Raw genomic sequence first — 70,734 nt, forward strand, 5'->3', positions numbered from 1 at the left:
TTAATGTAACTCAGGGGACTGAATGTTGTCCCCCTTTTTCACTTGTTAAGTTAATGTAACTTAGAGCACTGAATGTTGTCCCCCTTTTTCACTTGTTAAGTTAATGTAACTTAGGGGACTGAATGTTGTACCCCTTTTTCACTTGTTAAGTTAATGTAACTTAGGGGACTGAATGTTGACCCCCCTTTTTCACTTGTTAAGTTAATGTAACTTAGGGGACTGAATGTTGTCCCCCTTTTTCACTTCTTAAGTTAATGTAACTTAGGGGACTGAATGTTGTCCCCCTTTTTCACTTGTTAAGTTAATGTAACTTAGAGCACTGAATGTTGTCACCCTTTTTCGCTTGTTAAGTAAATGTAACTTAGGGGACTGAATGTTGTCCCCCTTTTTCACTTGTTAAGTTAATGTAACTTAGGGGACTGAATGTTGTCCCCCTTTTTCGCTTGTTAAGTAAATGTAACTTAGGGGACTGAATGTTGTCCCCCTTTTTCACTTGTTAAGTTAATGTAACTTAGGGGACTGAATGTTGTCCCCCTTTTTCACTTGTTAAGTTAAGGTAACTTAGGGGGCTGAATGTTGTCCCCCTTTTTCATTTATTAAGTTAATGTAACTTAAGGGACTGAATGTTGTCCCCCTTTTTCACTTGTTAAGTAATTGTAACTTAGGGGACTGAATGTTGTCCCCCTTTTTCACTTGTTAAGTAATTGTAACTTAGGGGACGAGTATAGAACAGTTCTACCTATATTTTCCCCCTCACTTTCCTCTGTTCAAATCACGTCTAACCCCTAAAGGGAAAATTGACTTGAGATATTAAATATTGATGATGATGATGTATATTATGTGTGTATATTCAAATATCTTCATTGAGGTTTTATCATTTTTAAACATTTTATTAATATATGGTTTTTTTTTTTATAAAATTACTGACAATAGTAGATATATTATACAATTTCCTATCGTTTATTATGACTTAGGAAAAGTTATATCTTAGAACTGCTAATTTGGAGTTCAACTTGCATCATGAGAAATAATTGTTGAAATTCTACTCTTTTAAAAATCATAGATTTTTTGCTGTCATTGAAAAATCTTTACTTCTTTTTATACTAATATCCATCTACCCATTGAAATTACTTGGTAAAATATAGTCATTATTATATCTTCTTTATGATTTTATTTAATCCAAGAATTACCATTTTTTAAATTATATCTTTAAATGGAAGCTAAGTCAATTTCGCATCGATCCTAATATTTCGGTTTTCGCAGGAGCTCGAGTGCGCGACCAACCTCCAAAATCTGCTCTTCTGTATGCACGCCTTCCTGACGGCGAAAGTTGCCGCCGTAGACCCTTCCTTCCTAAGGGCGCCTCCCAAGACGCCTTCGTAGTTCCCTGCAGCACTGTCAGAAGACACACACACACTCTCGCGCCCTCAGACACCCAAGGTGAGGTTAGGGTCGCAGTATCTTCGATGCTCAGTTGTATTTTGGTTTCTGACTTCATTTCTTATCCTATCTTTCTTGGTCTATGAAAAGGGATTTTAACGTAAGAAAAATCCTGATGAAAGTTCCTTAAAGGCAGCTTTCTACTTGGGATATTTCTGCGAGTGATATACCAGAGAATTTTACCCGTAGAGGTATCACGGGGTTACGATCACCTGGAACGAATATCCCGAAAGATATCGTGTATGTAACAGGGACGTGTTTGAAACAAACATGAAATTATAAATTGATTTAACAACTGTGGATTTTAGCTGGGAATAATTGTAACTTAAATAAAGAAAAATCCTAAATAAAATATATATTTCTCAAAACTTTTGTTCAATTCATACATACTGCATCACCCCCTCTATTAAGTACATTTGTAAAATTTTGATGGAAACTTTTTAGAAATTTAAATTTTCATAAAAAGAATCAAATCTTGTAGAACTAACTAACATAAAAGCCTTTTTATTTACTCATAAATTTCTCTTCAAGAACCCTGGAAAGAGGATAGTTACCCTACTCATATGGGCATTTGGAAAAGAAACTTTATCTCAAGCCCCTAAGATTGGTTCGCTCAAACCGCGACATAATCAAGGGGACTCTTTTACACCTAGTTGTCCAATATTTTAAGGTCCCTTCTCTACCCCTGAGACCCCCTCCTCACCTTCATTTATGAAAAGAACCATTTTTGACGGATTGTATGAGGGTCTAGGAATGTAAAATAGTGAAAATCAAGAATTGGACCTCTGATGATGACTTAGTATAGTATAATAGTTTCACCATACAGCAGTATTTCCTTTTTTTGAGGAACCTACAACCAATTGCTATTTTCATGATAAAGCTTAAGTTTAAACTGCCACTTCTGGTGTGAATTTTGTTTTTCACGACAAAATTTAAGTAATAATTCAAATCTTTTTCACTTAAGTAAATAAATAAAACAGATGTCTCAAAACGAACAAACTTAACCTAACTTGCCGCTTGCCCTATTTGTATTAAGGCATTAGAAACTTAACCTAACTTGCCGCACGCCCTAATTGTATTACTGCATTAGAAACTTAACCTAATTTGGCACTGGTCTAATTTCTATCACTTCCTAATGCTATGACTCTAACATTCTTTCTTATCTTGCAGTTGAGAGGTGAGCCACATTAGAAGAAAGAAGCAAAGAGACCGTTGCACTCATAGCCTGCGGATTCCACCTTCTGGAATCTTAACAAAACCGCAATAGTCTCCTGCAGTCTCCATTCCGTAGTCTCCTCCCACTTCCAATTCAAATGAACCAATCGCCATCGACCTTCAGTGTTCCGCCAATCCCCCCGTCGCCTTTCCGTCACTCATCGACCAATGGCACTTTGTCATTCGCTTGGAACTGGATCCACCACTCGGCCAATAGGAGTTGGACTTCCAGAGTCTCTCATGCCCATAGTACTTTTGTCTGAGATAGCTGTAGTTGTCGATATAATGGAACTCTGTGGACCATAGTCCAGGCATTTGCGAGTTGTCGTAAAATGAACTGACGATATGGAGAGGGACTTTTAAGTCACAAGCCAAAAGTTCTCTTTTTCCCACCCTTCTTGCCAGTCAGAGTATATCTTGGATTAGTCATAATAAAGCCAGATTGGATACTCCCAAAATTATTTTATTGTATGTCAATGGGGTACTTGAAACTAATCTTACTTTCAAGTTCAGAAGAACTTTCACTTTTACACATCCAAGATACAGCCCTGCTATCAATGAAGGCTGGTTAAGGTGCAGTTCTAAACTCTTCTTATCATTTCTTTTTTCAACTTCTGTGTCTCCTGTAGTGTCAGGTGTAATTTCAACTGTTCTTCAACTGTTTTCTTTGGAATGAATCTGTAGCTGGTGTTGAAAGTGAGTGAAATATTTTTTTTCTAATCGCCCCTTAACAAAATTTTAGTTTCAAGAGCATGTAGCCATTTACCTATTATTAGTTAAATTGACCCGCATGGTCTAAACAGCTCATGATTTTTCTTTCTAACACACGCACAGATAAACATGACGCGATTACCCCTAAAACATGTATTTCTCTTGCAATCGACTACCTTAGATAAAAATCATTTCTCGCCCTGAACACCGTATATCAATACCGTTCTCTTCTCTAGTCTAATATTCTAGTCATAGCACATTAAATAGACATACACGCTGAAAATACGTTATACGCGCAGCAAATGTGAAATGAAAACAAGTAACGAAGTTTAAAATGATCCCAGCCTTTATCAATACACGGGATTTTCAAATTGCCAAAGACTCGCCTTAGAGAAAACTTAGAATTCCGATTAGTTAAATCTACTTCTAAAGCGATGGTGCTTTCTTTACAAGATTGTAAATACCTTCTTATATTTCCTTAACTGTTCCTTGATACTATTTGTTATTCTCTTTCTGTTTCTGTTTTTCCTGAAATAATATTTGGCTATCTATGCTGTTTCCTGAATACGCAAAAGCGTGGTTATCACTATGAGGGGAACTTAGTCAACATAAAACCCCCCATAGTTGAGTTACAGATTAAAGTACTGTATTCTCTTTCCTTTTTTTTCTAGACTGTGTTAATCACTAACTCAACCTTTGAGTCTTGTCACTTAAGATACACTCCTAAGGCCTGTTGCAAGTTTTACAAGAATATATTCTTTGGAGGACATTATGAACTCCATGCTAGAAGCAGAGAAACTTCAATTTTGTATTTATGAATACAATTTACAATATATAATATATACATATATATACTCTACACACAAATAGATTTCAGCATTAGATATTTTGCATTGAACCAGTTTTATATTTCTTAATGTATTTGATTGAGTTACACTAACCATAAGCAGTTTTATCACTTATTGAGAGTTGCATTTCTGCCAGGTTAAATGAGTAGACTGACTGGATATATATATATATATATATATATATATATATATATATATATATATATATATATATACATAGATATATATATATATATATATATATATATATATATATATATATATATATATATATATATATATATATATATATATATGTATATAATATATATATATATATATATATACATATATATACATATATATATATATATATATATATATATATATATATATACATACATATATATATGTATATATATATATATATATACATATATATATATATATATATATATATATATATATATATATATATATATATATATGTATATATATATATATATATATATATATATATATATATATATATATATATATATATATATATATATACAGTAAGACCCATCCTATCTGCCCCATAAACTGCTGAAAACCATCTGATAAATTTGGCAGCAATACCCGAATGCAAAGAGAAAGCAAATGCACACTGTAACTCAAAAGAAGCCATAGAAATGTAAGATTTAGTTCGCGACAAAACACTCGCTGCGTATCTTTTATTTCTCCTGTGTCACACATGTTACCACCTAGAAAGTGTTCGTTGACGCTCAAATTTCCCTTATTCTGTTATTTCCTGTTTCCGAAAGGTCGGAGGTCATTGTAGGGCAAATGCTGGACTGTGGTCGCTCACTAACTGAAAATGGTGATGTTCAAATTGTTAATAATAGCTTTAAAGACACTGTAAATAATTTTAAAGAGTATCAAGGAACCATGTTGCTACTGAATATATATATAAAGCACATATTCCTGTGTAATGCATGATCATGAACTAATTGTGAATGTCACTTAATTCATTCCGGGTGCGTTCGCCCTTCTTGTGAATTTAACATGAAAAGGTTATGTATGTAAATAGCAGACTGGTGTTAATAGATATCCTCAGCTATTCCCTGCTGGGAGAATGAAAGTGGAAGTTTACCTGTCAGGAAATGCTATTTCAGGTTGTGTGATGGTTGCTAGAGTTATAAGAGGCACTAGCAATAACGTAAATGGAGCAGTTCTGTGGTATTCTACAGGTAAAGGTTAACTTAGAGACTTCAGAGAAATCGGTTACTGGCATTTGTTCGGAAGTAGAGACACGGCAGCGTGTTCAAGTGCTACTTTTCCAAAACGAGGGGATTACTTCGTAGGGCTTCGTATATCCCATATTCATGTGTGTGAAAAAAAGAGGCGTCTCTTCTGAGATATCCGCTAATATTTGGAACCCCCCAACCCTGAGCTTCTCGTAAGATGAAACCTTATTGTTCTCTGGCTTTTCTTTTAAAAATAAAGCATTTAAACGTAAGGACACGCTGCTAATGATCAAACACCCGTAAAAAAATGTCTCGAGGTTGTCTTTTAACATAATAAATCAAATAGGTCTTTCAAAGATCTTCACTTACTCTTCCGTAGTAGATTAAATAACGAGTCGCGGTTGTCGGAGGTGAAAGAAAAATCAAGACTCGTTCTTCGAAGATCAAAGACGTTTGTGTGTCGGAAATTCTCATTTATCCTCCCGTACAGAATGGACAAACGCTGTTCCCATCTCACACAAAACAGCAAGAAGAGGAAATGCACTGTGTTGATTGTTTCTCCTAAGATAAAAACAGCTAAGAAACTGGCTGGACTGAATCATGAAACGAAGTGTTTTATCTTTTCAAAATAAAGACCATTCGTTTAAGTTTTGGATATATGTATAGGAATATCTGTTACCTTGCTTTTATTTGTATATAAAGATGTATAAACAATTTGTCAGTGCCCCCTTCATTCCTTCATCTAGATATGAATAAAAGAATAAACAAGTGTTCTTCAATATACAGTCATTGTTTCGAAGGCAGCTGTTACCGACTCACCGCTGGAGATGAGTGAATTTTCGTTGCATATTTGTTTTGCTGTTTTATGGATGACGTAGAATCTGTTGTAAAGGTAGCAGTGGATAGATAGTGTTTATTTTCACGAGGACTAGTTTTTGTGGATTTCTATGGAAAAAAAAAAAGTCTCTTGACGGATCGTCGACTACATTTTCCAAGTGGCTGGTTTTTCCTGCGATCAGCAACTGAACACGATTTAGATTTTCTGTCTTGCCTGTAAAAAGATATTATGAATTGTCACCCTTACTGTGAGGAAGCATCTTCATTTAGCAGGTAAATTATTCGTCAATATTATATCCTCAAGATGTTTTATATGTGGCAGGCCAGGTATAAAATACACTCTTGGGTTATAATGTTTACATCTGCAAAAACTCTTTTCCTTATTTAAATGTATCCTTGACAGAAACCTTGAGATATTCAATAACGCTTTGTTCCAATGTACCCTGCAGATGCAGGTATAGGTATGTTGACGATGTCACGCCGATATTTTTCTTTCTTTCTTTTGTGACCCGAGGCATCAGTAGCATTTCTACGTGACAATGTTATGAAAACTCTTTTCCTTATTTAAATGTATCCTTGACAGAAACCTTGAGATATTCAATAACGCTTTATTCCACTGTAGCCTGCAGATGCAGGTACAGGTATGTTGACGATGTCACGCCGATATTTTTCTTTTTTTCTTTTGTGACCTGAGGCATCAGTAGCATTTCTACGTGACAATGTTATGAAACTTCTGTAAATACAAAAACTGTGAGAGCCTATAGAAGGTGTGGGTTCCCTTCTAAATTGATGTGTGATTAGATATTTCAGGCCCTTAGGAAGGATGAGAGCTAATAAGACTAAAATTCTACCTGTGAAAGTGAACATTCAGTCTTGCTATTGGCAACGTGTCGTATGATTTGTACCTTACGCGTATAAGAGCGAATTATCGAGTTATTTGTTTTCGTAGACACTAATTGTAACAGATATAGTTTGGAGAGGTCTGAGAAGTGTATTTAGCAGGTGTAAGAGTGGAATGCAAAGAGGCAATATGTAGTTATATATTTTTTATCTAGATGAATAATTTCCAGTCACTATGAAATGGGATGGTAATGTTTATTTTGTAGTATCTGGCAATAATGGTGGCAGAGAGTTGCTATGTATGTAAATGCTATTGAGACAAAAATACGATAAAAATCTGAGGTATATTTAAGGTTGCTGTCAGTTGGTAGTTGAGTTGGTACTTTACTGCAATAATGTAAAATAGTTGACAGCTGAAAGTTGCAAACTCAATGTATTAACGGTGGAATGTCTGTGAACTTGGTAAAAATTGCTAAGAATCAGAGTTGTCGGATGTTACCTTTTAAGTATGTAATTCAAGTGTGTGGCAGCAACCGTTCTCGGAGAAGGGTTGCCATACACCTATTCCCTTGATATAAAGTTGCTATGCATATATTTCCTGAAATATTTGTCATTGTCGTGTATCTGCTGACATTGTTACCAAACATAACATTCTTCAGAGGGCTATAATGCATACTTTGTTGATAAGAGTTTTCATGCATCACTTTCTTGAGATAGGGTTGCCATGCATTTATTTCTTGAGATAATTGTTACTAGCATCTGCCTGGAGATAGTTACCATGCATCACTTTCTTGAGATAGGGTTGCCATGAATCTGTTTAATGAGGTAACGTTATCACGCATCTATTTCTTGAGCTAGAAGCCACTCATCCCATTCTTGAGATAGTATTTCCAAGCATTTATTTCTTGAGATATTTGTTACCCATCTATTTCTTGACATATGTGCTATATACTCATTTCTCCATATAGATGTCATGCATCACTTCCTTTATATAGCTGGCATTTATCACCTCATTTAGGTAGAGATGCCACACAGTACAGGAAGAGAAACAGGTTAGTGTGATAAGCGTGTATAGATATGTATAGATATACTGTATGCTATAGTCCATTTCTTTTAGCGAGGCAGATTTGCACCGACTCGCAGCGGTGCCCTTTTAGTTCGGAAAAGTTTCCTGATCGCTGATTGGTTGGACAAGATAATTCTAACCAATCAGCGATCAGGAAACTTTTCCGAGCTAAAAGGGCACCGCTGCGAGTCGGTGCAAATCTGCCTCGCTAAAAGAAATGGTCTATAGGTTGAAAGGCAAATCCATAATCTTATGAACTGTGAAAATTTCCACTCAATTCTACGATCGTTTTCATCTTTACGCTCAGCGTCATCCTCCGCGGATATTGTAGGATTCGTGTACATAGTTTGAAAAAGAGTATAAAGCCCACATATTCACTATAATCAGAATGTATATGTTAATTTCTTGTTATGTTGTTTTACTTTTTCGAAAGAAACACACTCATGTTATGTAATAATGTCATTTATGCCACAGTACATATATGTATATATGCATCGGAAAACTCTTACGAAAGTAATTGTTATAGCGGCGGTTGGGGCAGTTGTGTCTTGTGAAACATTTTTTATCATTGTTAATCTTGTTACAAAGTTTATTGGAATTATTTTTTATTTGGATTATAGATTTTAATAGAATCATCTTATACTCAAATGCAAACACTTAATTGACTGTCTTAAAGTGTACGTGCATAAGCTTTAGCTTTCTTGCCTCAAGATTTTGTGTTTGTAAGATGATTTCAATCAATGTAAAGTAACACGGGGCCCTTGTGCAGCCGAGGAGGTCCGTAGAAAGCAAGAACAATGGGGAAAGAAGAAAAAATAGAAGGTTATTATAAAAGGAATAGGCAGAGTCAGAAATAGCATTGTCATTACCTCTACGCTAGAGAATTTCCTTTCCCTTATTAGGTGCTAAAACTGAATTTATTGATTTGGGTACAAAACTGAACATAGTTTCCTGTTTTTGATTTGGTGCTAGACTGTACAACAGTGTGTGTGCATTATACAGTATATATTTCCTTCCAAGACATGTAATGTATTGTGGCATGATTTGACAAGTTGTGTAAAGTACTGTTTAATCGTAAAATACTCATATTCTTTAAAATCATGGCTAGAACAGAGGCCAGTTGCAGATAGGCTCTGAAATCTTTGTGTAGGTATTTCATTGTTGGAAATTCAAGAACTGAAATAGAGGTACGCTGTTTTCATCAAACTTCACCATAGTAGTTTATAGCAGAACTAAAAAAACAATATCAAATTTTGACTCCTCAAACTGTATCTTTTGATGCCTCTCTCCACCCCACCCCCCTCTCGCCTTCCATGCCCCCCTTCCGCGCACTCTACTCTTGTCGGTAAACTTGACCCAGAGAGTATCGGAGTAGCGGCAGCAGCTAGCTCTCTTGTTGTGAAAGTGGCTCGTCGTATATCCTGCATGCTGTCCTTAAACTTGGCCTGATCCAACGGGACCATTTATTCTCTGTCCCTGTACTGTACGGACAATTTCTTCTCTCTCCCTGTACTGTACGGGACCATATCTTCTCTGTCCCTGTATTGTACTAAGTGTAATGACTGATTCTATAGCCTTTAATCCAGTTACTAGATGTTTTTCCTTTTATTCCAGAAGTCAGAGTTGTCGGGCTTTACCATGTAATAAATGAAGAAGGCGTTTAACTCATTTTGCAGGGAACCAGACTTTGTCTCTACTCTGCAAATAGTGTTGATGCTATCTTTTTTTCTCTTCCAAAGGTCAGAGTTAGTGGTCTTTACCCTGTACAACCTGTAGATACTCTTTACTCCCTTTTCCAGGGACCAGAATTTGTGGTCTTTACACAGGAACATCTGCAGACGCTGTTTTAACTCTTCCCTAGAGGCTAGACTTGATGGGCTTTGTAAAAACCTTTAGATGGTGTTTATTTTTCCCCAAAGGTCCAGGAATCTGCAAGTCTTACCCCACCCCCCAAAACTCCTCTGCTGTAGATGCCGTTTTCTTCCCTTACCCTGGGACCAGACTTTGCGGTCTTCGCCCTGTGTAGGTGCCGTTCCCTTCTAACTCCGAGGGGCCAGAAAAGACGGGATGCAACAGACGTCGTGATTAGCCGGATCCGAGAATTGATGTTGGCTTGGTTTTAGAATGTTCGTTTCAAGTTTTTTTCGCGTAAGAATTTCTGTTCTGATATCGCTCCACATGGAATCTTCTGGGCTATGTAATCTTTCTATCATATTGCTCTAAATACATCATTTATATGGGATAATTTTTTGGTTGCTGTTTTCAACTTTTGAAATACCTTTGTTGCTGCTTTTTCAGTAAACATCTTTCCCCCTGCTTATACTGTGAACCTGCAAGTGTGAAGCCTTGTATTATGTACATAATGTATACATAAATCCTCATATAAAAACCTAAAACATTCATGTACATTATGGGCTACATGTGAGAAGTTCTGCAGTGATCAAAACATTCCTTTCCATTAAATCTCAAATTGTTTTCATGAAATCTAAGACAGTGTTTGTTCAATTGTCCAACTCGCTTAAAATACTCTTGTTTTCAGTGTTTTCTAGTCACGCCAGTTTTAATTTCACACCGGTTAAAATCGCAGACATTTTAACGACCGGTCCTCATCACAAGCTTCTGAATAATGGAACCAAATTTCATTTCAAATCGCTTGATTATTGAATCAATTCTCTTCATAGAACCAGGTTATATAAAACTGGAACCAATACTATGAGCTGCCAAAAGTTTGAACCAATTATCTTTTCAATCTGGCAAAAGTTTTGAACCAATTTTCTTTTTCAATCTACCAAGAGTTTGAGCCAATTTTCTTTTCAATCTGCTAAAATTTTGAACCAATTTTCTTTTTCAATCTGCCAAGAGTTCTGAACCAATTTTCTTTTCAATCTGGCAAAAGTTTTGACCCAATTTTCTTTCCAATCTGCCAAAAGTTTGACCCAATTTTCTTTCCAATCTGCCAAAAGTTTGACCCAATTTTCTTTTCAATCTTCCAAAAGTTTGACCCAATTTTATTTTCAATCTGCCAAAAGTTTGAACCAATTTTCTTTTCAATCTGCCAAAAGTAATATTTTCTTTTCAATCTGCCAAAAGTTTTGAACCAATTTTCACAATCTGCCAAAAGTTTGAACCAATTTTCTTTTTCAATCTGCCAAAATTTTTGAACCATTCTTAATATCAAGCCGTTTAATGTTAGAATCAAACACCAGTTCAAGTTCTGTAAAGTTAGAATGAATCACTTATTTCCAGATGTTAACAGACAGAACAAAACGTCTGAATCAACCACATCCCAGTCTGTGTCAATCTTATCAAGGTTCAACCTTTCTCATTTCAAGTTTTGTCAAGTTTAAACTATCCTCATTTCAAGTTTTGTCAAGTTTTAACCATTCTCATTTCAAGTTATCAAGGTTAAACCATTCTCATTTCATACTTTGTCAAGTTTCAACCATTCTCATTTCAAGTTATCAAGGTTAAACCATTCTCATTTCATACTTTGTCAAGTTTCAACCATTCTCATTTCAAGTTATCAAGGTTAAACCATTCTCATTTCATATTGTGTCAAGTTTTAACCATTCCCATTTCAAGTTATCAAGGTTAAACCTTTCTCATTTCATATTGTGTCAAGTTTTAACCATTCTCATTTCAAGTTATCAAGTTTCAACCTTTCTCATCTCATACTTTGTCAAGTTTCAACCTTTCTCATCTCATATTTTGTCATGTTTCAACCATTTTCATTTCAAGTTATCAAGGTTAAACCATTCTCATTTCATATTGTGTCAAGTTTTAACCATTCTCTTTTCAAGTTATCAAGTTTCAACCTTTCTCATCTCATACTTTGTCAAGTTTCAACCTTTCTCATCTCATATTTTGTCAAGTTTCAACCTTTCTCATCTCATATTTTGTCAAGTTTCAACCTTTCTCATCTCATATTTTGTCAAGTTTCAACCATTCTCATTTCAAGTTATCAAGTTTAAACCTTTCTCATTTCATATTTTGTCAAGTTTCAACCTTTCTCATCTCATATTTTGTCATGTTTCAACCATTCTCATCTCGTATTTTGTCAAGTTTCAACCATTCTCATTTCAAGTTATCAAGTTTAAACCTTTCACATTTATGTCAGGTTTTAACCATTCTCATTTCAAGTTATCAAGGTTAAACCATTCTCATCTCATATTTTGTCAAGTTTCAACCATTCTCATTTCAAGTTATCAAGTTTCAACCATTCTCATTTCAAGTTATCAAGGTTAAACCTTTCTCATTTCAAGTTATCAAGGTTAAACCTTTCTCATTTCAAGTTATCAAGGTTAAACCATTCTCATTTCAAGTTATCAAGGTTAAACCATTCTCATTTCATATTTTGTCAAGTTTTAACCATTCTCATTTCAAGTTATCAAGTTTCAACCTTTCTCATCTCATACTTTGTCAAGTTTCAACCTTTCTCATCTCATATTTTGTCAAGTTTCAACCATTCTCATTTCAAGTTATCAAGTTTAAACCTTTCTCATTTCATATTCTGTCAACTTTCAACCTTTCTCATATCATATTTTGTCAAGTTTCAACCATTCTCATTTCAAGTTATCAAATTTCAACTTTTCTCATCTCATATTTTGTCAAGTTTCAACCATTCTCATTTCAAGTTTTGTCAAGCTGGAACTAATCCTCCTTTTGAACTATTCCAAGGTAAAGCCCAAATATATTTGATTTATCTGTAAATTCAAGCTGAATAATTTAGTCATTTTATTTTCTTCGTATCTGGCAAGAGTAGGTGTTTGGTGTAGTTTTATATACATGTAAATATAATTTATATAAATGTCTGGGTATTATTGTTATATTATTTTCTTTTCTTCCAGAGAAATGGATAATACACCTATGATTTATGTGTATATATGTGCGTATGAACATGCTTTATATATAGCTGATATACACATATGAATATGTTCAATGTACATAAATATGTATAGTTATATTTCTCTTGTTACTTCGTTTATTTTCAATGGCGTCCCCCGAGTCCCGGATGTTTCTGTACGTAAAACGGACGGAGCTCCCGGACTTGACCCTCCGGTAACTCGCCCGAACTAGTTCGCCGTGAGATCGCTTCACCTAACTTTCCTCCATCTCTTCATCGGCGGTTCATAATCATTCCTTTGAGGCCAAAGAATACGTGCATTTAATCTCATTTCTCTCTATGTCTCCCTCGCTCTCTCTCTCTCTATCTCCCTCTCGCTCGCTCCCTCTCTCCTCCTAAGAGTGACTATATTAAGGAAACCATTTACGATTTCTCTCTTTGAAAGTGACCCCGAAGGTCAGAGAAGAGAGCTCAACGTAGGGGACCACTCGAGGTCATTCCGTTTAGATAAAAAAAGCATAAGAGAGGCAGTCGGTCGAGCGGTTAAAAAAAAGGTCGGAATGCAAAAGGATGGTGTTGTAGTTGACCTTTTTATTTCTTTTTGTTTTTTCAGTGATTATGGTGTAGTGTATGAACAAAAATACATAGTCATTTGTTTACATATATATATATACATATATAGAAATAGTAAGAAAGAAAACTCTTCAAAAAATAACCATATTAACCAAAGGATTGTGAATGAAGATACGTAAACACTCTCATCATCCCCAGAAAATGTTACTGTTGAAATTTGAATGAAATATTAGAATTGTTGACAAAAAAATCTTTGTTTTATTAAACCTTCATTTCAGATTCTTTGCTCTCTTAGCTTTTGTACATCTTTATGAATAGGTTGATGTAAGTAACTCTTTAAGTACATTTCTTACAGGGAATCAATGTTTTAAAGCAAGCGAGTTCGTAAACCCATTACGAATACGGGCAATCGATGTATGTTTTACGAGTGAATGAGTCCTAATCAATGTCTGTCTTACAAGCAAATGAGTCGTAATGTCTGTTTTACAAGCTAAAGAATCCTAACCAATGTCTGTTTTACGAGCGAATGAGTCGTAATCAATGTCTGTTTTACGAGCGAATGAGTCGTAATAAATGTCTGTTTTACGAGCGAATGAGTCGTAATCAATGTCTGTTTTACGAGCTAAAGAGTTCTAATCAACGTCTGTTTTACAAGTTATTAAGTCCGCACACCCATTATGAATAATCTATCTATCTACCAAGGTACTTCCACCGATTTTTGGGGTAGCTGACATAAAAAAAAAAGTGACAAAAGGAGACCTTTTACTCTACGCTCCTCCCAGCCTGACAAGGGGATTCAGCCGAGTTTGGTTTGTACTGGTAGGGTGTCACAGCCCACCCTCCCCCTATATCCATCACATATAAAGCTTCATATGCTAGGTCCCCTACTGCTGCTACCTCAGCGGTCACCAAGGAGCCCCGAGGAATAATGAATAAGATATTTTCAGGCATGAGATCTCTATATGAATAAAGAATATTGTATTCTTAAAACAGTTTCTATACTGAATGTACTCTAATGTGCATAGGAGACATCCATATTGGTAGATATTATTGTAAAATACATGTGGCGAGCTTAAAAAATGAAATAATACACTTTTGAGTGAGAAAAAACAGTTAATATCTATATCATTTTAAAAGGAATATTTTATTAAAATTTTTTTATGTTTTACAATGGATGTAATTGGATACTTTATAAGAACTTCTTAGTCTAACTTTTATTTTTTTCTTTAGTTTTGTCTTTCTGTAATTCCTTACTTCTTCAATTTTAATGTCTTAGTTTTTTGTATATTTTACTATTGCTTTTTCTCCAGCATTCCCCATTTAAAATATTTATTTTTTAATCTTCTACTGTATTATTATTATTATTATTATTATTATTATTATTATTATTATTATTATTATTATTATTATTATTATTATTATTATTACTTTCTAAGCTTCAACCATAGTTGGAAAAGCAGGATGCTATTAACTCCAATGGTTCCAACAGGGAAAAATAGCACTTTAGTAAATACTTTAAAAAGCAGTAGTTAAACCATGTGCTTAACATTAGTTGATATAGTATTTGGGTGCTATTATACTGATAAAATTTCAGAGGGAAAAGACGTTTAATTCATCACAACTCCAAAATTTGCTCAATATTTTAATAGAACGAAAGGGGCCATTTTATATTAGCAATTAAAGAACCTTCAATCTTGACAATCAGCTGATTACCAAAACAAATCCGAGCATAGGTGTATAAAAAGGAATATAATCAGGTAAATTTTTAGAGAAAAGTATCCTTTTTATGAAGGATTTTATAAAAATCAGAAATTAAATTAAAAAATGATAAATATAAAGAAGTTGAAATGAAATTACGTGACCAAAGAGAACTAGTTTTTCAAGCGGTTTTTTTAAGACCGAGCATAGATTTAAAAAAAAGGAATGCAATCAGGTAACTATTTCAAGAAAAGTATCTTCTTTTTTAATGATTTCATATCAGAAATTTAATTATTAAAACATGAAAAATATAAAGTTGAAATGAAATTACGTGACCAAAGAAACTAGTTTTTCAAGTGGTTTTCTTGAGTTAGACGGTTACACGGTCGGACACCGGTTCATTTTACTCCGCTCCTCATTTTCATTTGAGGTGTCATACAAGTAACAACAAATATGGCTGTCTCCCGTACATAGCTGATACACTTCTAATACGTTTATTCACGTAAGTATAAGTGTTAGTTACGTAAATTCAGTGAAATGTTGCAGTTTGCAACCTTCTATAGCTTATTTTGATCATTAGAAACCATAGGTAGCTTAGCAAATTTCATAATTGCTAATAACCACTTAAGGTGAGGGCAGTATGACAATGTCGTTCTGTGGTAGGGTAACTTTGAGTTATAAACCGTATTAGCTATTATCAATAAGTTTTTTACTCGATTACACGTAAATATCGATGTTATTAAGTATTTTAGGTACAATTAGTTATAATGATTGATTTATCACTGACGCAAGGTACTCACCCCAGAGTAACAATTATAAGGTATTCGTATAGTGTTGAATTATTTGGTATTTTAAGAATTTGTGGCTGTGATAATGGCAGAATTGAAAGTTGAGAATAAGACAGAACAATTATAACAGTGTATTAATAAAATATCTAAAGTAGGTATAATTTTACCGTCAAAGATGCTAGCCTAATGGTAAATATTTACTTATGCACAGTTCTGAATAACAGCTAACTAAAGGTTACTCATGAATGGCAGAGAGAAGGGAATGGACTATACCCTAGAGACTAACCATGTAGGCATGTTCAGCGGCCCATCCCCCCTCCACCCAAGCTAGGACCAGGGAAGGCCAGGCAATGGCTGCTGATGACTTAACATGTAGACCTGTAGGCTCCTCTAATCCTCCCATCCATACCTCACAAGTATGGTGAGGTTGCAGACTCTAAAGTGACTATAGAGTTTAATCGTGACTCGAACCCCAGTCCAGCCGATTGTCAGGCAGTGACACTTCCAATAGGCTACCACAAGCCTGAGGGCACTTGTAAACATGTTACCCTCTCATCCGAAGATTTAATCCAGCTTTTGGGGGAATTTGTGAAATATTAATTTTTCCCGTCGGAAAGAGGGTGTGTCCAGAACGGCTCATATGTAGGGGAAATAAAGGTCAAATTCCTTGAAAGCACATCATTTACTGTAGTGAAAGTATTTTTTCTCTTAGAAAAGTTATCCCGTGATTTTCTATAAATTTACCCCATAATTACCCATGATTTAATATTTCCCTCAAAATGGTCTTTGCCATGCTGTGGCTTGCTTCGCATGCCAATATTCTGGCAAACGGTACATGTATTTGCTGCACCTGATAACCAGTGCGTCATTATTTTGGTTATGTTTTTAACTTGAGGAAAAATCCTGAACACTGAGATGGATAGCGCTAATTGGCAGAGAAATAAGTCATTAAGCACCGAATGAAACAAATTACCGTCATTGGCCTATTTAGGAATACTTGCCAAAGAGATTCGTAAATGCCTCTCCTTAGGCTAGCAGCAAACCTGGGGCTTCGGTAACAAGAGTGTAGTGGAAGGTTAGATAATTCTTTTCTTACAAGAATACAAGCCTTCATCTTTTAACCCTTTTACCCCCAAAGGACGTACTGGTACGTTTCACAAAACTCATCCCTTTACCCCCATGGACGTACCGGTACGTCCTTGCAAAAAAATGCTATTTAAAATTTTTTTTTTTGCATATTTTTGATAATTTTTTTGAGAAACCAGGCATTTTCCAAGAGAATGAGACCAACTTGACCTCTCTATGACAAAAATTAAGGCTGTTAGAGCAATTTTGAAAATATATACAGCAAAATTTGATTGAAAAAAATAACCCTGGGGGTTAAGGGTTGGAAATTTCCAAATACCCGGGGGGTAAAAGGGTTAATTAGTAGGTTGATTCAGGCACATTTGGAACTCTGCATTTAAAACATATAAGGTGATGTCTGTAGCCAGTAATTATTGGCCAGTCGCGGCCTGTTCCTTTGCCGATAAACTGAACAGTCGCATGTTTCCAGCCGTCGAATATCCCAGATCTGATATTGACTTCTCTTCAAACTTGGCTTTTAAACTTTTTTTTAATTCTTGGACAAGTCTTGGTTTGTTCCAGGAGATTCACCCGTTTCCCTTAGTAAAACGGGTGAGCCCCTCCCCAGAGAGAAGTCTCTAAAGTTTTTGATCATGTTCTAGTTGACAACTCTTTGTTAAGCCTATGGAATTCCCTGGGGTTACAGGGTACTCCCTCCAGAGAAAGTCTTCGTCTTATGACGATGTCATTGGGCCTTAACTCGAGTGGCTGGCTAATATTCCACTCTCTTGTCAGACTTAATAGATCGCCCTACCCCCTATGATTTCCACAAAGAAGATGGTATCGGGAGGAACAAGTTTTCTTTTTCAAAAGAGAGAATATAGTCATTTATGTATGATGAGCGCACTTGCGAGCAAAATGTCTCCGAGCATGCATGAGGTTTGTACTCTGAATCATCGCTTACTGATGAAACCCTGCGACGTCTGCCCTTATTCAAGCGCAGCTCGCCTTCCACACAAGCACGCTTAGCATTAGTGAGCCTGTAGCGTGCACAACAGCAGCACCTTCCTACACTAGTGCACACAGTGACAGTCTTAAAATTCCCTGGATCCACATCCACATGCTCCTCCTTTAGTGCTTTTTCCCCAAGGAAAGATATCTCCTTATGGAATTAGGTGCACACAGTCAAGGATAGCAAAGCTAGTAGTGATACTGTAATATGCCTGCTTATTTGAAGCACCTCGATTATCTCAGAAATTAACCCTTTTACCCCCAGGCTCTTTGGAAATTTCCAACCCTTAACCCCCAGGGGGTTATTTTCTTCCCAGCACATTTTGCAGTATATTTTATTTAAATTGCTCTAACAGCCTTAATTTTTGTCATAGAGAGGTCAGGTTGGTCTCATTCTCTTGGAAAATGCCTGAATTTTTTCAAAAAATTATCAAAAATATGAAACAAAAATTTTTATAGCATTTTTTTTGCAAGGACGTACCGGTACGTCCATGGGGGTAAAGGGATGGGTTTTGTGATACGTACCAGTATGTCCTTTGGGGGTAAAAGGGTTAAGGCACTAGAAAAATATATTTTAATTTGTAAGGCTAATTATAATTCTAATTAGTCTTGCATGCTCTCCTTCCCAAAAAGAGACTGGATAGCCGATTCAGAAGGACGCCAGGGCACAACTAACACAATTATTTAGTCTGTAATTTTATAGCTTGGTAATTACATCTCGTTCATTTTCACTGCGTTTTAATTTCATCGCAATACCGTATATCAAATTATTAATTTCATCTCTTGATTTTTCATAGTTTAATTATATTTGCATAATTTTTATGATTTTGTGATTGTCTAAGCATGAAATTTTTTATTTTAAAAAGAAAAAAAGACAATTCGGTTAATTATTTTTTATATATCTACTAATACATAAAATACAAAACTTCATTTATTAATAGAATGATTCTAAAGCAAAATTATATGAAGTAACCAATAACCATATTTTTAAAAAAAAAGTCTTTATAATCAAAATATCAAGTTATGAGCAATTCCTCCAGTACTTTGCGGTAATGGTGTCCCTAAAGCTTTTAGTTGTGACGAAGGGTTATTGTATCTCGAGTTTTTGTCGTCCATTGAAACGTAAACAAGAGGTAAAACATCATTCGTGATGCCATGTATTGTGTATAGTTGATTAAATAAAGAACATACTGTTTTGGAAGTTACGTCTGCATACCAGTTGGCCGCACTGGACAATACGTAAAGATTTCTCCGAATCGAAATTAATATAATCCTGTCTGATCAGTCATCAGTGTCGAACAGGAAAAAATGGCTTATTTGAATGTGTTATCTTATATTGGAACTTTCCAACCCTTAACCCCCAGGGGTTATTTTTTATTCAATCACATTTTGCAGTATATATTTTTCAAATTGCTTTAACAGCCTAAATTTTCGTCATAGAGAAGTCAGGTTGGTCTCATTCTCTTGGAAAATGCCTGAAATTTCTCAAAAAATATAAGAAATATTAAAAAGAAAAATTGTAAATAGCAGTTTTTTGCAAGGACGTACAGGTACGTCCATGGGGGTAAAGGGATGTGTTTTGTGAAACGTACCAGTACGTCCGTGGGGGTAAAAGGGTTAAGAGGAATTCTTACTTGGAATGAACAGACTGGATTTGCAAGAACTTGTTCTGCTACATTTCAAGCATTTAATGTTTTTTTGTCAACTACCCGGGGCTGATGTGTTGATAGCTGACCCGCAACTGCTTCCGATGCTCCGTTTGCTTGGGTTGCGATGCAGTTATTTCTTGAATTTTGATTGCTTTTTTTTTAGTTAATCACATTAGCTGAACTCGAGAATTATTGCCTGCTTGATTATGTTCCTCCCAATCGTTTTGTGATGCAATCTTTGTATGGCACTTTTTGTAAAGTTTTTTGGGTTCTATAGTCCATTTCTTTTAGCGAGTCATATTTGCACCGACTCGCAACGGTGCCCTTTTAGCTCGGAAAAGTTTCCTGGTCGCTGATTGGTTAGAATTATCTTGTCCAAGCATTCAGCGATCAGGAAACTTTTCCGAGCTAAAATGGCACCGCTGCGAGTCGGTGCAAATATGACTCGCTAAAAGAAATGGACTATAGCTCACTTTTTCACAAAGAGATAATGACTATTGTCATTGCGCTTTTTCTTATTTCTTATGCTTACGACATACTGCAGAGTCATCTTGAAGGGTTCAGTTTGAGTTATTTTAAATTTGATACTACGAAAACAAGCCGCTAACGAAAAGCAAAAGATTCTATGAACAATTTCTAGTACAGTACTTGGATAACCAGATCCCCCTCAACAAACGTGATTTATATTTTATTCAATTATTTGTTGGCTTTGTGTGCTTTATTTAGCTTGCGGTGAAAGAAACTTAACGATACAGTAAATTGTTATGCCGTGAAAATGTATGAGATATAATTACCATTCGATATAGTTACCGCAAAATTACAGTGAATCATCATGACTTAGTGAATGGAGGGAAACTACTGTATGAGTGTCATATCCCCTTATAAGTTCGGCCGGTTTAGGCATTTAGTCGGCTGAATCGGTAAACACTGCCGGTCGAAAGAAAATGTGCTACTGCCCATCCGTTTCCCCCTATGGGACCATTAGATCTTTATGGCTAATCGATGGGAGTTACATACAGTGCAGTATAAGTCACTCCTACCGTTTCTCTCCCCTTGGGAGAGGAAGCGCTTGCTCAAGCCTTCAAGGATAAACAATGAGACAACAGGATTAAGTGCAGCTTTGCTTTCACCTTAGCTCTTCGCACACCCATAAGAGCACTACTAGGTGTTCACGATCATGATTGTGCGTTGCTGTGGGGCACTATCTCGCCTGCTCGCGATCCTGCACCACTTCGCCTGCTCGCAATCCTGCACCACTTCGCCTGCTCGCGATCCTGCACCACTTCGCCTGCTTGCTAGTGCGTACACCTATGAAAGCACCTCCTCTTGTGCTCTTTTATTATTCTGGTCGTATAGCATGGGGTGCTTCTTTTTATTTGCACTCATTCACCTGACTTGAAGCAGTCTCATGCTTGTGCGTTTCTGTATGTTTGCCTAGCACTATCTCAACCACCGGTGGACATGTGAGTTTTGATTGCAAGTGCTTGCCCAAGCAACACGCACTCATCAGATCTTTGTCACTCCTCTTCGCACTTGAGTGCGCCCTGCTGAAGCTCGCAATCTCTAGATCGGGAACCCTCTCCTGTTAGCATTCACCCTTTTGAAAGCTGCTCCCATCTGATAAGAGCTCACATTTGCCCTCTAGTAAAGCAAGAAACTAGATGATTTCTAGTTTGCCTTGGAATTTCACGAAGTCATTGAGTTCTTACCGAGAACATTCCTTCTCTGGCTACCTGTCCTCATCTCTCACAAAAATGAGCATGCACACTACCAGAAGACTAAGGCCCTCACACTTTTCTTTCTTTCATGCACAAGTACCCCATAGCTTTCAGGAGACGAAGGGAAAAGTTCCAAACCAAAAGTCCTTCCCTTGGGAACAGACATCGTTGCATGCTGTTTGTTAACCGTTGTTGGAGTGGCCATCAACAGAATGTTAATGCCACCAGCCTTTTTGAGCCAAAAATGTTATTGGTAATTCAGGACACTCATCCGTATCTCCTGCTTCTGGACTAAGCAGTCACCACGCTGACACCATCTATGCCGGCTGAAAGGCTTGTAGCCGTATTAAATTTAGTGCTTTGGAGGCAGCAGTAATGTTGACCCCTCAAGCTGCATCATTGTTAAACCAGTGGTCAGGGACAATGGGATATTTTAGCCACAAGTGAAGACTTCCCGGACACAAAAATATAGACAGTTCAAGGCCCTGGCTCTGTCAGGAGCAAAATAAGTGAAGTTTTTGCTCCACTATACAGCCAACTAGTGGGCTAACTGGATCCTGACGAATCATGATGTGGTGGCCTCCAAGTTTGCAAGGTAAATAGACCTAAAAGAGGTGCTGAACATATGTAATTCGTCGCTCACATGACCGTCCCTGTTTCCTTTCAAGCAGGTTTGACTTACGGCTGAGTATTGGAGGAAGTTGAACCGAGATTTGCTTCCCAAAGCGGTGTCGTTTAGGAATCCACAAACCTGCTCTTCGAACAACGATTACGTTTTAGGTTCAGCTTCTAGACCAGTTGAATAAGAGCAACTAAAGAGTTGCGCTGTCAACATAGCGGAACCCTACAGATTTAGGTCGGCCTTTTCATTAACGAAGGGCTCAGAATCACAATCATAGAAGCAGATGTAGGCAAGGCCCTTGCTCACGTTAGGGCTTGCAATTTCCCCCATTCAGTCACCACCAGTGAGGGGATGCCTGACTGAGAGATAAGGTGGCTGCTCACCAGATCTCCCCCTCCCCTCTCAATCCAGCTCCGAGGACGTGGTTCTTCCGTCACCAAGGAACGAAGAAAAACCTCCCTCTGCATTCAGAGGTGCTGACTTTGTCTAAGGAATGCAGGAAGTAGTACAAGCATAAGGGGAAAGACAACACTCCTGTTTGCAGCAGCTGATCTCTGTAAGGAGTGCAAGCCATCTGGTGACTGCAGTAGTGGACTGCAGGTTAAATTTATAGAGCACTGATATAGAAGAAAAATCCAGGTTGGCCTTGTGGACTTCAACTGTCTGTTTCTGGTTGAGAAAGCCTCAGGTTGGAGACCCTTAACCCTTTTACCCCCACCATAAAGTTAAATTTTGAGCACATTTTGCAATATATTTTTTTTAAATTGCTCTACCAGCCTTAGTTTTTGCCATAGAGAGGTCAGGTTGGTCTCATTCTTTTGGAAAATGCCTGAAGTTTCTCATAGAGTTATCAAATACATGCAAAAAAATGTAAACAGTGTTTTGCAAGAACGTACCGGTACGTCCTTTGGGGGCAAAAGGGTTAATAGACCTCAGCCCTGATCAAGTTCATCCACCAGACTCGACTCAGAGCGTAAATTCCCAGCATGTTAAGGAGAACAAATTTATTATGTCACTCATTCTCAGGGATGCATAAATACAAATTCCCATAAATCTTTCTTCAAGGAAGTATCTGCGTATTATCTGAGAGCGCAAGGTCTCAGTTCAAAGTTCTTTGCTTTGGCCTTTCCGTGGCCCCCAGGTATTCACACTAGTGTTTACGATGGTGTCAGCATGCGCGCATAACAGAGTTTGTCTTGATTTTTCCACTGTATTTAGAACACTGGTTGATACCGGCAGACTCGTGGAGTGCCAACATATCCTCATCGGGAAAGGCTTCTCTTGTTTTGTTGTGATCTGAAGATTGTGACAAAACTAGTAAAGTCCAAGCTGTCTCCAAAGTAAAGAATCGTATACCTGGGCATGGACATAAATACTGTAACAAGAATGGTTCATTCATCCACGAACAGGGTAACATGATCCAAGAAGGTAGCTCATCCTTTCCTTCATCAGTCAAAGTTACCAGTGCAACAATGGTAACAACTTCTTGGTCAGTTGACATCACCAGAGAAACTTATTCCTCAAGGTCTGCTCCGTCTACGATCGTTTCAATGGTCCGTAAAAGACACTGGTTGCAGACTCTCCCCAAACCCTGGTACCTATAGGACATTCCCTAGCAACAACAGTAGACTTATTTAAAGGTGTCTGGTTTCAGTTCCAGTTCCATCAGAATAGATGCTCACCTGAACGTCAGCCGGGCAAGCCCAACCCCCCACTGTGGTGCCCTACCACAGCAGTAGCCTCCCCAGTAAACAGCTTAAACTCACGGCCCTGGGCGGGGATCGATCTCTTGCCACGCGAATCCGAGGCAAACACTTTACCACTTTACTAGCCAGGAGGCTTCAGTAGAAACTGCCTAGTTACTGCTCATCATTGCCAGATCTACCAGCAGTACTCGTGAATGCGTTCCAACTTTCATGGGACAACCTCAACTCCCCTTCCGATAGAACGGCTTTATGTCCGAGACGAGACATGAGACATGTCGTGATGCCACTGAGAATCTTCCACTGATGTGTATCAAGCTAAGTCCCATGTGCTGTGGTTGATGGTTGAAGGAATACTCCTCTTGGGGCCTCTGTTCCACTAGTGGCAGATATTTTAGGTTGCCTACTAAAGAAGAGAGACTTCTAAGTCTCGCCTGTTAAAGGGAATCGTTTGACCTTGAGGCAGGAACTGTGGCAGAGAGGAGTGGATATTTCCCCCCGTTGTGGGAGTTATGTTTCTGCTTGTCCTGGCTTCAAAGCAACTAGGTAAATTACGTGAACTCTTGTATTCATTTCTTCATTCTTAACACTGTAAAAGTCTTTTTTTTATCTTTTGTTCCTGACCTTGTAGCAGAAACAAAATCTGTAGATCCTGGATTCCAATTTTCTTCTTTTACCGTATCTTAACCTGGCATACTCAGGTTACAGAACCAGTTCATAACCACTGGTTTATAGGTCAGTCATGAATGACAGAGGCAAGGGACAGTATCACAGCTCTCTTGGGGTTGTAGTTTTTAGAAGCCTGTGTGGGTTGATGATCATAGATATAGGTAAGCCTCATCTTTAGCTAGCAGCTTTTCTATTGATATTAACCCTGGATAGGTACGGTCCTCGGACACCCCTTTAAGGGTATACTCGGACGCGAACGACCCCGACGCCAAAAAAAATTCTTGAAAAATCAGTTTTTGCAGTAACCTCCTTTTTTCTTTTGCCAAAAAAAACTTCAATGAATGCTTAAAACAACTGTAAAGATAAATACTACTCATCTGCAGAAAAACTATTTATTATAAATATTTTAAAAAATTAAGTAGAAAAAAAAAAAGACCTGACATAAAAATTCATAAAAAAAAAGTTTATACATATATACACAAATCCTTTTAGGAATTGATTCTTGAATGTTTAGGACACATCTTGATGTATTTTGGATGAAGTCAGACCCATGGAGGTGGAGATCTGAAATGAGAAAAAAAGGGTAACTTTTTTTGGCCAAAAAAAATTGTCCAAATTTCATGAATTTTTTTGGGTACCCAAATGAAATAGGAAGTGGCTAATTTTTTTAGGGAATAAACATATGTTATCCTAAAATAGAAATATGTAAAAAAATCTTCATTATTTTGTAAATTACATTTATATCAGGGGCCATATCTAAAGGTAATTTTTTGAGTACTTGGAAATTTCGTAAAAAAATACATATATTTAATATATAATATGATATTTATGCAGGTAAAAATATACCAAAATATCACAAATTCTATAGGGAACAAGAATATATATAGATAGGGCAGCTTACGCTTCGGATATGTCCACAAAATGGCCGCCAACCACACTGACTCAGACTCCCTAATCTGCCACTTGAAATGTAGGAAGGGTATGTCAATTTCAAGGTGTTATTTACTAATCTAATTATTATTGGATATGCATAAAAACTGTATGGTGGGTTGCTGGATAATTGTCGATTATTTTACGACTATAAAATTAAAATTCTGACCCAAAAATTTTATTTTGAAGGGAAATAAAATCGAAAAAAAAAAATGTAAAACAATATTTTAGCTAAAAAAATTTGATGATATTCAATCAAAAAAAAAGTAAACAAAATTTTCCGACAAATAAACATCTAGAGGAATCATTACTCTGTGATAGTTCCTTAGTACGTAGTAATTTTGAAAGAATTGGGAAAAAACGAAAAAATGGCAATCACCGGAAAATCGAACACATACCTATATATACGCCATATCTGGCTAAAAAAAAGATAGGCATGGGTAGCCAGATCATCTAGAAACACTTTCCAACACTATAAAAATATAAGTTTTGCGACACTACTTGCCAATTCCTTACGGTAACATGACTAAGCAAAAAAATGCAAAACAAATAAAAAGGGGCACTCGTGGAAAAATGGCCATTCTAATATACGGCATTTCAGAAAAAAAAAATTTCAGCCACGTGCATATTTTCCGACAAATAAACATATAAATGAAATATTACTCTGTGATAGTTCCTTAGTACGTAGTAATTTTGAAAGAAATGGGAAAAAACGAAAAAATGGCAATCACAGGAAAATCGAACACATACTTATATATACGCCATATCTGGCTAAAAAAAAAATAGGCATGGGTAGCCAGATCATCTAGAAACACTTTCCAACACTATAAAAATATAAGTTTTGCGACACTACTTGCCAATTCCTTACGGTAACATGACTAAGCAAAAAAATGCAAAACAAATAAAAAGGGGCACTCGCGGAAAAATGCCCAACATTCTAATATACGGCATCTCAGATAAAAAAAAAAGACATGCACGTGTTAGCCCAACCATCAAGGCACACTTTCTAACACATAAACATGAAAAAAAAATCAATAATATACGGCAATTCCTTACTACGTAGTAAATTTTTACAAATATTGAAAAAAAAACAGAAATTGGCAACCGCAGTTAAATACCCAATATACCAATAACTACGTCGTATCTGACAAAAACAAAATCACGCATGGGTAGCCAGATCATCTAGACACACTTTCCAACATTAAAAAAGCAAAAGTTTTACGACACTATTTCGCAATATCTTACGGAAAAATGACTTGGCAAAAAAATTAAAAAAAATTAAAAAGGGACACTCGCGGTAAAATGCCCGACATTCTAATATACGACATCTCAGATAAAAAAAAAGACATGCACGTGTTAGCCCAACCATCAAGGCACACTTTCTAACACATAAACATGAAAAAAAAAATGAATAATATACGGCAATTCCTTACTACGTAGTAATTTTTACAAATATTGAAAAAAAAACAGAAATTGGTAACCGCAGTTAAATACCCAATATACCAATAACTACGTCGTATCTGACAAAAACAAAGTCATGCATGGGTAGCCAGATCATCTAGACACACTTTCCAACACTAAACAAGCAAAAGTTTTACGACACTATTTCGCAATATCTTACGGAAAAATGACTTGGCAAAAAAATGAAAAAAAATGAAAAAGGGGCACTCGCGGTAAAATGGTCCTCGTGGTGATGAACGACATTTTAACTAAAAAAAAAAACATGCACATGGTAGCCAAACAATCCACCAAGACTTTCCACAACTGATAACCTATACAAGTTGCACCATTCTACGACAATTTCATAATACGTAATAACTTTGATAATTATGCAAACTACCTCAGAAGGGTAAACTCGGACGCGAACGACCCCGACGCGTCTCAGAAATCGGGGAAGGAGTACAGCTACAGCAATGCACATCTGGACACTACTAGAGCGTGTAGGGGAGACACCTCCTGCAGGTCGATCACCCACAAATTCAGTCACAGGGGTGAGTCACGTGAGAAAAACCTGTTTTTTTTTGACGCTCGGGGTCGCAAACGACCCACCGTACCTATCCAGGGTTAAATACAGTAGTCTTAAGAAAAGGTTTTCTTCTGCAACAGCCTTGGTTGCCTGGGCCACAAACCTGACAGTACTTTCAACCCTGGTGTGCAAGGTGTTTAGGATGCTATTCTCTGCACCTTATCAGGTCTGAGATCAGCAATCCCAGGATTTTAGCCAGCCAGTTTGTAAAAAGCTTCCTTGTGCCTAAGGATAATTCTTCTAAATAAAGAATGAAGAAATGTAAGTACATTCCTGTAGGGACATATCACAAATCACTCATATTTTTCCTAATTATAGAAACCTGTCCTCTTAATTTCCTGCCATCACCTCCCCCGAAAGTCCCAGATGCAATCAAAGTGACTGTTTAGTGTACCACCATCGGCCGGTACTTGCTCGCTGACTTCAGTGAAAACCTGTCATCGAACGGCACTTTGGTACAGTACCTTCAGTGTACCGCCATCGGCCGGTAAGTGCTCGCTGGCTTCAGTGAAAACCTGTCATCGAACGGCACTTTGGCACAGTACCTTCAGTACATGAGGCCGTTCTTGGAGCTACCTTGGTCAGGTTTGGTTGATTTGGCTTTAGATCTAACTGGCAATTAGATCTGTGGATGTGAGAATTCTCCCAAGTCCAGCCTGTCAAATAGGATCTTGCCGCCTCTCTCTCTCGAGGCAGAAAAGTTCCTATTCACCAGAGCATGTTGCATCATCTCTGTAGGTTGATATGTTGGTGTTTGCACTAACACTCCTTAGAGAAACTCAAGGTGGAAAGTACGTCCTCAGCCTGCGAGTCTGCAGCCTTGGAATTGTCTGCAATGGCCACCTCCAAGCTGTTTCCTGGCTTGACCAGTGATCAATAACAGTGACGTAGTTCGTAAAGTTAACGGGGCTATCAACCCCGGGTTTCGAACTACAAGATTTGTGTTGTTGGTTGGAAATGCAGTGACCTTCCTTGCGCACCAGTCAACAAATCAGTGGGTCAACTGGGTTTTGAAGAGAATGGGTGCCTTGGTTTCCTTATTTCTCAAAACCAGTAGGTCCAGAGAAAGTTTTGTCACTTCAAAACTTCGGTGCAGGTGCAATGGCTCACCTTCCAAGGAGTCATGTTCAGGTATTGGTGTAGGAGTTGAGAATTGTGTCCAAGGGCCCTGGCCCTTCGAAGGGATCCGTGGTTAGCCTACAGGATCTGTGCTAGGAAAGGCCCCGTACATGTTCCTAGATCCAGGTTTGGACTGCCTGCAACTTTTTCACAAAGGGAGCCTGTGCAGTCTTAGCCTTTTCGAGCTCCCCATCCTGGTTCCTTCAAGAAGAGCAGTGGTGGGAAGAGGGAGATGCTGATGCCGGAGTTACCCTTCTCCTGTTGCTGAGAGTAGCGGGATGCCTGTCATGCCTTTTGGTCAACTTGGCAGAGACATTGTGCTGAACTAGGGGTAGCGAGTATCCTTCGAGACTGTTACATACTACCCTTTTAGGACCGTTGGGGGGGGGGGCACATACCTTAATGATGTGGTTGTCTCGCGTGTTTGGTTACAAGAAGAAATGCATCTACACATCATCGTCCTTGAAATGCAAGCAGCCCTCTAGCACTACAAGCATTCCAAGAACGTTTAAGGAGGAACTCTCTGTTGCTGATGAGCGACACCACCACCCTAGTGGCTCACGTCATCAAGCAATAGGTGCCCACTTGCTCAATGTTATAAGCCACTATGGGCTGCAAGCTGACAAATGCACATCTGGGTAAGAATCCATGCCACAGAGTTGTCTGCCAGGTAAATTCCTGACAGGAGGAATGTAGCAACACAAACACACTGTCACCAGGGCAGGTTGCAGGGTCAGAGTGGTCCCTACATCATTGCTTAGTGAAAAGGCTTCTTTCCCTGTGGAGTTGGCGTGGGATCGACCCGTTTGCCACTCGGCTACCAGACCCCTGAGCTCTGTTCGAAGATGCCTTCCAACACCCAACGGATCACTCGGACACGTACGCTTTTCCTCCTTTGAGCCTGATCTGCTTGTTAATCAACTAAGTGTTGAATACACCAGGACTCACGATAACCCTGGTGGTTCCAAGATGGCCCCATGCAAAGTGGTATCCTGATCTGTTAGTACTTCTAGTCAAGGTCCCGAGAGAACTATCCTAATGGTCTCACTAATATGTCAGCCACACCTTCAGAGGTACTTCACAGTTGGAGGCACTGCACTGGAGATATCTGGGTACCGGCAATGGTCCCTTGCAGCAGGGAAAGTGAGCCATCTTCTGCGATGGGTGTCATAGAAGCGATACTTCTCTGGTTGGAGCAGCTCCAGCGCAGATTGCGGAATTCCCCTTCTTCCTTTGCTGAGAGAAGCACCTATAAGTCGAGGCTGTCAAAGCCTACCTCTCAGCCTTGGGTATGATCTATCAACTGAAAGGTATAGGCCTCTCCTCCTCGTGGGAGCTGTCTATGCTCGTGAGGAGCTTCGAGGAGTCGTGCCCACTCTTAAACCTCAGGCCTGTGGAGGGGGTATGTAACCCTTGACCTCGAGGTTCTTATGTGTACTCCTTATGAGCCTTTGAGAAGGTCATCAGACAGAGATCTGACTTGCAAGCCTGTCTTTTTGTTAGCCTTAGTATCAGCAAAAAGAGTATTCGATTTGCACGGTGTCTCTTAGATTCAACACGAACTGGTGATATTTTTCTCCTTCGTAAAGCCCTTCCCTTTGATGAAGGAATTATCTAAATGGAAGACAGCCTGTGAATAGTGGTTTTCACACGCCCCTGCTGTATACACGACACCCATAAGGTGCTCGCGCGAGGGTAGTAACCTCTGCATTCCATGCTTTTATCTTTTCTGTGGTATATTTGGAAGATTTATATCAGAAAAGTGTAAAGAAGGACCCTTTTCACCGGGCGTCACAGGTCTCTTCCCAGAAATAGTTTTTTCCTTCGTCAAAATCCCTTTTTTTTCTCCTTCGTAAAGAACAAAGGTTTGTATCTTATGTTGAAACAAATGCGAATTGCTGTAAAAATCTGTGATGTTTCATTTATGCATTGGTTGTTACCAACCTGCAACCTAGACTGAGCAATCTGCTAATTTATCTGAGGTAGACAAACCTAATCACTTCAGGTACACTTCAGGTACTGATGCCGACATCTGAAGTGGAGACCTTACTACTTCAGGTATACCTGACAGCCTCATGAAATCATTGTTTGAATGTAATTTGGGAAAAAAAAGATACTTTGATAGTGGTGAATTTATAATACTTGTTCCATGTCCTTTCCCACTGATTGGGTACAGTGAAATTCGACTTCAAAAGCAATGCATAAATTGATAGGGGTACAGTACAGTATTCTGTTTGGGGTAGTAAAATCATACTGTACTCGGTACTACCTGATTTACATAGGTAAATGAAAGTTGTATACTGCCTAGATATATTATTACAATATCATCATCATCATTATTATTTCAGCCTTCAAAAGTCCTTTGTTGGATGTAGGCCTTCCCCAGGTTCCTCCACAGACTTCTATCCCAAGCTATTCTGTGCCACTGTTGCTTGTGTTGATTTAAGTCATCTCGCCAGCTGGTTTTTCGTCATCCTCGGTTTCTTGTGTATCCTCGGGGTGTCCAGAAGGTTGTTCGGGATGTCCATCGGTTGTCTGTCATCCTGGCAATGTGCCCTGCCCAGTTCCATTTGAGCTTGCTAATGGTTTCAAGGATATCCATTACTTTAGTTTTTTGACGTATCCATTTAGCTGGTTTTCTATCCTTCCATGTTAGATTTAGCATAATTCTCTCATGTGCCCTCTGCATTGTTCGTAATTTAAGGGAAAGCTTTTTTGTTAGATTCCAAGTTTCGGCCCCATAGGTGACAGTGGTGAGGATACACTGATCATAGACTTAACTTTTTAAGATGATAGGAATCTTCTTATTTCTTAACACTGTACTGGCTCTTCCAAACGCTTGCCAACTGAGGGTTGTTATTTTTATTTCGCTCTACAGGCGTCATGTAAAAAGATTTGTTGTCCTAGGTAGATGTAGTGGTCCACTTCCTCAATTTGTTGGTTTTCAGTTTCAAGTATGTCATCTGAATTTTCAGTATATTTATTGCTCATGACTTTGGTCTTTTGGAAGTTCATGTGGAGGCCAATTGATTTGCTTGCTTCATTTAGCTCGGTGAGCATATGTTGAAGCTCTTCTTTGGTGTGAGCAATGATAATGATGTCATCAGCAAATCTTAGGTGACTTGGATATTCTCCATCTATTTTTACTCCTTTTTCTTGCCAGTTGAGTTGTCGGAAAGCTCTCTCCAGGCAGGCAGTAAACAGTTCGGGTGAGCTAGTGTCACCTTGTCTGACTCCTCTCTTGAGTTGGAATGTTTCAGAGTCCTTGTGGAGGCGAATAAATGATGTTGCATGGTCATAGATGTGACAGAGTACATTAATGTAAACCGAGTCAACTCCCTGTTCTTCCAGCGCTGACATGACCACCTCAGTTTCAACCGAGTCAAATCCTTTGGTGTAATCTACAAGTGCTACTACTAGTGGTATTTTATATTCATTTGTTTTCTCAATGATTTGGTATACTGTTTGTAGATGGTCAATTGTGGAGTAGCCTCTTCTAAAGCCCGCTTGATCCCTTGGCTGATTTTCATCAAGCTTTCCTACAATTCGGTTGGTGAAAATTTTATAAATAACATTAAGGTGGCTGATTGGCCGTTGGTTGTTCATGTCCCTGGGGTTGCCTTTTTTGTAGAGTAGAATGAGGATAGCTTTATTCCACTCTTCTGGCATTTTGCTCCTCTTCAGACATTCATTGAATAGTCGCGCCAGTCTGACCTGGATTGGCTCATCAGCATCTGCTATTAGGTCTAACGTGATGTTATCTGGTCCCGGTGCTTTCCCCTTCTTCATTTGCTTGACAGCTAGTCGCACCTCGCCTGCTGTGATCTCGGGAAAGTGATGAGATAGGTGTTGATTTGCTCTTTCACGAAGATGGTAACAAGGTCTTTCTGAGGAGTAAAGCTTTTAGCAGTACTCTCTAGCTCGCTTAGCTATTCCATCATGGTTGGTTGTAAGGGATCCGTCTTCTTCTAGCACCCCAGTGAATTGCAGCTTCCCTTGGCCGAGTTTTCTTTTTGCTGTTTTAAACCCTCTGCCTTGTTTGATGACATCTTCAATTATTTTTGTCGTTCTATTGCGAAGGTCTTCTCGTTGCTTTTTCTGTATAGTTTTGTTTAGTTCTGCTGCTTCAATTTTCTCCCGCACTGTTAATGGGGGCTTGAGATTTCTCCGTTTTTTCATGAGGTTCTTTGTGTCTTCGGAGAATTTGCTGTTGTCAGAGGGTTTTGTGTCCTGGAACTTCTTTGCTACTTCTTTCAGGGGGATAATAATGTTGTTATTCAAGTTTTCAAGATCAGTTTCATTACTGTTTTGGTCTTCTAAATTTTCAAGAATCTCGTAGCGGTTTTTTAACTATCTAAAATGTAGATTTGAGAGCTTCAGATACTTTGATATCTTCTGGTCTTAAGAAGAATAGTTTTTGCCTTCCTTGTTTGTTGTTGATTCGGACTTTGCATCTTATCATCCTGTGATCAGGGCCTACATTGACTTGCTTCAGGACATCAACATTTTTAACTAAATTATGTTTGTCTACCAGTATGTAGTCTTTTTCATTACGTGTTTCATGGTTTGGGCTTCGCCATGTCCATCTCTTGTTTTCACTCTTTTGAAAGAATGTGTTCATGATCTTGAAGTTATACATACATAAACCAAGGCCCTTCCCCCAATTTTGGGGGGTAGCCGACATCAACAAATAAAACAAAAACAAAAAAGGGGACCTCTACTCTCTAACGTTCCTCCCAGCCTAACAAGGGACTCAACAGAGTTCAGCTGGTACTGCTAGGGTGCCACAGCCCACCCTCCCCCGTTATCCACCACAGATGAAGCTTCATAATGCTGAATCCCCTACTGCTGCTATGGGAAGTTGGGTGCTTAAACAAAATTTATCAAGTTAGCTCCCCTTTCATTTCTCTCCCCATAACCAAATTTGCCAATGCAATCCTCATTCCCTTTTCCAATTTTAGCATTGAAATCCCCCATTATGATGTTGTAATGGGCTTTGTTGTTATTTAGAGTGGTATTTTGATCATCATAAAAGTTATCCAGTTCCTCTTGGGATGACAATGATGTGGGAGATATACCTGTATGATAGTTAGTCTGTACCGCTTTGAAATTCTAAGAGTGACACTATAGTCCATTTCTTTTAGCGAGTCATATTTGCACCGACTCGCAGCGGTGCCCTTTTAGCTCGGAAAAGTTTCCTGATCGCTGATTGGTTGGACAAGATAATTCCAACCAATCAGCGACCAGGAAACTTTTCCGAGCTAAAAGGGCACTGTTGTGAGACGGTGCAAATATGAAAAGCTAAAAGAAATGGACTAAAGCAACTCTGTCTGATGTGGCTGTGAACTTCTCAATGTTGCTGTGTAAGTTTTTGTTTATGAGAAATCCAACACCATTTTGCTTGCTTTCCCTGCCACTGTTGTGAAGCAAGTGTCCGCTTTTAAGCATTTTGATTTTCTCACCTGGTCTTCTCATCTCGGAGATTCCGATAATAAAGCAGGTGCTATGAAAAGGAGTGTCGTCACTAGCGTGGGTGGGCTCGTTCGTAGTAGCGATTGGAGTTAGGATGTTGAACGGCTCCTCGCTGTTCTGGGATGTTGACAGGAGTTATCTAAATGGTGCGAGACCTCTGGTTGTGATTTATCACGCCCCAGTTAATTATACCGATACAGTGAACCCTCGTTTATCGCGGTAGATAGGTTCCAGACGCGGGCGCGATAGGTGAAAATCCGCGAAGTAGTGACATCATATTTACCTATTTATTTAACATGTATATTCGGACTTTTAAAACCTTCCCTTGTACGTAGTACTGTTAACAAACCACCCTTTAATGTACAGAACACTTAATGCATGTACTACAGCACCCTAAACTAAAACAGGCACAAATATTAAAGGCGATTTTATATCATGCGTTTCCTAAACACCTAAAAAGCACGATAAAAAATGGCAACCAATGTTTTGTTTACGTTCATCTCTGATCATAATGAAGAAACAAACTTTAGTGTACAGTACACATATATGTATAGGTTAGTTTTTGCATCGATTATATTGATTATACAGTACTGTACTGTATGTTGATTTGTTTATTACCAATGTTTTAGTTTACGTATTTTTCTTAGGACTTCCAAATGAAATATTTTTCTTTATGACGCCGCCTGAAACGACGGCGTGTACGCTCAGTAAACAACCACGCTCAGAACAAACAAGGCATTTAACGCGCATGATGATAGTGATAAATAATGATACAGTACATACAGTATTTACAGTAAAAGCATTTACAAAATATGTTATCTTACAAATATAAATTATACAGTATTGTACGTAGCAAAGCAGGAAAACAATTTACGAGAGAGAGAGAGAGAGAGAGAGAGAGAGAGAGAGAGAGAGAGAGAGAGAGAGAGAGAGATTGTTTTACGTACGTAAATGTAAATTTTAAACAAAAAAAATATGATAGGTTACAACATGTAGACTTTTAAAACCTTCCCTTTAACTTAATGCATACAGTACGTACATTACTAAACTATAAAACAGGCAGTAAGAATATTAAAGTAAAAAATAAAGATTGTTACTGTACTCACCACGAAAGAAGTTGAAGAAAAACTTGAATGGTGATGGCGATGAATTTGCTGCACAGTAAAAATGATGATGATGAAGCTGATGATGTGTTCTACTGTGCAGCCAATGATAGTATTTTACGTCTCTTCAGGCGGAGGTGTCTTTTCCTGGGAAACTTCAATTTCTTCCGAAGGCGTACTAGCAGGAGGAACTGGCTCTTTTTTGCGAGGCTGGAAGAACATTGTGATCGGAAGTTGTTGCCGCTGCTGCTTTTTTTGATCCAAGAGCATTTTGTAGGGAGTCATTATGTCATCAACCTTGTTGCAGAATTGCATCGAGCGAACCATATCCTCGTCCCACTCTTGCAACATTTCTTTAAACTCCTTCGCGTGGTTGCAGGCCTTGGCAAGCCGTTCTAATGTTAAGCCCGTTTCTTCGACATTTTCTTGGGTCTCTTCCTGGGTATCACTCTCTTCCTCACTTGCCGATTTCGTCAGGTCTTCGAGGTCTGCGTCAGTTAGGGGCTGGGAATGGCAGTCCAACAACTCGTCGACGTCTTCAGTCGTCATGTCGCCAAACCCGTCACCTCCAATTATGGCAGCCAACTGCACAGATTTCTGTATTGCAGAGTGTTGGATTTCCGACGGAGTAAATCCCTTGTCGTCGTAAACAATATCGGGTCACAACTTCTTCCAGCTCGCATTCACGGTTGCAGGTTTCATCTCTTGAAGTGCCTTCTGAATATTCTGCAGGCACGTGGCTATGGTGTACTGCCGCCAGTACGCCTTCAAGTTAAAATCTTCATCCTCGTCATCTTGGGCAGCATCCACACACGCAACGAGGTCCGCCAAGGTATTCTTCGTGTAGAGGGCCTTGAACGCCCTGATAACCCCCTGGTCCATCGGTTTACAGTAATTAATGACGTGGTGTTGGGTGGCAGGAACTCAACCTGAATGCCCTCATGCGACAGGTCAGTTGCGTGTCCACCAGCGTTATCCATAAGGAGAAGGATCTTGAATGGCAAGCCCTTCTCTAAGAGATATTTACTGACTTGCGGGATAAAACACTGGTGGAACCAGTTGGAGGTCAGCATCTTCGTAATCCATGCTTTTTGATTATGCATCCAGTACACGGGAAGGAGATTCTTATTTTTATTTTTCAAAGCGCGAGGATTTTTCGACATAAATAAGCCCCGGCTTTAACAAAAATCCAGCAGAATTGCCACACATCACGAGGGTAACGCGATCCTTGAATGCCTTAAAGCCAGAGGCTTTGGCTTCCTCTTTGAACAGGAAAGTTCGCGACGGCATTCTCTTCCAAAACAAGCCAGTCTCATCCATATTAAAGACTTGTTCCGGCTTGTATCCACCTTCGGCGATAATATTCTTGAACGTCTGGTTAACGTAAGTTTCAGCAGCGGCAGTGTCAGCGGAAGCAGACTCCCCATGCAGGGAAACGCTTTTCAGGGCGAAGCGTTTCTGAAACTTCGCGAACCATCCTTTGCTTGCGGAAAAACGTTTCTGAGGCTGGGAATCAGTGGATGTCCCTGGTTGAGGATCATCTGCATCATCATCATCTTCAGCATGGTTGCCATCGTCGTCTTTAGGTTCCTTTGCAGCAAAATTCTCATATAAACTCAAAGCCTTTGTTTGGATGGTGTTCGTATCCAACGCTATGTTCTTCTTCCGGCAGTCGGCAATCCACACAGCTAAAGCACCTTCCATGCGTACGATCGTTTTATTACGCGTTGTAACGACTCGCTTCGCTGATCTGCTAAAGGTGATTGCAGCCGTCTTTCTAATGTTCGCCTCGTCCTTTTTTATATAGCGAACGGTGGATTCGTTGATGCCAAAATGGCGGCCGGCGGCCGCGTAACTTCTACCATCTTTTAACATGTCGAGAAGCGTAACCTTCTCAGCTATCGTCATCATCCTTCGGTGGCGTTTAGGCTCACTACCAGCCTTAAGAGAAGCAGAACGCTTGGGAGCCATTACAGTAGGATTTACGTACAGTACTGTAACAAAAAGTTCAACTTAAAAAGGTCGCACACAGCACAGATTAAACTTCACAAACTTAAGAACGTCTACTCAGCGATACGCGGTAACAGAGAGTGAACGATCCAGCCCCGCGAGAACTTTGATGCTGCGGGTAGAAGATGCGGGCAAAACACCAATCACAGGCTAGATAACAAAACTTGAGTTCTGATTCGTCATCTATCAGCGTTTGAACCAATCACAACCCGTCTTACAGTACTATGATGCGTTGGTTACCTACTCATAGAAGATGCCCCGCGCATACTGAACGTACGTAGATTAAGTACAATACCGTAATAATAATAAATAATGATAATAATACTGTACAGTAATAATAATAATAATAATGATAATAATAATAACAATAATAATTTTATTAACAACAACAACAATAATAATAATAATAACAATAATAATAATACACACTTTACGTACGCTATTTTACGCCTCTCTCTCTCTCTCTCTCTCTCTCTCTCTCTCTCTCTCTCTCTCTCTCTCTCTCTCTCTCTCTCTCTCTCGTACGCTTATTCGAAATGTGATTTTTGCAACAAAGAATATTATTGGATGCAGTACTGTACTACGTACGTATACATACAAAAGATTCATGGAAAAGAAGCACATCCATTACAGTACACACCATTCTAATATGGTATGACTGCATCTGATTTGCGTTTCATGTTCGATTTAATTTTACTACGTACTGAATTATCGTATGATCACATTCTCTTCGTGTTTTATTTCTTTCTGTGCTGAATTATATATCATATGTAATGCAATGAACAATCAGTAAGAGCAGATATTACTAATTACAGTATTAATGGAATTACAGGTAACAAAATATCGTATTTGGGGGTCTTCAGATTTCGCGGTATTTTCGAATTTTCCGGAAAATCCGCGATATGTATATATATATGGGTTATGGAAAAACCCCGCGAAGTGGTGAATCCGCGATTGTCGAACCGCGAAGTAGCGAGGGTTCACTGTACCTTATTAGGTGAGCGAGCTGGGTTCAACCTAGCATTCCTATACAATTTTTTCTCTGGTAAATTCATAGCATTTATTACCTTAGAAATTATGTAAAAGGAGCATTTCACTGGGCGGCACAGGTCAGAGCCCAGAAATCCAATTGATACATGTGTGCAAAATGAGAAATTATTTTTAAATCTACTTAGAAACGGCAAAACATACAGTTCCTTCTGGTGATTGCAGAAAATATCTGCTTACAAGTGGAGTAATTACTGATTATTGCACTAATGATTTTGTACCTGTAAATGCAGAATGATGTTACAGTACTGTACATTTCTGGGCTCAACCTGTGCCGCTCCGTGAAATGCTCCTTTAGCATCATTTCTAAGGTATATAACTGCTATGTATTACCAGAGAAAAAAGTTGCATAGGAATGCCAGGGATGAACCCAGCTCGCTCACCTATACTAGGTGTCGGTATAAGTAATTGGGGCGTGAAAACCACAACCAGAGGTCTCGTGCCAATTAGATATCTCCTCTTCAAATATCCCCGTTACGAGGTGCCGTTCTACATCCGCTACTGAATGCTACTACCACCATCTCCACCCACGCCAACTACGTTACTCCTTTCATAGCATCTTCGGTGTTTACCCGTACGTTCCCTTGCTTGTAATCTTTGGTTGTTTTGGTGCTTTTTTGGTACGAGATGTCGGACGTTCAAGCTTCCTCATCCAAGTTAAGTACTAGAACTATGGATTTTGAGTTTTTGGAAGTAGCAATGCCTTTATTTTCTTTATTAAGTGTTAACGTGTTCTCAGGTCGGGAGTACAGTACATTATTATGCAAAAAGAGTACTGTAGTCATTTTTGTTTTACCAAATTCAGAGCCTAGAGTCAGTTCGGAAGTAATAGATACAGTACTAGTACAGCACTGTACTGCAAAAGATTGCATGCATTAACCCTTTTACTCCCAAAGGACGTACAGTGATACCTCGGTACTCGACCATAATCCGTTCGAGATCCGTGTTCGACCTCCGATTTGTTCGAGTACCGAATTTTTTTTCCCCATAAGAAACAATGGTATATATTCTATTCCGTTCCCAAGCACTCGAACAGGCCCAAAATATTAATAAAACGTGTACCTAAACAACAATAATTATCTAAATGTGTATGAAATTGGTCAGAAAATCCTATAAAACAATTTTAAACCATTTACTGTACTAAAATAAAACAATTTTAAACCATTTTCTGTACTGTAGTGAACATACCTTTGAGCAGCGGTTCGATGGCATACAGGGATGGATGTGGAGAGGATGGAAGGGGGAGGTTACTGCTTGGAAGGAGAGTCCCCTTCCATGATGTGGCGGGGTAGTTCTCCTTCAGGAGTTGTTTCTCTCTCCAATGAAAGGGTGGGCAGATCTATTTCAGGGGTTTCTTCTCTTCTTTGTCTCTTCTTTGGAGGAGAAACAGGCTTTGATGTAGCAGCTTTCTTTTCTTTTGTGAAAAACTGGTCTATTGTTAATTGTTTCTTCCTCCTCTGCAGTATTCTTCGAAAATGATACATGACACTATCATTAAACATATGCACTGCCCGGTTTGCTACTGCAATTTCTGGGTGGTATTTTTCAGCAAAAGCCTGCACATCTGCCCACTTGGAACAAATTTCATTGATGAGAGAACTTGGAACATCCTCCCTTACCTCATCCTCTTCTGAAGATTCCTGCTCCACAATCAGATCCTGCTGCTGTTGTTGTTGCAGGTGCAACAATTCCTCCACAGTCAACTCGGTAGAATGGCTTTCTACAAGCTCATCAATATCATCCTTGTCGACCTCAAGCCCCAAACTCCTGCCCATGACAACAATTTCCTCAACGACATCAGTGTCATCAGAAATTACAGGGGTAGCAGTGCTTGGACCCGCCTCTGGTTGGAAACCTTCAAACTCCCTCTCTGTGACACATGATGGCCACAGCTTACGCCAGGCAGAGTTCAATGTCCTATAGGTCACACCTCGCCAAGCTTGGTCAATCATGTTAACAGAGTTGAGGATGCTGAAGTGTTCCTTCCAGAATTCCTTTAGGGTCAACTTCGTGTCACTGGTCACTTCAAAACACTTTCTGAAAAGGGCCTTGGTATAGAGTTTTTTGAAGTTTGAAATGACCTGTTGGTCCATGGGCTGGAGTATGGGAGTAGTATTGGGGGGCAAGAATTTGATTTTGATAAAGCTGTATTCTTCTTTCAAGTCATCCTCGAGACCTGGAGGATGTGCAGGAGCATTGTCCATAACCAGAAGACATTTCATTGGCAAGCTCTTTTCAATGAGGTAAGCCTTAACCTGGGGGGCAAACACTTCGTTTATCCACTCAGTAAAGAATTGTCTTGTGACCCAAGATTTAGTGTTCGAGCGCCACATAACTGGTAGTGCACTTTTACAAATATTATTTCGTTTGAACACCCGGGGGTTGTCCGAGTGGTACACTAACAAGGGTTTGATCTTGCAATCGCCACTTGCATTTGCACACAGCAACAATGTTAGCCTATCTTTCATTGGCTTGTGACCTGGCATCTTCGTCTCGTCCTTGGTAATGTACGTATTGGCTGGCATTTTCTTCCAAAATAACCCAGTCTCATCACAATTAAAGACTTGTTGTGCGATCAAATTTTGTTCATTTATGTACCGATCGAATTCCCCCACGTATTTATCGGCTGCAATTTGATCCGAACTAGCTGCCTCCCCATGCCTAGTAACACGATGAATACCTGTTCTATTACGAAACTTTTCAAACCAACCCCTGCTCGCTTTAAATGTAAATGAATCACTTTCACTGGTACTCGGACTTTTCTTCACTAATTCTTCATAGATATGCAACGCTTTTTCACAAATGAACGCTTCACTAACACTTTCCCCGGCCAACTGTTTTTCTTTAATAAATATTAAAAGCAACTTTTCCATCTCCTCAATCACTTGTGGCCTTTGCTTAGTTACCGCCGTAACTCCCGTTGCAACATTCGCCTTCTTAATCATTTCTTTATGCTTTAAAAACGTAGAAATGGTCGACTTCGCCATTCCGTATTCTACCGCTAAATCGGACACTCGTACACCATTCTCATATTTCGCTATAAATTCCTTCTTCAACTCGATCGTTGTTCGCACTGTTTTCCTCTTCTCCTTCCCCTTAACACTCATTACTTTCTTGGGACTCATTATGAAAGCTAAAAAAGCAATTAAAAGCACTGAAAATCACTAAATCACAACGAATGCTGATCGCGCGTTGTCTGAGTGACGCTCTCGAGAGAACTGATGCTTCCCGAACAAGCGAGAGTGGCCGAGATGGCGCGATCATCACAAAGCCCATGCGGTCGTCACGTGTTCGGCTGGTCGAGTACCGAATTTTTGGTCGAGCACCGCAGCAAAAATTTCTCGAAAATTTTGGTCGAACTCCGAATTGTTCGAGTATAGAGTCGTTCGACTACCGAGGTATCACTGTACTGGTACGTTTCACAAAATTCATCCCTTTACCCCCAAGGACGTACCGGTACGTCCTTGCAAAAAACTGCTATTTAAATTTTTTTTGGCATATTTTTGATAATATTTTGAGAAACTTCAGGCATTTTCCAAGAGAATGAGACCAACCTATCCTCTCTATAACAAAAATTAAGGCTGTTAGAGCAATTTTAAAAAAATATACTGCAAAATGTGCTTGAAAAAAAATAACCCCTGGGGGTTAAGGGTTGGAAATTTCCAAATACCCTGGGGGTAAAAGGGTAAAAGGGTAAAAGACTTGGATAACTGAACACAATACTCTCTCTATCCAAGATTATCATATTTTACTAGATAATTGAATCAACCTCGTAAGGGACTGGTAATACAAGGGGCTCCTACCTAATGGGTATATGATACCATATGGACGTCATCGTTTCCGACAGTCTCGTGCTTAAAAAGATTTTTGCCCCTGCAACTTTTTAGTGTTTTGAAAGTGGCAATGTAATTCATGAGTATCTGTTTGTCTTTCAGTGCATACCGAGAAGGAAATTCTTCTATGCAAAGTGCTAAACTTTCCCTGTCCATTGACCCTGCCTAAACTTTGTAATTCTACCGCTGTGAAAAGTGTAACGGGGATTTGTATCATAGTTCAACTCGTTTCCATGTTGCGATTACTACAGATCCAGTGGCTTTATTTGCTCTATATTTTGGATAGAATTGAATGATAAAAATAAACAAATGACTAACAAACCATTGGTGCAGTTTAAACTGAACTGAGGAGTCGAAACAAGTTGTTTGTTGATTGCCACTTCCTTATTCAGGACTCCTCTCCCCTTACAATTTAGAAGTAAGACCAAATTTAGAAATGCACTCGGTTCATCTGTTAGGACACACAGCTCATTTTGCTATTCAATATAATTAAAGTTTATGTATTGCTACGCGGATACTAACTTCTGAGTCCCTTATATGGGCTACTCCTAGTCTAATTTTCTATGACCAGACAATCAAAGAAAACGGGCTTTGATTGTCACACTACGGTTGCCAAGCAACCACAGCGCATGGTGGTGCCTCCGCATAACGGTCTTCACTAGATTCTAGACTTGAGCATTCACCCTTTCACTTACCTTTATAGTGTTTAGTGCTTGCGCCTCGTGTGCTTTTTCATTACTCACTGTCACTTGTGTTACTCTTCATTATTCGTGAGTTATGAGTAGAGTACTTCATGGCTAGTGAGCCTCTTAGCTAGTGTTCTTGCCCCGGCTGTGACGGTCGTCCTTGGGGTCACCCACGTGAGCCGGATAGATATTTATCTGCCTCCTGTCTGCCTCTTTTACCGAGGCAAGAGATGTTCAGTGGAATCACCTTGTAAGTACTGTGGGGAGCGGTCGTCCTCCCAATGGGAGAGATGATATTCTCACCGCACTAATCTGTGAGATCGTTCTCTTTCTTCATCTTCTCCCAACAGTGGTAAGAGGCGAATGCTCGTTTCTGTGACGAAGTTTATTCCTTGGTGCTCTGTGTTGAGGGCCCACTAAGGCTCCAGCCACAAAGGACGACAACTATCATAATTTTGATAGCGTTATGTAAGGCATGAGCTGGTACTTGTAGCGAATACCTCGGCTAAAGCTGCAACATGCCCTGAGCAAGGCCCTAGTGCAGTACCCTCAGGGCCTGATTGTCATATATTGGATAGATCTCCCTCTCCTCCCATTAAGTGTTCTGAGTGGAGAACAGTATGTGAACGATGATTTAGGGAAGATCTTTCCACTCTTAGAAGCATGTCCAATTTGTTCGTTGAAAATCTATTGACGTTCCCGGTTGCGGAACCCGAGAGTTGAGACGGCTTTCCCCATAGTTCAGAGGCAGCCTTGTTGGAAGAAGCTTATTACCATTCTCCAGCTCGTTTGCATGAGCCGTACTTGTCTCGTACAAACGGGTCCTAAGCACTATCTCCTCTTCAGAGTCTGTTTATGATGAGGATGGTCGGACTGCTGTGGCCGTGTTCATACCCCAAAACTGGACAAAGCCGAGCTATTCTGTTATGTTATCTTCTCCTCCTAGGTCTATTAGAGCTGAGAAGTTTAGTAAGACAAATCCATCATTAATTACCTTTCACAATTAAGGCCTAATGTTCAGCACGATAAGACTGGACGCTCCGTTGTTCCTACACCCCACAAGTTTCTGGACCAGGAGAGAGTGAAGAGCGTCAAGCGAAGGGGTTCCCACGCTACCATATGTTGTGGTTGCTTAGCAGCCATATTGCGGCACAATCAGCGGCCCATTTTTCTTTGGTCATAGAAAACGAGACTAAGAGTAACCCATATAAATTACTCAGATTTGTATAGCTGGGAAAAATAAAAATTGATTTAAAACATTTGTAGCATTTTATATTTTATGAACTATACCTTTTTTATTTGATTCTTCTCTGGTACCTGAAATTTTTCTAATATTTACAAAAAAAAATTACAGATTATTTGAATAGTTTAGTTTGCTTAAAACACTAGTTACTTAGATGAAATAATTTCTATCAATATTTTAAAAAGAAATTTTCATTACAATATTGAACATTATTTTTTCCCATTACAGGTAACTCGGATCATAAGAATATCATAATATTGGCTTTAAAGCAAGTGGATTTTACTGATAAAAAAGACCCAACCAAAGGTATTTAAAAACCAAAAATAACAGGAATGAAAGTCTCTCTCTCTCTCTCTCTCTCTCTCTCTCTCTCTCTCTCTCTCTCTCTCTCTCTCTCTCTCTCTCTCTCAACAAACTAATTCGTTTTATCAGAGAGCAAATGGAGTCTTTGCGGATGGACTAAAAAGTCTTTAAAACATACAAAATATTTTTAACAACTTGTAATTCTCTCTCTCTCTCTCTCTCTCTCTCTCTCTCTCTCTCTCTCTCTCTCTCTCTCTCTCTCTCTCTTTCTCTCTCTCTCTCTCTCAATTGTTTAGTATTATAGGTGAACACTTGACCCTCTTTAGGGTTACTTCATTTATTTGTTGTCATTCAATAGGAATTTATAGAAGAGTCTTATTAGAGTTTGTGAATATAACTCTGTGGTTTTGCTAAATTATTTCCTTCTTAACACTGAGATTTGATAATTTACTATTGTATGCCTATTCCCAGAAACATTCTAGTCGAGGTAACACCTCCATTACTTCCTGTTTCTGATCATTGCTATGCTTTTCAATTAATTCTGTTGATATTGTAAAGTCAGAGCATTGTTTTCTGAAATGTACAAATATGATAAAAGTCAGAACAGGGAAAAATGAAAGTCCATTACTTCCTGTTTCTGATCCTTGCTATGCTTTTCAATTTCTTCTGTTGGTATTGTAAAGTCAGATCATTGTTTTCAGAAATGAACAAATATGATAAAAGTCAGAACAGGGAAAGATGAAAGTCCATTACTTCCTGTTTCTGATCCTTGCTATGCTTTTCAATTTCTTCTGTTGGTATTGTAAAGTCAGATCATTGTTTCCAGAAGTGTACAAATATGATAAAAGTCAGAACAGGGAAAAATGAAAGAAAGGAAATGTTGAAAATGAAAGTAAAGTTGAATAGATGTTGTGCAAGACACTGAAATTTCCAATCTTTAGAGTTACATACTTAGTTTATTCATGGCCAAAACTCCCGAGGCAAAAGCAGCATTTCATAATTTCCCAAACTTTTTTGGCTACTCCCCAACTAGGAAATCACCGTAAACATTTCACGGAAACCTTTAGGCCTTGCCATTGGGATGTTAAGAATTTAATCGGTCGAAAGATTGATAATGTTCAATGCTGCTGATAATAATAATATTGTTGAAAGTAGGAGCATATGTAGAATAATTCGGTCAGCATTAATCATATAAACGTAGGAGCATATATAGAATAATTGTCAGCGTTGCCCTAGGGGTAAATCTCTTACCATGTATAATGTATTTAAAGTGTATAGGAAATCATTTATAAAGTGATTCAAACATTCCTGTTTGAATCTGACACTAAATGACGTCTTCGTTTCAGGTTCCTGATGTAGACATCGTCCTCCATCTAGAAGATTTCACTAGTTGGCCGAGCGATGGCTGAAGTAAGGGGCTTTAGGTATGTCCCCTGCCTCAAACCAAATGGATGTTACTGATACAAAGAACCAGCTAAAGGTATTGCAAACCTAAGATAACACAGGAATGAAAGTCTTCTGATAACATAAACTATATATGTATTCATAGTCTCTCTCTCTCTCTCTCTCTCTCTCTCTCTCTCTCTCTCTCTCTCTCTCTCTCTCTCTCTCTATTCAGGAATGAGTTTTCTGATAACAGAAACTATATGTATTCATAGACATTCTCTCTCTCTCTCTCTCTCTCTCTCTCTCTCTCTCTCTCTCTCTCTCTCTCTCTCTCTCTCTCTCTCTCTCTCTCTAAGGGTTCTATCAGAAGAACCATATGAGAATTTGTGAATAGGAATCTGTGGTTTTTCATAATTGTTTTTCTTTTAACACGGAGATTAAGTAATTTTCGATTGTTCGTTAATTCCTATAAACATTCTAGTACAGGTAACCACCTCCATTACTCTTTACTCATTGCCATTTTTTCAATTGCTTCTGTTAGTATTGTGGTCAAATCATTATTTTCAAAAATGTACAAATATGACAAAATTCAGAACAGGATGAAAAGAAGGAAGAGTGGGCAGGGAAGAAAGGAAATGTTTAAAATCAAAAGCACAAAGTAGTGTTTTGTTGTACAAGAAACTGAAATTTCCTATCTCTTAGAGTTTTATATACAGTACTTTGTTTATTCATGACCAGAACTGTCAAGGTTTTGAGGTAAAAGGAGCATTTCATCGTTAGGGATTCAAGGCGCGGTTGCATTTAAGAAATATGGATCTCAATTCTTTCAAATCTGTTTAGCCTAACTACTGCGTACAAATAATCGCATAGAGAGTACTGCAGGTGTCGCATAAATTTTATGTAGTTTGCTCACCAGCTGTATAGCTGTCTACAGGTTTTTCCCTCATTTTTAGTTACTTCCTAACTACCTGATCGCTACGTTATTCATAGCATGGATCTTTTGCAATGTTGAAAACAAAATTAGTTGAAATATTGATAATGTAATCATTAAGATAATGGTGATACACTATTCACAATCTAGTAAATTTATGAGAATATAAAGTGTAATTCTGTGAGAATTACATTTATTATTATTATTGTTAGTGTTATTAACCCTTTTACCCCCAAAGGACGTACTAGTACGTTTCTCAAAAGCCATCCCTTTACCCCCATGGACGTACCGGTATGTCCTTGCAAAAGAATGCTATAAAAAAAAAAATTTTTCATATTTTTGATAATTTTTTGAGCAAATTCAGGCATTTTCCAAGAGAATGAGACCAACCTGACCTCTCTATATGACAAAAATTATGGCTGTTAGAGCAATTTAAAAAATATATACTGCAAAATGTGTTGGGAAAAAAATAACCCCCTGGGGGTTAAGGGTTGGAAATTTCCAAATATCCTGGGGGTAAAAGGGTTAATATTACTAGCTAAGCTAGAACTCTAGTTGGAAAAGTAGGATGTTATATGGCCAAGGGCTCCAACGGGCAAAAATAGCCCAGTGAGGAAAAGGAAATATGTAAATAAACTACCAAAGAAATAATGAACAATTAGAATAACGTTTCAAGAACAGTAATAACATTAAATGTTACTAGCTAAGCTAGAACTCTAGTTGGAAAAGTTAGATGTTACATGGCCAAGGGCTCCAACAGGCAAAAATAGCCCAGTGAGGAAAGGAAATATGTAAATAAACTACAAAAGAAATAATGAACAATTGAAATAACGTTTTTAAGAACAGTAACAACATTAAATTAGACCTTTCATGATAAAACTATGAAAACACTTGTCAGCCGGGTCAACATAATCGGTGTAAGTTTGATCTGTAATGAAATTTATATAGATTGTATTTGATTTTAAAAAGTGGTACGAAAATTCGTGTGTTGAATCTGACACTAAAAGACAACTTCATTTCAGGTTCCAAATGCAGACGGCATCCTTCGTCTAGAAGATAAACCAGACGGAAAAATAACGGCTGATGCAGACATCCTTCGTTTAGAAGATGAAGATAAATCAGACGGCAAAAACAACGGCTGATGCAGACATCCTTCGTTTAGAAGATGAAGATAAATCAGACGGCAAAAACAACGGCTGATGCAGACATCCTTCGTTTAGAAGATGAAGATAAATCAGACGGCAAAAACAACGGCTGATGCAGACATCCTTCGTTTAGAAGATGAAGATAAATCAGACGGCAAAAACAACGGCTGATGCAGACATCCTTCGTTTAGAAGATGAAGATAAATCAGACGGCAAAAACAACGGCTGATGCAGACATCCTTCGTTTAGAAGATAAACCAGACAGCAAAACAACGGTTGATGCAGACATCCTTTTACAAGATGAACCAGACGTAAAAACAGCTGGAACAAAGCAGTTGAGATGTATCCCCTTCTCAAGAGGGACATCTGACATTTATAGGGTTCATTCGACTGTTCCCTATCCTGAGCTTGGTTTTACTTGCTTTCATTTTAAATCTCTCTTCATTCCACCCATTTATGGCAGATAATGCTGTGTCAGTACACCTTAAGTGGTGTATTGTAGGTATAACTTAGTCATTTTAACGTTGTTTAGGCTGCACTTTATCGCTATCTTGTGTCAGACTCTTAACTTTGACTTCATATTACTACTGTGAGGTTCCACCATCCCGAATGGCTAGTTTGGTCTCAAAATCATGAGTCCATTCCACTCATGAACATTCTAAACTTTTCCACTCACGTTTCCTAATTTGTGATTTGTTAATCCTTAGTTATTAGTGCTTCTTCCTGCTTTACTTTGGATATTACATTCAAATCCTTTATGCTTTGTATAGTCATGCAAACCTAAATGTGCCCGTAGTAAGTCTTTGCTCTCTCTTCTGATAGGACTTATATACCGGTAGTTAACCCTTTTACCCCTAAAGGACGTACTGGTAAGTTTCACAAAACTCATCCCTTTACCCCCATGGACGTACCGGTATATCCTTGCAAAAAAATGCTATAAAAATTTTTTTTTCATATTTTTGATAATTTTTTTGAGAAAATTCAGGCATTTTCCAAGAGAATGAGACCAACCTGACCTCTCTATGACAAAAATTAAGGCTGTTAGAGCAATTTATAAAAAATATACTGCAAAATGTGCTGGGGAAAAAAATAACCCCTAGGGGTTAAGGGTTGGAAATTTCCATATAGCCTGGGGGTAAAAGGGTTAACTAATCATACCCTATTTCATCTATAGTACATACATACATATACCAAGGCACTTCCCCCAATTTTGGGGGGTAGCCGACATCAAACAAATGAAACAAAAAACAAAAAAGAGGACCTCTCCTCTCTACGTTCCTCCCAGCTTGACAAGTGACTCAACCAAGTTCGGTTGGTATTGCTAGGTTGCCATAGCCCACCCTCCCCTGTTATCCACCACAGATGAAGCTTCATAACGCTGAATCTCCATCTGCAGTGCAGCTCCAAAATCAAACCATTGTTCTCTAGTCTTGGGTAGTGCCATAGCCTCTGTACCATGGTCTTCCACTGTCTTGGGTTAGAGTTCTCTTGCTTGAGGGTACACTCGGGCACTTTAATCTATCTAATATCTCTTCCTCTTGTTTTGTTAGTTTTTGTAGTTTGTATAGGAAGTATTTTAGTGCTGTTACTGTTCTTGAACTATTTTATTTTTCCTTGTTTCCTTTCTTCACTGGGCTATTTTCCTTGTTGGGGCCCCTGGGCTTATATCATTCTGCTTTTCCAACTAAGGTTGTAGCTTAGCAAGAAATAAACTTCTACCATCTCACCCACATCCTGCCTCTCAGTCCAGTTTGTCCCAAAGGTAAAATGCTCTACTTTTTCTAAGATCTTCTCTTCTATCACAACGTTTTTCTCAACTTTCTCCTCCACATTCATCTTTGTGATACATTTAGTAGCAGTTGTTAACAGTTCAATCACATAGCTACTGTCCTAACTGCAAGTCTTCTGCATTCATTCCAGTCGGTATGAGTCTTGTTTCTCTGATACACCTACTACAGTCTTCATTCAAGATTTGAGTAACATTATTAGCCTAATAAATGGTATCCTCTGATGGTACAATGTCAAATTTCCTTCAAGATTCACAAATACGTATCTCCTCCTCCATTATTGTAATTTCATCATCATAAAGACTTTTTATCTGTTCTGCTATTAATTTCAATAGTTTTTCTTCTTTTGCATGTATTTTCAATACTGTATTTTCATAGTACGCACAACTGGTCTTGTTCATTTTCCATTCGTATACGACTCCTCGAGGTCTTTGTATACGAATCCACCAAGTCTCTGTATTCAAATCCACTGAGTCTCTGCATACGAATCCACCAAGTCTCTGTATACAAATCCACCGAGTCTTCCTTTTATCCACCCCTTCTTTTGTTCCTGTTTTCCATTTGTCACATTTTACTACAATCTGGTAATCTCCTGGACGACTCCCTCTGATGTTTCCGATATCAATTTTATTTTTATTACGGATATCCCGCCCCCATGCTTTTCTATTTGTCAGCCCCCTAAGATCTTTTCTTGATATTTTCGGCTGTTATGATCTATATTACTCTTATTTTGCTAACATGATCCAGTTTTTTCTTGATTCTTTTTGTTCAGAAGATTTTCTAAGTACTGCTTTGAATGGCCCATTATATCTTTACTCTGCCTCTCATCTATTACTATTACTTGCTAAGCTACAACCCCAGTTGGAAAAGCAGGATGCTATAAGCACACGGGCCCCAAGAAGGAAAATAGTCCAGTGAGGAAAGGAAACAAGGAAAAAAAATATTTTAAAATCTGTAACATTTAAAGAAATATTTCCTTTATCGCTCAAAACTTTTAACAAAACAAGAGGAAGAGGAATTATATAGAATAGTGTGCCCAAGTGTACCGTATACTTTTGTCTACTTTCCATATTTTTGGCTCCAATTCCTCATCTGTAGTAGGATTTAATGGCAAATTCTCAAAATCTTTTATCATTTTCCTGCTTTGTAGTGTAGTCCAGACCTTGATATATCCATTAGTGTTTGTTTTCTTACTTTACAGTAGTCCAGTGTGTTCTCAAAGTAACATTGAAACAATACCTCCTTCAAAATCTGTCATTCTTTCTATAAGAGCATATTTGCATTAACCCTTTTACCCCCAAAGGACATACTGGTACGTTTCACAAAACTCATCCCTTTACCCCCATGGACGTACTGGTACGTCCTTGCAAAAAAAACTGCTATAAAAAAAAAAATTTCATATTTTTTATAATTTTTTTGAGAAAATTCAGGCATTTTCCAAGAGAATGAGACCAACCTGACCTCTCTATGACAAAAATTAAGGCTGTTAGAGCGATTTAAAAAAATTATACCGTAAAATGTGCTGGGAAAAAAATAACCCCTGGGGTTAAGGGTTGGAAATTTCCAAATAGCCTGGGAGTAAAAGGGTTAAAAGAATCTCTTACTGTACTCTGTTTGTATGTCTTGTAATCTATAAAGTTTGGTACGCAGTATAGTACAAAGCTATACCCTCAAACAGTGTTGTACCAGTTACTTATGTGCTGTAATACTGTGCTTCCATTAATATTCTGTCATTTTTATCATCATCATTAACAGTGAAGACATAAAACCTAAGTCTTCATTTCTCCCATTTTCATGATTTCATTGACTTTTTACATCAGTGGTTCCCAAACTATCTTACCTGACGCCCCCTTTTTGCGTCCAGTAGACCCGTATGCCCCCACTCCTCTCTTTTTTTTTTTTTTTTTATATGAAATGATTCTTACATTTATTTCTTCGCATTGTACAGGAAAACAGATTTCTGTTTGTATTACATTTTAAAAATGAAAGCCACTCAAACAAATTATAGTACATTCCAGTAGCTAAAAACGAAACATTTGGTTCAAAGTGAGCGAAAAAAAGTTAGAACATTAGCAAATTGGCAATATTGAGTTGCAATTTTAAGAATAGATCATTTGAAAACATGGCATATAATATTTGGAAATACTTATGAGACTAAGGCACAATTCCTGGTCAAATTTAGTGAGATGGATGCATGTATGTAATGACAGATATTTGTTTTTTTAATGATTTTATTCTATTAAACAAGTAATTTCGAGCAGATGACTTCACGCCACCCCTTGTATCGTCCTCACGCCCCCCTAGTGGGGCGGGCCCCCCAGTTTGGGAACCACTGTTCTTCATGTTTTTGTCTTGCCATGTCTATCAACAGAACTGCCTTTCTCATCATTAGTTCTTCTTTACTCATCACATGACCAGACACACTTACCAGCCTTTGAGTTTTCAGCCTTTATTCCAGCTTCTCTCCATCAGTCCTCTCACTGATTCCATATTCGTGTTCCTGGCTGTCATTCCTCACCATAAATTCCTCCATAGTCCATGTCGATGGCCATGTTTCCACTGTATTAAGACAGTTCTTAGATACTACTGCTAGAGAGTTATTGGGTCCTTTGTCTGGCCGGACAGTACTACATTGGATCCCTCTGGTTACGGGTCATTTAATCTTTGCCTATGCATACACCGAATAGTCTGGCCTATTCGTTACACATTCTACTCTTTCCTCACACTTGACAACACTGAAATTATCAAATAATTCTTCTATCAAGAGGTTAACTACTCCACTGTACTTCTTCAGTGGCTACTTTCCTATTGGTAAGGGTAGAAGACGTTTTAGCTATGGTAAGCAGCTCTTCTAGGGGGACACTCCAAAATCTAACCGTTATTTCTTTAGTATTGGGTAGTGCCATAGCCTCTGTACCATGGTCTTTCACTGTCTTGGGGTAGGTCTCTTCCTTAAGGGTACATTCGGGCACAATATTCCATCTTTTTTCTCTGTTTTGAAGTTTTTATCCTCTTGTTATTTGGAATTTTTTATTGGTTATATACATACATACATACATATACCAAGGGCACTTCCCCCAATTTTGGGGGGTAGCCGACAACAACAAGAAACAAAACAAAAAGGGGACCTCTACTCTCTACGTTCCTCCAGCCTAACCAGGGACTCAGCCGAGTTCAGCTGGTACTGCTAGGGTGACACAGCCCAACCTCCCACATTTCCACCACAGATGAAGCTTCATACTGCTGAGTCCCCTACTGCTGCTACCTCCGCGGTCATCTAAGGCACCGGAGGAAGCAGCAGGGCCTACCGGAACTGCGTCACAATCGCTCGCCATTCATTCCTATTTCTAGCACGCTCTCTTGCCTCTCTCACATCTATCCTCCTATCACCCAGAGCTTTCTTCACACCATCCATCCACCCAAACCTTGGCCTTCCTCTTGTACTTCTCCCATCAACTCTTGCATTCATCACCTTCTTTAGCAGACAGCTATTTTCCATTCTCTCAACATGGCCAAACCACCTCAACACATTCATATCCACTCTAGCCGCTAACTCATTTCTTACACCCGTTCTCACCCTCACCACTTCGTTCCTAACCCTATCTACTCGAGATACACCAGCCATACTCCTCAGACACTTCATCTCAAACACATTCAATTTCTGTCTCTCCGTCACTTTCATTCCCCACAACTCCGATCCATACATCACAGTTGGTACAATCACTTTCTCATATAGAACTCTCTTTACATTCATGCCCAATCCTCTATTTTTTACTACTCCCTTAACTGCCCCCAACACTTTGCAACCTTCATTCACTCTCTGACGTACATCTGCTTCCACTCCACCATTTGCTGCAACAACAGACCCCAAGTACTTAAACTGATCCACCTCCTCAAGTAACTCTCCATTCAACATGACATTCAACCTTGCACCACCTTCCCTTCTCGTACATCTCATAACCTTACTCTTACCCACATTAACTCTCAACTTCCTTCTCTCACACACCCTTCCAAATTCTGTCACTAGTCGGTCAAGCTTCTCTTCTGTGTCTGCTACCAGTACAGTATCATCCGCAAACAACAACTGATTTACCTCCCATTCATGATCATTCTCGCCTACCAGTTTTAATCCTCGTCCAAGCACTCTAGCATTCACCTCTCTCACCACTCCATCAACATACAAGTTAAACAACCACGGCGACATCACACATCCCTGTCTCAGCCCCACTCTCACCGGAAACCAATCGCTCACCTCATTTCCTATTCTAACACATGCTTTACTACCTGTGTAGAAACTTTTCACTGCTTGCAACAACCTTCCACCAACTCCATATAACCTCATCACATTCCACATTGCTTCCCTATCAACTCTATCATATGCTTTCTCCAGATCCATAAACGCAACATACACCTCCTTACCTTTTGCTAAATATTTCTCGCATATCTGCCTAACTGTAAAAATCTGATTCATACAACCCCTACCTCTTCTAAAACCACCCTGTACTTCCAAGATTGCATTCTCTGTTTTATCCTTAATCCTATTAATCAGTATTCTACCATACACTTTTCCAACTACACTCAACAAACTAATACCTCTTGAATTACAACACTCATGCACATCTCCCTTACCCTTATATAGTGGTACAATACATGCACAGACCCAATCTACTGGTACCATTGACAACACAAAACACACATTAAACAATCTCACCAACCATTCAAGTACAGTCACACCCCCTTCCTTCAACATCTCAGCTTTCACACCATCCATACCCGATGCTTTTCCTACTCTCGTTTCATCTAGTGCTCTCCTCACTTCCTCTATTGTAATCTCTCTCTCATTCTCATCTCCCATCACTGGCACCTCAACACCTGGAACCGCAATTATATCTGCCTCCCTATCATCCTCAACATTCAGCAAACTTTCAAAATATTCCGCCCACCTTTTCCTTACCTCCTCTCCTTTTAACAACCTTCCATTTCCATCTTTCACTGTCTCTTCAATTCTTCCGCCGGCCTTCCTTACTCTCTTCACTTCTTTCCAAAACTTCTTCTTATTCTCTTCATATGACTGACCCAGTCCCTGACCCCACCTCAGGTCAGCTGCCCTCTTTGCCTCACGTACCTTGCGCTTTACTTCCACCTTTTTCTCTCTATATTTTTCATACTTCTCTATACTATTACTCTGCAGCCATTCTTCAAAAGCCCTCTTTTTCTCTTCCACTTTTACCTTCACTCCTTCATTCCACCATTCACTGCCCTTCCTCATGCTGCCTCCAACAACCTTCTTGCCACATACATCACTTGCAATCCCAACAAAATTTTCTTTTGCTAACTTCCACTCCTCCTCTAAATTACCAGTTTCTCTTACTCTCACCTCGTCATATGCCATTTTCAACCTTTCCTGATATTTACTTTTTACCCCCGGTTTTATTAGCTCTTCAACCCTCACTAGCTCCCTTTTACATCCACCTACTCTATTCCCCCACTCTTTTGCTACAACCAATTTTCCTTCCACCAAAAAATGATCAGACATACCGTTAGCCATACCCCTAAACACGTGCACGTCTTTCAATCTTCCAAACATTCTTTTTGTTATCAACACATAATCCATTAATGCCCTTTCTACTACTCTTCCATTTGCCACTCTTACCCATGTATACTTATTCTTATCTTTCTTTTTAAAAAAGCTAGCACTTATTACCATCTCTTGTTCAACACACATATCTACCAGTCTCTCACCACTCTCATTTTCACCTGGTACGCCATATTTCCCAATGACACCTTCTACCTCTCCAGCACCCACTCTAGCATTTAAGTCACCCATAACAACCACATAATTCCTTCTACCCAGTCCTTCTACACACCTAGTTAATTCTGGAGTGAATTAACTAGGTCTGGAGTGAATTGGTTATATATGAAAGATTTATTGCTATTCTTTAACTTGTCCTGTAGTTTATTTCCTTCCTTTCCTCACTGGGCTATTTTGGCTGTTTGGAGCCCTTGGGCTTATAGCATCCTGCTTTTCTAACTAGGGTTGTAGCCTAGCAAGTAATAATGATGATAATTATGCACCCATCGTAAGTTTTTTCTCTTTTCTCTATTAGGACATTTCCATTCATCAGTTGTCCAACTATTGCTTTTCATTTCATCTGTGCTTTAGTAGCCACTCGAGCTTTTACTGGTCTGTCAGCTCTTCTATGTTTACAATGCTGTGTTTCCAAAGAACAGTCACAGGAATTCTTTACCTCTGCTAGATTTTGCCATTTAATAAATCACGGTTCTTGGCAAGTTTTCTCCTTTTTGGGTATCATAACCCTTTTACCCCCAGGCTCTTTGGAAATTTCCAACCCTTAACCCCCAAGGGGTTATTTTTTCCCCAGCACATTTTGCAGTATATTTTTTTTTAAATTGCTCTAACAGCCTTAATTTTTGTCATAGAGAGGTCAGGTTGGTCTCATTCTCTTGGAAAATGCCTGAATTATTTCAAGAAATTATCAAAAATATGAAAAAAAAAAATTTTATAGCATTTTTTTGCAAGGACGTACCGGTACGTCCATGGGGGTAAAGGGTTGTGAAACGTACCAGTACGTCCTTTGGGGGTAAAAGGGTTAAACCTCGTGCACCACATTTTTTTGTTATCCATTGAATTCTACCTGTTATGTGCTGAACTCCTACCAGCCGCAGGTCTCTATTTCCTTGTTCCATGATTTTTCTGGGTCTCCCTGTACGATTATATCCTCCAACTTATGAATGCATCGCTGCTCAGGTCATTTTCTCCTTGTCTCCTCTCTTCACATGTCCAAGCCATTTAAATCTTTGAAATTTCATTGCATTTTCCAGCCTATTATGACACCTCATGTCTCTCACTTTCCACCTTCTTCCTTACTCTGACTGTGAAACTTAATAAATTTTCTAGGTCTCCCTTCAATTGTCATTGCCAGTGTTTCTTCTACATGAAATAGAACATACATCTATCTGAACTTTTTACATACATACACCAAGGCACTTCCCCCAATTTTGGGGGGTAGCCGACATCAACAAATGAAACAAAAACAAAAAAAAGGGGACCTCTACTCTCTACGTTCCTCCCAGCCTAATAAGGGACTCAACCGAGTTCAGCTGGTACTGCTAGGGTGCCACAGCCCACCCTCCCCCGTTATCCACCACAGATGAAGCTTCATAATTCTGAGTCCCTTACTGCTGCTACCTCCGCGGTCATCTAAGGTATCAGAGGAAGCAGCAGGGCCTACCTGAACTTTTTATTTTGAGCTAATGGGGCATTTTAGTTTACCAGTAGTATAGCTTTCTCTGTTTCATCCATGCTGCTGATTAATTGTTTCTTACTGTTCCCTAAATTCCTATTTCAAAATCTAATGTATCTTCAAAGAAAAAAATGCTCCTCCCATTTCTCGAAACAAGATGGCCAACTATCATCTCTTCTCCCGTTTGCTCTTGCAATACATTTCAGCTCAAAGAGAATATTGCCTTGTGTATTTTTAGACAGTAATCCTAAACATGCCTTGGTGTGTGTACTTAGTACCTAGTACAGAATTTACTCCCCACACAGTCACTTTTATACTTGAACCTTTTCCTTTCCTTCTCATCTAGTTTCAATGAGCTTTGTTTTTCTTATATTGATTTGCAGTCCTCTTTTCTCCATTTGTGCTTTATTCCCTGACTATTTATCCTTATCCTCCTTTTTGAAAATTTCATTCATTTTATTATCTGCCCGGAGCTTTTTTCATATATATATATATATATATATATATATATATATATATATATATATATATATATATATATATATATATATATATATAAATGTGTGTATATATATATATATATATATATTATATATATATATGTATATATATATATATATACAGTATATATATATATATATATATATATATATATATATATATATATATATATATATATATATATATATATAAAAATGTATATATATATTTTTTTATTTTATTTATTTATTTTATTATTTTATTTATTTTATTATTTATTTTATATATTTTATTATTTATTTCTATTTATTTTATTATTTACTTTATTATTTATTTATTTATTTATTTTATTGTTTATTTATTTTATTTATTTTATTATTTATTTTATTTTATTTATTTAGCAGATTCCTTCAAAAGTCTTTATAAGGATCCATGAATGTGTGGCCTATTCTCCTTACTTTTTATAGTTTCTTTACTAAGACTTCTTTAGTTGTTGATATCTAGGCGTTAGAATAGTCTAGAACTACATTATAATTCATTCCTATCATCTTTCCCTCTGTATACAATTATAGGTCCTATGACTACCTTTGTCAAGTTCTCATATACAGTAAGTCCCCTACTTAAAAAACGAGATGTGTTCAAAGAGTGGGTTGTTCTCAAGTTAAACAGTTCTTGAAGCCAACGTAATAAATAGCTCTTAACCCCCACCCCTAACTCTTCACTGTTTTTGATTACCAGGTGTTGCTGAAGCTAATGGAATAGATTCCTAAATATGCACTAAAGATTCTTTCTAATATTTGTACATACATACATATACTAAGGCACTTCCCCCAATTTTGGGGGGTAGCCGACATCAACAAATGAAACAAAAACAAAAAAGGGGACCTCTACTCTCTACGTTCCTCCCAGCCTAACAAGGGACTCAACCGAGTTCAGCTGGTTTCTAATATTTGTACATAATAGAATACTTTTCAAAGAAGCTAAAACTTTATTCATTCATTGCACTCGTAGTCTTTTCTGTGAAAGTTCTTGAGTTGAATGTTTTTTATCTTGTGGATTTGATGTATTTCATTAAAACACCTCATTGCGGATTGTCCAGGATTTTTTTCTATTCATCATCTTGTGGTCTTCAGCTGTTTATGTTGCCATTCATTCTGCAAGTATCCCAGTTTTATTTTTATTTATGCAGGCAGATAATTTCCAAAATCCAGGCCCAGTTATTCCACGATCTCTTTATTTCTATGATTTCCATCTTTGATTATTTCATTGAATCTCCCCTAATGTTCATATAATTTCTCCGGAGTCTTAGTTATATTGACATTTACCTCTAAAACTAAAAAATATTCCTAATACTTCTAGTGAATTAATGAGGCAATCTAGCATTTAATAGCAATAAACCAAAGGGTTAGGCAAACCATATGGTAAACGACAGCCCCTGTATTCAAGATTGTTTATCATTTGCTGTAGGTTTTTGATGCTTTAAGAGATGTCATCCTGAAGTTTTTATTAATTAAAGCTTAGATTGATCAAGGGAATTGATTTTGGGTGATCAGAATCTGCATTTTTTTTTCTTGTGTCAGAGAGAAATATGATTTACGTAACTTTTGTGAGGCGAGTGAAAGTCCCGCTGTTCCTTTTATGGAAAAGTATGTTTGTATGGTTTCTAACCAAATTTGTAGTTCAAGGAATGAAATTTAACTTGCTTTTAGTTCAGGAGAAACTCCATAGAAGAGTAGGCCAGTTGATTATAAATAGTGGGATGGTAACTGTAATGACATATCGGCACAAAATGAGTCTAGTTTTAATAGTGAGCTCAGTACTGTATTTTTTTTTTATTTTTTTTTTGTCAAATCTAAGAAATCCAGTGAGTATTTGGTTTAAGCTAGTATTTCTGAACCAACCTGCCTTATTGCATTACCTAGACTGCTATTTTTTCCATGTTGGGGCCCTTGGGTTTATAGCATCTTGCTTTTCCAACTAGGGTTGTAGCTTAGCTAGTAATAATAATGAAAATTCAGTCTGGAGGTTCTAGTGCTCCATTCAGTAAGGGTTCTAATGTTGCGCAGCACATTACAGATTTGAGATCCTCTCATAGAGTTTCGTTTTCTTTATTTACCGGAGACCCTTCTGCTGCAACACCCTCTCATTTCCGCAGTCCTAGATACTTTTTAAACAACCAGATTGCGAGGCAGAAGATTGAGTTGACTTTCAGACTCAGGGCGAGAGTGAATTGTCCTGATCCCCTGCACAAAGATGGGAAGGATCTTATAGAGCATAGCCTGGATACTAATATACATCAACTCGTTGAATTAAACGCTCTAAAGTTTCATGTGGATGGTGTGCTATATTGTAAGATTCCCTCGGAACAAAATACATCTGTTAAAATTTTGGCATACACATATATTGATTTGTAACACACCCCGTTTTAAGTATAAATTTTCTAATTTATACTCTCAATACTGTATTACAATTCAATTTACCAAGTTTAAGCCACTATTTTATCAGCATTTACATTTCATCAAAAAGTCAACCAGGTATTGTTATTAATAATTATTCCACCACTTAGAAAATCAGTTCTAACATTTGAACTATCTTTTTTTGCCTCTACTCTAAATCAATAATTTTGCAAGAACATTGCCCCTCTCATTACTGTATTCTGTCATTCGTAAACTTTGAACTATTTAAAAATGCCAAAGGTTCATGATCCATTTGTAATGTAAAGTTAACAACATACAGATACTTTTTGAGTGCCTGTACAGCTCACATAACAGCCAAACACACTTCTTTTCTTAGTAATGTTCTATGTCCAAGTTCTTGACTGGCAAGACTCGCAGGGAACAGGCCATCCTCATATTCCTGATCCTGAAGTAACACTGCCCCTAGTGCCATATCTTAAGCATCTGTTCTCAAGATGAATCTCCTGTTAAGGTCTAGAAGCCACATGAAAGGTTTTTTAACCAATAAATAGACTTCAGACTTTTACGCGTTCTCTTCAGGCTCCTGCCAATGTACGACATTGTTTTCCCTTTCTTAAGTCAGTCGGCGAAGCAGCAATGGTTGCGTAGTTTGGGGCACAAGCCCTGTAAAATCCGGAAAGCCCTAAAAGTAATCTTGCTTCCTCCTTAGTCCTTGGATGGGGGCTGATTGGATTTTACTTATGTTGCTCTCTTGAAGACTCCAAGTACCTCCCTGGATATCATACCCCAACAATAACAGTGTTTCTGAAGCCAATGTACACTTGCTTAGCCTTCTTCTTCTTTTTCGTCTTTGTCTACATCTTTTCCCACTTCTATGTGGGGTCGTTGTTTCTGGTCAGCTTTCTCCATCTACCTCTGTCCCACACCTCATCACCGGTTAATCCCTTTGATCGAAGGTCATCCTCGATACAGTCCACCTACCTTCGCTTTGGTTTCCCTCTCCTCCTCGTTCCCTGTACCTCTATTTCCATCACTCTCCTCCCAATATACTGTTCATCTCTTCTCATGACATGACCGTATCACCTCAGTCTACTTTCTTGGATCTTATCTTATAGTTTTCTAACTCCTGTGGTACCCCTAATTACCTCATTTCGTATCTTATCTCTTCTTGTCACCCCACACATCCATCTCAACATTCTCATCTCTGCCTCATCCATCTTCTTCTCTTCTGCCTTCTTTATTGCCCACGTCTCCGCTCCATACATCATTGCCAATCTCACAACTATCTTGTGTACTTTACCTTTCAACTTAACCCTTATTTTCCTGTCGCATAGTACTCCACACACTTTTTTCCAATTCTTCCAATCCTGCTTGTATTCTGTGGTTTATTTCTGCCCCCAGATCACCATCCTCTGCAACTGTTGATCCTAAATACCTGAGTTTATTTATTTATTCATTTATTTTTTTTTTTTTTGCTCTGTCTTTTTTTTTTTGCTGATCTTCAATCCCCTATTTTCCATTTGCGTTTCAAATCTACTGAAATAGCTCCTGCAAGGTTTCTAAATCAGCCCATGTCTTTGTGTGTACCAAATAATTGTAAGTCATCAATACAGCTTTCCACATTATTGAGACCTGTAAGAAGTACCCTCACACACATTACATATGTGGCTTCTGCATTAACCATCCCAAAAAACATCTTAACCCTTTTACCCCCAAAGGACGTACTGGTACGTTTCACAAAAGCCATCCCTTTACCCCCATGGACGTACCAGTACGTCCTTGCAAAAAACTGCTATTTATTATTTTTTTTTTTTTTTCATATTTTTGATAATTTTTTGAGAAACTTCAGGCATTTTCCAAGAGAATGAGACTAACCTGACCTCTCTATGACGAAAATTAAGGCTGTTAGAGCAATTTGAAAAAAATATACTGCAAAATGTGCTGGGGGAAAAAAATAACCCCTGGGGGTTAAAGGTTGGAAATTTCCAAATAGCCTGGGGGTAAAAGGGTTAAGAAATTGTTATTGGCCATCAGGATTAACAAAAGCTGTCTTAGGGACATCTTCTGACAAACTTTTATCTGCCAGTACCCGTTGTTGAAATCAATTTTAGTAGATAACTTGCTTTCTGATAACCTGGTGAAAACATCATCTGTAGTAACCATTGATTGTGGATTGAATATAGTAATATGGTTAAGTTTTTGAAAGTCAATGCAGGCTCTATTTGGACCATCGGCTTTCCTTTCCATCACCACTGGGAAAGCATAAGGTGATGAGACTTCTGGATGATCCCCATGTCTAGCTTATGTTTTATCTTTCCTAAGGGACTTGAGAACACTATATGGTACTGGATATGGCTTACTCTTCATTGGTTCTTGAGATGTAAGTCCTATTTTATGCTCAGTTAGGTTTGATGTGCCCGGGACGTCATTAAAGATATCTACGCACTCCTGCACAAGTTCTTTGATTTGACGTTCCTGATGCTGGTCAAGGTTTGAGCCAAACTTAATGTCCTTGACTAATTCCAATCCATAGGTTGTGGCTATTTCTAGTAACTCTTCATCCTCATGGATGTCTAAACTTGCGTTGCTGACATTGTCAAACACAGCATGAGATATTTCTACATGTTATGGAAAGTTTTAAATTTTCCATAAATGTTTGCCATAATCATTCTTGCCCACAACCTTCTCTACGTTAAGTGGACCCTTCTACTGTGTGAGTAGCTTATTGCTCTCCGCAGAGAGCAAAATCAGCACCTGGTCACCTACTTGAAGACTGAGACCTGGGCCTCCTATCTTAGTAATGCTTGTGTCGCCCTTGAGCCAACCTCAGTGCTTCATTTGCCAGTCTCATGGTCTCATCTATTCTCTTCCTGAGTTCAAAGACATATTGATAGCTACTCTTGACTTCAGACTCTTCTCTTCAATGTTTTTAGTCCATTGTTCCTTCAAAATCCACATTGACCCTCTTACAGATCTTCCTCACATTATTTCGAAGTGGGAATACCATGTCGACTCCTGCGGTACTTCTTTGTAGGCTAACTACACAGCATTGATAAACCAATGCCTTTGATTAGGCTTCTCTTGACATAATATTTTCTGCATTTGCTTTAGAATTCATTGATCTTTTCCACCAATCCATTACACATTCGATGATATAAAGTTTTTGTAAGTTATTGCATGCTGAGGAGTCGAGCTACTTCATGAAGCCAGAAGTAAACTATGTTCCAAGATCGCTTAATATTTGTTCAGGCACCCCTACCATGCTAAACATATCTACCAAGGCTTCAGCAACTGACTTGTGTCGATGTTCTTCAAAGGTACTGCATCAGGGTACCTAATGGCGCGTTCCATCATATTGTGGATGAACTTGCGTCCTTTCTCAAGAGGTTCTTTTGTTACCCTACTTTACCTGTTAGTCTTCTGGCAAATGTCACAAGACCTGCAAAATCTTATGTCACCTTCCATTCCATGCCATTAGAACTCACTGAGGATCATCTTTGTCGTCTTAGCACTCAGGTGGCCCCCTTATTATCATGACTTGTGTTCTTAGTGGTTTAAGAACCACAACTTTGGAGACTGGATTTCCATGGTTGGTTTCTGGATGAACAAAGATCCTTTACAATAATTATTTCCGGGTTTTCAAACCAAATGACTTTCCTTCCTTTTCTCTCCTCTTCTCTGGAGGTCCAAAACTACTTCAGTGTGTCATCTTCCTCGTGTAGCTGAGAAAGTTCATCGCTTCTGACCTCTTTATATAGGTTACTGCCTGGCAATACCAGTAGAGAAGGTCTCTTACTCGCTTGCTTTGCTTAAACCCATGTTGTCGCTGCACAAGTCTCCAGGTCGCAGGCGTGGGATCAGTGTCTTCAACTGGTCTTGCACATGGGACATTTCCAATTAGGTGGTCATAGGAGCATTAAGCAGACAAACTGCCTCCACTTCTTCAGTCAAGTAGGGGATGCTGATGTGGATTTTAGCCATTGGAGCTCTACGGAAGGAATTGTCAGCAAGCTCGACCATTACTAGAGATCCGTTGTAAAGATTGAGATCAACAAACTTTTGTTTGATTATCACATTACTGCATCCAGTCACGCAACACCTGAACACTGTGGTATCCTACTCGACCCTTGGTCACTGTCATGCAGTCTTCATTTCCTTGGAACACAAGCGTTCATACAAGGGACTGCATATCCAGTCTCAAGGAAAAGCTTCCCTTCCTTGATGCAAGCATCTATCTTGACTACTTCCATTCCTGTAGGAGGAACATTGAACAAAAAGATGAGGCCTGTGCCTCTTCACTATGCTGCTCAACTGTCAAATAAGCAGATTTTATGGTCTTCAATTTCCTGCATTCTGGGAGATCAGGATCAAATTTAATTAGCACATACACTTCTTGTCATTTCTGGTACCCCTTGACTGATCCAAGAAGTGACACTTCGATGCTATGTGGCCAAGCTGGTTGCATTTGTAGCACCTTACCTCTCTATTTCAAGTCTCCTTGATACCTTGCTCATGGAACCTGAGTCTGGGACTTTGTCACACTTGCTCCTGTCTGCTTGGGTGGTCGATAAACAGGTGTTTTACCAACCTTGGCCTCCTTATAGAGCTTAGTTCCATGGGCTGTGAGGTACTGCTCTGCTGCCTTATCCAGGTTTGCAGGAGCCTTTTCCTTCAGGTGAACTTCCATTGCATTTGAAACAGCATCGATGAACTGTTCCTTGACCAGCAGCTGTTGGAGCTCTTCAAAAGTCTCCTGCTTGTTCCATCCCCTTCTTGAGAAAGTTCTTGAGCTTTACAATGACTGTGCAGGGCTCTTCCCTCCTCCTGGAAGTGTGTTCCGGAACTATTTACAGAATCATTCCTCAGTAAGGTCGTACCTTCTGAAGAACCCTTTCTTCAAGATGTCATGGTCCTTGGGATTATTGTCAGATAGCCAATCATAAACTAGAAGAGCGTTCCCTGTCAAAAGAGCATCAACTTACCCACTTGTGTGTTTTGGCAAAACTCTTGAACCTCAGCTTTGCCATCCACAAACTCCGGGAGGGTCGGATCATAGCTTTGGGAGAGTTGTTATTACTCATTGAACGTGCCTCCTTTTGGTGTCGTCCTGCCTCAAGTTCAAGTCTCTTCATCTTTAATTCATGGCGTCGCTTCTGCTCCTCTTCTAGTTTGGCCAAAGCCTTCTCTCACTCAGCGTTATACGTTTACGTCCTCGGTCTCTTCTCTCTCAAGATTCTTCTCCTCTTGTGGAACTCACTTGTCAGCAAACTCGATGGTCTTCTCGTCGTCAAGCTTGTAGTCCTTAGCTAATGTAAGATATTCCATGAAGGTGTCCATGACTTCAACTTGTAGCCTTTATTTTTTCACTGTTGCCAATCCTGTCACAGTCGCCACTTGTCACAACTCTGGGTCGGTAATTGGCAGGTGCGAAGATGAAATTAGAAAATACTTCCTAATTTTGCTGTTCTGGTATAGCCTTTATGCTTGTTCACTATTTAACAATGAACTTACGTTTCCATTCCTTATCTGAGAGACAGAAATCCCTTTATAACTCATGCGCCAGAAGCACCACTGATTGTGTGTCATTCCCAAAACAAAGGTTTAGAGGTTGTCTCGGCTTGTTTTCAAAAGACTTAAACAGAGGGTGCACATTCTGTTACAGAAGAGATGTCACCAAAGATAGTGTGATAACATCTGTGAGGAAGAGATTAATGCATACATCGCAAATTACAATGAAGAAAATAGCATTAGCTAGCAACATCAAAACAAGCACACAAGGTTTTTACTCGAACTTATTTTGAGTAAATGAAGCAGTTAAATTACAATAATGAGCTAAACACTTGAGAAAACCAGATTGTGTACAAACAGTAATTGTAGCAATAATAAAACAAAAATCAGATGCCAATGATACATACATACATACATACACCAAGGCACTTCCCCCAATTTTTGGGGGTAGCCAACATCAACAATGAAACAAAACAAAAAGGGGACCTCTACTCTCAACGTTCCTCCCAGCCTGACAAAGGACTCAACTGAGTTCAGCTGGTACTGCTAGGGGCCCACAGCCCACCCTCCCCCGTTATCCACCACAGATGAAGCTTCATAATGCTGAATCCCCTACTGCTGCTACCTCCGCGGTCATCCTAAGGCACCGGAGGAAGCAGCAGGGCCTACCGGAACTGCGTCACAATCGCTTGCCCATTCATTCCTATTTCTAGTACGCTCTCTTGCCTCTCTCACATCTATCCTCCTATCACCCGGAGCTTTCTTCACTTCATCCATCCACCCAAACCTTGGCCTTCCTCTTGTACTTCTCCCATCAACTCTTGCATTCATCACCTTCTTTAGCAGACAGCCATTTTCCATTCTCTCAACATGGCCAAACCACCTTAACACATTCATATCCACATAGACTTATACAGCATTATCTCGCAATACAGAGTTGATATATATGCACACATGCAGATATATTGATTTGTGATAGTTTGCTTTTCAAGATTAATGGGTGTTAGGTTCCTACAGTGGCTGTTGATGAGGTAATAGAATAACATTTCTGGGTTTCATTTTTAAAGATTTCTTATTTTGAAAAAAAAAAAAAAATTTCTTTTACAGTAGCTACAAGTATTCTAGTTTCCGTATTTCAAAATGTAAATAGAGATAGTTTGGGAACCAAAAAAAAACCTAAGCAATAAGTTGAAACTAGAATGTTGATAAATGTTATTTGAAAGCTTTGAATAACCCATTTCTTTCCTTATTTGATAAACCACTTCTCAAAGTGTGGTAGTCAGCAAAATGAACATTGTGGTTCATAAAAAATACTTACTTTTTTACTTACTTTGATGGCCTCTTTTTTCGGTCCCATACAGCAGGGGAACCCCACTCTCTACAGGACCTCCACTGTCGTTTTTACCTTGTTCGTTCCGAGTATTTAACGGTTTCATATCGCGTATTGTGCATTTACAGTTAAATCGTCACTGTCAAAAGACTCATGAAATAAGAAAGTCTTCAGTTTCCTCTTGAAAGCTTTAATGTCTTCAATCATTCGAATATTTCGTGGGAGCTTATAGTCTCGGGGCCGCATATTTAAAGGCTCTGGAGCCTAAAGTAGGACTTATGTCCAGGTTCCAATGGTTGGAAGCCATCTGTAAACATCATAAGTGTTTTATTTCCATACTTGTTCATATACACGCACTCTCCCACTACCTTGTGCTGTCAGTAGATAGGGAATAGTTTAGACTTTGATATTGGAGACAAAGGCATTGTGGCTGGCCCATACCAGTGGGTATATTGCTAAGCAGCCTCTTTTGGGAGAAGGACACTACAAAATCAAACCATTGTTCTTTAGTCTTGAGTAGTGCCATAGCCTCTGTACCCATGGTCTTTCACGGTCTTGGGCTGGAGTTCTCTTGCTTAGCGGTACGCTATTCTATCTTATTTCTCTTCTTGTTTTGTTGAAGTTTTTATTGTTTATTTAGGGAAATATTTATTTTAATGTTACTGTTCTTAAATATTATTTATTACTGCACTATTGGAAGGAAAAAAATGGAAATATTTTCTAGTTTTAAAGTTAAATGTTCAATATAACTGACTTTCCAGAGAAGTCATATGAACATCAGAAGAATATAGAAATAAATTCTATTAAAATTCTATTACCACATATTTACCTCATTTAAATTTGTCTGATAGAATATTTGTTTCTCTCACACTTGGGACAGAATAGGAGTTCAGAAAATGCTGATATTTTTACAAAATCAATCTAATTTTCTGTATTGGCTACAGTGTATATCAGATCATTATTGTAATATTTTCAAACCAAAAACATTTTAACTATTATTTTTATACAAGAAAAACTTGTTTATTGTAAAATACATGTTAATTTTTTATTATACAGTATATGCTGTATATTTTTCAATTTTTTTTAATAAAAATGGTTCATGTGTTTTATTGATAGGATGATTCTCTCTCTCCCTTCTCTCTCATCTCTCTCTCTCTCTCTCTCTCAGCCAGATTTATTAACTTGTCTTGTGATTTCTCATTTCAACGTTCAATGCTCCTCTCTCTCTCTCTCTCTCTTCTCTCTCTCTCTCTCCTAGCCTGGTTTATTACTCATTGTTTTCTCTCTCTCCTCATCCTCTCTCTCTCTCTCTCTCTCTCTCCTAGCCTGGTTTATTACTCAATTTTCCTTCTCATCTTCTCTCTCTCTCTTCTCCTCTCTCTCCTAGCCTGGTGTTATTAGGCTCATTTTCTCTCTCTCTCTCTCTCTCTCTCTCTCTTCTCTCTCTCTCTCTCTCTCTCAGCCAGAATTATTTCTTGTCTTGTGATTTCTCATTCATCATTCAATGCGACTCTCTCTCTCTCACTCTCTCTCTCTCTCTCTCTCTCTCTCTCTCTCTCAGCCAGAATTATTTCTTGTTCTTGTGATTTTGTCATTCAACATTCAATGCTCTCTCTTCTCTCCTCTCTCTCTCCTCTCTCTCTCTCTCTCAGCCAGAATTATTTCTTGGTCTTGTGATTTCTCATTCAACATTCAATGCTCTCCTCTCCTCTCTCTCTCTCTCTCCTCTCTCTCTCTCTCTGTCCAGGTCTATTATTCATGTCTTGTTATTCTTCTTATTCGATGCACTTTCTCTTCTCTCTCTCTCATCTCTCTCTCTCTCTCTCTCTCATCTAGATTTATTACTTGTATTGTGATTCTCTCATTCAACAATTCAAATGCTCTCCATCTCTCTCCTCTCTCTCTCTCTCTCTCTCTCTCTCTCTCCAGGTTTATTACTTATGTCTTATTCGATGCTCTCTCTCTCTCGTCCTCTCTCTCCTCTCTCACTCCCCCCCTCGCTATCCAGGTTTATTTACTCATTCTCTCTCTCACTCTCTCTCTCTCTCCTCTCTCCTCTCTCCTCTCTCTCTCTTTTATCCAGGTTTATTACTCCATGTCCTCTCTCTCTCTCCTCTCTCTCTCTCTCTCAGCCAGGTTTATTTATTACTCATCTCTCTCCTCTCTCTCTCTCTCTCATCTCCTCACTCTCTCTCTCTCTCCTAGCCAGGTTTATTACTCATGTCTTGTTATTCTCTCTCTCATGTCTTGTTATTCTCTCTCTCTCCTCTCTCTCTCTCTCTCTCTCAGCCAGGTTAATTTATTACTCATCTCTCTCTCTCTCAGCCAGGTTTATTACTCATCTCTCTCTCTTCTCTCACTCTCTCTCTCTCTCTCTCTCTCTCAGCCAGGTTTATTTTATTACTCATCTCTCTCTCTCTCAGCCAGGTTTATTTATTTCTCTCCTCTCTCTCTCTCTCTCTCTCTCCTCTCTCTCTCTCTCCTCCTAGCCTGGTTTATCACTCATGTCTTGTTAGTCTTCTTATTCGAGGCGCTCTCCCTCTCTACCTCTCTCCTCTCTCTCTCTCTCTCTCTCTCTCCCGTCTTGTGATCTCAACCTAGTTTACTATACTCATTTTGTTTTCAATAACTTTGTTTATTAACTTAATTTCCCTACCAAAACTACCGTGTTTCTCTTCTAAAGAAGAGAAAAGTAAAGTACAGTTTATATACCTTAAAAGACTAAAGAAACAATAAAAAATAGTCTGGTTTTTTTTTTATAAAATCATGGAATACAAAAGTTACCTCAGCAGTCGAATCTTTGGTTACTAATTGAAGTGGTATTCAGGTGGAGATATTTAGTTCAAAGTTAAATTAATTTCATTTTTTGCTGGAATGTCATTGATTTGCTCTTAAAGTAAAGATAGGTAAAACTTCCCTTCAGTAAATCTTGCAGTTATTAATAAAAAAAAAAAATTCAAATTCAAAATGAAGTCTGACCAGTAATGTTAACGTAGAAGATAATTTTTTCCTATTAAATCATTTGTTAGATGACGTCACATTGTAACGTAGTAGGTATGGTAGGCTTTTGAGAAGTGTAAATGATTGCCATAATATCCGTATTATTAAACGTAGCTTCTCGAAATGTTACATTAACGGTAGTCCGGGCTTGCCCCCCCGCCCCCATATAGTTTTCTTTAGTGACGTAATAAGTGGTAAAGTTTGTCCAATTAAAAGATAAGTTGTGACGTCAGAGGGTTCCCCTTCCCCCATCTAGATTCCGTTAGTAATGTAATGTGGTAAAGTCTGTCCAATTGGAAAATGACGTCATAGGGTTCCCCCATCTAGATTCCTTTTAGTGACGTAATAAGTCTCCAATTAGAGAAGGGTTAAATGACGTCATAGATTCAGCGAGTGACGTAATAAGTCCAATTAGAACGGTTAAATGATGTCATAGGATTCAGTGAGTGACGTAATAAGTCCAATTAGAGAAGGGTTAAATGACGTCATAGGATTTAGTGAGACGCTATAAGTCTCCAATTAGAGAAGGGTTAAATGACGTCATAGGATTCAGTGAGTGACGTAATAAGCCAGTTAGAAGGTTAAATGACATCATAAGGTTGCCCCCCACCCATCTAGATTCCGTTAGTGACGTATTAAGTCTCCAAGTAAATTGTTAAATGACGTCAATGGCTTCCCCCCCATCTAGATTCAGTAGTGACTTAAATGTAAAGTCTGTTCAGTGAAAAAGTGACGTCAGAGGGTTCCCCTCTTTAATGACTTCATATGGATAGAATTGTGGTAAGTTCAATTAGAATATTTTTTAATGACGTCACAGGTTAATAAACGATGCCAGACACCAAGGACTTAAAATTTGAGAAATATATTCAATAACTTGCTAAATGACGTCACGTGGTATTATGGTAGTCCACCACGAACAATATGTTAAATGATGATGCTCTGTAAATTACTTTAGTTTGACGCGAACATTCATGATTAAAGTCATTGTGACGTAAGAGGTCTGTTAATCTTCAATGACGTCACATGGTGACATTAAATATCAATGTACAAATTCAATATATAAAGGTTAAAGAAATTAATAAAAAATTTAATTTTTAGGGACGTTCTTTTATTTAAATCCATAAGACAATTTATGAAGTTGGATCTGGTCATTTTAAACAGGAATAGCAAACGAAAATTTATATTTTTTTTTCTCCAATTGGAGTCAAC

At 38.5% G+C, this 70,734-nt stretch overlaps 1 protein-coding gene and 1 long non-coding RNA gene across 2 annotated transcripts in view; both read left to right on the forward strand.

Moving 5' to 3' along the window:
- The window catches only part of LOC137627053 (gamma-1-syntrophin-like), a 66,552-nt gene extending 62,185 nt beyond the window's left edge, over positions 1–4,367 (forward strand). Inside the window, 2 exon segments of the mRNA XM_068358036.1 lie at positions 1,264–1,440; positions 2,611–4,367. Coding sequence (XP_068214137.1) covers positions 1,264–1,383 — 120 coding nt within the window. The 3' untranslated portion in view covers positions 1,384–1,440; positions 2,611–4,367.
- An 11,357-nt stretch (positions 4,368–15,724) lies between these two features.
- LOC137626683 (uncharacterized) lies at positions 15,725–47,757 on the forward strand. Its single transcript, XR_011041085.1, has 4 exons — positions 15,725–15,781; positions 44,202–44,279; positions 45,623–45,756; positions 47,616–47,757. It is a non-coding gene; the product is annotated as an uncharacterized lncRNA (long non-coding RNA).
- The last annotated feature ends 22,977 nt before the right edge of the window (positions 47,758–70,734 follow it).

Source organism: Palaemon carinicauda, chromosome 34 (genome assembly GCF_036898095.1).
Source record: "Palaemon carinicauda isolate YSFRI2023 chromosome 34, ASM3689809v2, whole genome shotgun sequence".
NCBI lineage: Eukaryota > Metazoa > Arthropoda > Malacostraca > Decapoda > Palaemonidae > Palaemon > Palaemon carinicauda.